This window comes from Silene latifolia, chromosome 3, assembly GCF_048544455.1.
Source record: "Silene latifolia isolate original U9 population chromosome 3, ASM4854445v1, whole genome shotgun sequence".
In the NCBI taxonomy this organism is placed as follows: Eukaryota; Viridiplantae; Streptophyta; class Magnoliopsida; order Caryophyllales; family Caryophyllaceae; genus Silene; species Silene latifolia.
In genome coordinates, this window is record NC_133528.1 from 17,306,586 (window position 1) to 17,377,251 (window position 70,666).

General features: G+C 38.1%; 7 protein-coding genes across 13 annotated transcripts in view; 4 read left to right on the forward strand and 3 right to left on the reverse strand.

The window, feature by feature from the left end:
• LOC141647317 (nuclear transcription factor Y subunit C-3-like) overlaps positions 1-1,826 on the forward strand; it is a 6,405-nt gene extending 4,579 nt beyond the window's left edge. For both annotated transcript variants that reach the window (XM_074455448.1, XM_074455447.1), the window contains 2 exons: positions 34-822; positions 1,555-1,826. In XM_074455448.1, the coding sequence (XP_074311549.1) occupies positions 35-802 (768 nt within the window). In that variant the 5' untranslated portion in view covers position 34 and the 3' untranslated portion in view covers positions 803-822; positions 1,555-1,826. The remainder of the gene's footprint in view (positions 1-33; positions 823-1,554) is intronic.
• A 636-nt stretch (positions 1,827-2,462) lies between these two features.
• On the reverse strand, positions 2,463-6,830 carry LOC141647316 (increased DNA methylation 2-like). Of its 2 annotated transcripts, none has more exons than XM_074455445.1 (3): positions 6,558-6,830; positions 4,159-5,068; positions 2,463-3,392 (listed from the first exon to the last, which is right to left on the reverse strand). In XM_074455445.1, the coding sequence occupies exons 2-3, from the start codon at positions 5,048-5,050 to the stop codon at positions 2,710-2,712; spliced, it is 1,575 nt and encodes a 524-aa protein (XP_074311546.1). In that variant the 5' UTR covers positions 5,051-5,068; positions 6,558-6,830; the 3' UTR covers positions 2,463-2,709. The 2 variants fall into 2 exon arrangements, with proteins under 2 accessions (XP_074311546.1, XP_074311547.1); XM_074455446.1 differs by having other exon boundaries at positions 4,159-5,137; positions 5,276-6,567.
• Positions 6,831-24,964: 18,134 nt separating this feature from the next.
• On the forward strand, positions 24,965-25,984 carry LOC141648756 (protein FAR1-RELATED SEQUENCE 5-like). The gene is made up of 2 exons (XM_074457473.1): positions 24,965-25,441; positions 25,514-25,984. Exons 1-2 carry the CDS (start codon positions 24,965-24,967, stop codon positions 25,982-25,984), a joined length of 948 nt encoding a protein of 315 aa, XP_074313574.1.
• A 9,999-nt stretch (positions 25,985-35,983) lies between these two features.
• On the forward strand, positions 35,984-40,050 carry LOC141647318 (amidase 1). The gene is made up of 9 exons (XM_074455449.1): positions 35,984-36,211; positions 37,026-37,178; positions 37,492-37,616; positions 37,827-37,952; positions 38,247-38,429; positions 38,577-38,724; positions 38,809-38,980; positions 39,494-39,628; positions 39,719-40,050. The coding sequence occupies exons 1-9, from the start codon at positions 36,084-36,086 to the stop codon at positions 39,863-39,865; spliced, it is 1,317 nt and encodes a 438-aa protein (XP_074311550.1). The 5' UTR covers positions 35,984-36,083; the 3' UTR covers positions 39,866-40,050.
• Positions 40,051-41,323: 1,273 nt separating this feature from the next.
• LOC141647319 (mevalonate kinase) lies at positions 41,324-49,393 on the forward strand. 4 transcript variants are annotated; one of them, XM_074455451.1, is made up of 6 exons: positions 41,370-41,623; positions 43,566-43,809; positions 44,010-44,263; positions 46,270-46,683; positions 47,201-47,348; positions 49,143-49,393. In XM_074455451.1, the coding sequence occupies exons 1-5, from the start codon at positions 41,497-41,499 to the stop codon at positions 47,317-47,319; spliced, it is 1,158 nt and encodes a 385-aa protein (XP_074311552.1). In that variant the 5' UTR covers positions 41,370-41,496; the 3' UTR covers positions 47,320-47,348; positions 49,143-49,393. The 4 variants fall into 4 exon arrangements, with proteins under 4 accessions (XP_074311551.1, XP_074311552.1, XP_074311554.1 ...); XM_074455450.1 differs by lacking the exon at positions 49,143-49,393 and having other exon boundaries at positions 41,324-41,623; positions 47,201-47,515; XM_074455453.1 differs by lacking the exons at positions 41,370-41,623; positions 49,143-49,393 and adding an exon at positions 43,004-43,079 and having other exon boundaries at positions 47,201-47,515.
• On the reverse strand, positions 47,677-49,350 carry LOC141647320 (NADPH-dependent aldehyde reductase 1, chloroplastic-like). Of its 2 annotated transcripts, XM_074455455.1 has the most exons (4): positions 49,177-49,350; positions 48,676-49,052; positions 47,946-48,304; positions 47,677-47,847 (listed from the first exon to the last, which is right to left on the reverse strand). In XM_074455455.1, exons 1-4 carry the CDS (start codon positions 49,297-49,299, stop codon positions 47,825-47,827), a joined length of 882 nt encoding a protein of 293 aa, XP_074311556.1. In that variant the 5' UTR covers positions 49,300-49,350; the 3' UTR covers positions 47,677-47,824. The 2 variants fall into 2 exon arrangements, with proteins under 2 accessions (XP_074311556.1, XP_074311555.1); XM_074455454.1 differs by having other exon boundaries at positions 47,843-48,304; positions 49,177-49,299.
• A 2,421-nt stretch (positions 49,394-51,814) lies between the features above and the next one.
• Positions 51,815-54,725, reverse strand: LOC141645969 (NADPH-dependent aldehyde reductase 1, chloroplastic-like). The gene is made up of 4 exons (XM_074454110.1): positions 54,441-54,725; positions 53,179-53,555; positions 52,147-52,505; positions 51,815-52,016 (listed from the first exon to the last, which is right to left on the reverse strand). Exons 1-4 carry the CDS (start codon positions 54,564-54,566, stop codon positions 51,994-51,996), a joined length of 885 nt encoding a protein of 294 aa, XP_074310211.1. The 5' UTR covers positions 54,567-54,725; the 3' UTR covers positions 51,815-51,993.
• Between the last annotated feature and the right edge of the window lie 15,941 nt (positions 54,726-70,666).

Genomic DNA, 70,666 nt, shown 5'->3' on the forward strand with positions numbered 1-70,666 from the left:
TACTTTTACTTATTGTGTTCTTGTGAGTTGCAGAATGGACCAGCAAGGTCATGGTCAAGGTCAAGCCCCACTAGTGGGATCAGTGAGTGGTGCGGGCCAAGTTCCTTATGGCGGGCCATACCAACCAAATCAAGTTACTGGGTCACCTGTGGTTGCACCCGTGGGTGGGGCGCAGCCTCAGATGGCTCAACACCAGCTAGCATACCAGCAGATTCACCACCAGCAACAACAGCAACTCCAGCAACAACTCCAGGCATTCTGGCAGAATCAATACCAGGAAATTGAGAAGGTGACCGACTTCAAGAACCATAGTCTTCCCTTGGCAAGAATCAAGAAGATCATGAAAGCCGACGAGGATGTCCGTATGATCTCAGCTGAGGCCCCGGTCGTGTTCGCCCGGGCCTGTGAAATGTTCATTCTCGAGCTGACTTTGCGTTCCTGGAACCACACTGAGGAGAACAAGCGGCGTACTCTACAGAAGAACGACATCGCTGCTGCTATCACTAGGACCGACATCTTTGACTTTCTGGTGGACATTGTCCCAAGGGAGGATTTGAAGGATGATGTTCTGGCCACTCTGCCTAGGGGGCCTGGTATGCCCGTAGGGGGACCGGCTGATGCCCTTCCTTACTATTATATGCCGCCAACTCAGAATCCTGCTCAGGCTGGAGCTCCTGGGATGATGATGATGGGCAATCCGAATCCGTATGGTCCTCCTCAGTCCCAGGCTTACATGGGTGGTCAGCCAATGTGGCCACAGGCTCCATCGCAGCAGCAGCAACAATCTTCTTCTGATGCTTAATGTAGTCTGAAAATCTAAAGGTTAGTGACTATATTAACTATTTGGCATATTGCACAATCTCCTTACAATCGTGTCATTGGATGAACTAATTACTTTTGTTCATATTCAAAGAGGAAGTTGCTTTCCATAGGAGATTTCGACGTCTAAGTCCATTTTGAATGAGAGCCCAAGATATTTTGTTAGCCTGAAATATCATGGACTAAATCAAAATGGCTAAAAATGCCTACAAACTAAGGGTTAGCTAGAAACTTTTACATTTTTGCCCAGGAATTATGCGTATGTGTGAATCCGTTTACATTGTTTGGAAGTAGAGCCTCTTCCGAGGCAATGGGTGTAATGATAATGCGCTTAACCTCCAAATGTGCATGATAGCAACCCGATATCTTCCCTCGGTTTCATTTCTTAGCTAAACACTGCCTCTTCTTTGGGTTTGGACTATAATTGAACAAAACAAAATGACCCACAAAAGTGACTACTCTTCTACTGTTAGTTGAGTAGCATTGATCCGATGGGAAACTTGATCTAATGTGTTTTGGGTCATCTGGAAGTAGTAGTTTTTTTTCCGTTGTTTTTAAGGCTGCATTAATTACCCCCCTAGCCTACCGTTTGTGGAATTCTTAAGACACTAGGATAGTTTTCATTGAAAGTATTGATCCTTTATCATGATGTGCTTTGCTTCGTTTTCTCTTGTTGATCATCAACTACTTCCGATTATGCATATCATTACTAAAGAAGCATTTTCTTTCTTATAGCTTTTGGCAGATGGGAGCAAGGATGCTGAGATGAAAAGCTGGGTATACAGCAGGAATTCTATGCAATCAAGGGACCTTCATAGTTCTTTTTGCTTTCTGTAGTTCTGTTTACTTTCAATTTTTTGCGAGGTACCTTGGTTTTGGATGACTGTCAATAGGGTTCCGATATTTAAGATTTGAAAACAGTAGATCTTTTAAAACATCTATGAAACATAAATTACTAAACTAAAAAAACCTATATTTCCCTTTGCTATTATGCTTTCTCTGAAAAAGTTTATGCGTTTGTCAGTAATGGTTTATGATATCTCCTTTCCCTGGACAAAAATGTCTGTGTTTGTATCACCTCTCTATCCCTTTTGCAAAATGTCAGGAATGACAGGAAGCTCCTGTTATTCTGGTGCAGTAATAGGACATATCGGAGATTCCGAGGGTGAATTACCATGGTGAACCTGGTTTAGTCTTTACTAGAAAAGCCTAGTTAGCCACTTGAAGAATAGTCAGATCAAGGTGAACCTGGTTTGGTGGTGGTGGTAGATGAGATGAAAGTACGACATATCCAGGATGATTTACAGTTCTTTGATTTGAGTGACGATTTGACGAATGATAGCATGAAACAAAAATGCTCACTGTCATTTTGTGGTTCTTTTATTAGCATTTAGCCATCCGTTTCTGCAAGTATCTATATCAATGTAGTTTTCATCATGCATTTTCCAGGAACAACTCGGTTGCGCTTCGTTATTTGGAAACGATTTCATATAATGATACATCTAAACCAACCCCTTGACTCTCCATAGACGAGAACCTTTGAGAAATGGTTTATAAGAAGTTCTCATATGAGATAGACCTTTTTCTCAATACATCTATGGAGAGAAAAAGTTCAGGTGTCATGACAACAAAGCCGAAAGAAACATACAATATGTAACACACCCCTTTAGTCTCCATTATACGCCTATGTTGCTTATGGCTCATACACATACCGAAAATATGGCCATTTGTTCTGGTTTTATGCCAACATACAGACAAGAGAGTCACAACATCGTATACAGTCTGGTTAATATTTACATGGTAGTCTATGCTAATATCTGTCAGAAAGATATCGACAATTTACATTGAAGATTTAAAGTCAAAAGTTACTAGCAAGCAATTTATTGGTGATCATGAGGAAGTTTCCTTTGGTGTTTCAGAGAATTGCTTCGGCGGAGTTTCCTTTGGTGCTTCGGAGGGTTGCTTTGATGTTTCGGCAGGTGGCTTTGCTAAAGTTTCCTTGGGTGTTTCAGAGGGTTGCTCTGATGGAGTTTCCTTTGGTGCTTCTGAGGGTTGCTTTGGTATTTCGGCAGGTGGCTTTGGTAAAGTTTCCTTGGGTGTTTCGGAGGGTTGCGTTGGTGGAGTTTCCTTTGGTGCTTCGGAGGGTTGCTTTGGTGTTTCGGCAGGTGGCTTTGGTAAAGTTTCCTTGGGTGTTTCGGAGGGTTGCTTTGGCGGAGTTTCCTTTGGTGCTTCGGAAGGTTGCTTTGGTGTTTCAGCAGGTGGCTTTGGTGGAGTTTCCTTGGGTGTTTCGGAGGGTTGCTTTGATGTAGGAATGTTGGGTGTGATTGGTCTTGAAGGTTTGCTTTTCATCACAATTCCCTCGAGGATTGCACTAGTACCGAATGTCCCAGAGAACTGCTGAGGGTCGACGGGTCCCGGTAAGTGAAAGGAGATTGAAAATGGTCCAGGCGGACACAGGTTTCGTGATTGCATCACGAAGTCTTGGGAAAAGCGATTGACAGTTGTCTCTCCGGTGACGGTTTCTCCCTTTATCAGTACACGACCATCGCTTTCGACCTCGCACTGAAAAGCCCCTGCACATCCCCATATTCAGTCAAAATCATGTGAGTGAAGAAAAACTGTAAGTAATAGTTGGGTTGTTACCACACCTAGCAAACGGGTCATATACGGGTTTGTTTTTGGTGCATTATTATGGGATCATCTTGGGTGGTTAATTATGGGGTCAGGGCGTTTCCCTGATGTTTATAAAGGTTTTCTACGCTTTATACGTATGTGGGGAGTTCCATGTTAAGTCATTTAGGGTGAATTGATTTTGTTATTTTGAGCCCGGTGTTTCCAGTCGTGTCAGCTCAGATTTGGGTCATTGGGTTATTTTGTTCAGGTCTCAGGTTAGGTATTTGGGTCATGGGTTAAGAAATATACGCAAGTCTCGCCAAATCTAGTTGACACACACAACTGAACTTGCAAAAAATAACATGGGGAGGAGTACTATAAACCGGTTGTTAGTTTAAAGGGGTTGATCAGAACCCGATTGGTACCCTCTCCATTTCCTCTCAACGATCAAGATTTCACCTAACGGCGATCTAACGGTCTTGATTTTATGCCCAAAAATAAAGGAAAAAGGCATAAAAAGAGAAGTATAGTATTATATTATCTTGTGAGAGGAAACAGACTCTCTTTTAAGAAATGGAGAGGATCCAAACTTGATCAGAACAAATTTGGGAAAGACCTTTTGCAGGGAACTTCAGGTCTCAGACTCGCACCATTACTTACCCATAAGTAGGACTTACTAAAAAAAATAGCTCATTGATGTGAAATAAGATGATATAAGCAACTCACTGTTCTCTCTTTTGACTCCTGGAAGAGCAACTCTGAACAAGTATGAATCTTGAGATTCACCAATATCCATCAGGCCAATAGCAGATCCGACGATCCCCTTTGCCGCACTGCCTGTTAATGCATATGCATTTTTCGCTATGTCGACGATGCTGTCCAACTCCTGCCTAGTTGGTTCTGAATTAAGAATGACTATACCAGGTCCATGTCTAATCTCAGGTTTCAAACGCTTCTCTTCAGAGGGCTTAAGAGCCAGTTCATTTGATTTTGCTGCACCATTACAGTCTACTGGTTTCTTCTTCTGCAAAATTTCAGTCAACCGCCGTTTCCTTTGACTCCCACGAAAGTATGTCACAATTGGCACGTCGTCCGAGTCCTTATCAGCAATTTTCTTGGTGGGAGATTTACCATTTGGTACTCCTTTTTCGACACTTGTTTCTACAAGGAGATTTTCCAGCCTGGACAGCCTCTTGAACTTCTCAATATCCTCTTGTTTGATGTAGAAAAAGGCTGGTTTTCTGATGTACGTCACATTAGCAATGCTTTCGTTGAAATACTCCATTTTAGGGTGCAAATGGGGAGGAAAGAGTGAGGGAAACTGAGGGCGGTCCCCTTCGCCTTCCTTAGACGGGAAGTCGCCTTGGATGAACTGGTGTAGCAAGGGAACTTTTACGACAACTGATTTATCGGCTTTCCTGAGAAGGTAATAGTAGATTTGCTCGATTTCAGATGTTTTGATGGAGGAACCTGCAAGTTGCTCGAGTGTATATGAAGGAAGGCCTTCCTCTATTCTTTGTAAAGCAGACCTTTTTATTCTCTCCCCCTTGAGATCCGGGCCAAAATATGTGCCCATGATGAAGTACAGGAGAAAGTAACAATCATCACACGGTATCATCTTGAACCTTGTTCGACACTGGATTCACATACCAATAACAAGATCATATTAATCACATATCTAACTGAAAATCACATCCTCACTTATCTTCGCACACAAATTCTTAAACGAAACAAAACGTTCTCACACAGTTTTTTGCGAGACAATTACCATCTAATTATACAGTCATACATCACCATGATTGACCTTATTAAACAACTCCAAAGAACATTTCCGCAAGCTTACGTTCTTTCAAGATCAAAGGAGAAGTTTCACATACGATAATTGGACCTAAAAAACGGTCCATTTTTCATCAAAGTTGTAGTTCAGAGTACATTACAATATTACATCCATCAATCTGACTGTTGTTAAATGTTATTCCATGGATCAGTTCTATTAAAGGTCGTCACTTGTCCGGAAACAGTCTAGCTAAATTCAACAAAGCTGTAGGGTTGTGATATTTGATCCACTTACTCGACAGTAGTCGAAACTGCAGAAGCCATTGAGGATTGGGGGTAATATTATTCTACATCCCAAACAGTTTGCAAATACCCTTATAGAACACTAAATAAAGCCTCTCATACTGAGTGAACAAAGAATAGTAAGATCAGTGGTGGAACTAAAGGGGGTGGGGATACTGGTTGAACGAAGAATAGTGAAATCAGTGGCGGAACTAAAGGGGGCTACTGGTTGAACAAAGAATAGTGAAAACAGTGGCGGAACTAAAGGGGGCTACTCGTTGAACGAAGAATAGTAAGATCAGTGGCGGAACTAATGGGGGCTACTGGTTGAACGAAGAATAGTGAAATCAGTGGCGGAACTAAAGGGGGCTACTCGTTGAACGAAGAATAGTAAGATCAGTGGCGGAACTAAAGGGGGCTACTGGTTGAACGAAGAATAGTGAAATCAGTGGCGGAACTAAAGGGGCTACTGAAATCAGTGACGGAACTAAAGGGGCTACTGGTTGAATTAAAATAGTGAAATCAGTGGCGGAACTAAAGGGGGCTACTACGCTAACACGATTTTATTTTATTTAATTTTATCTTACGATATTACTAGTTTGCCCCTACTCGGGTTTTACGCGCCCTTAACTTCAAATCCTGGTTCCGCTACTGAGTAAGAATGATAAATCAAAAAGTGTGATTTTTTTTTTTGACAAACCCTTTATCATATTCACATCAAATACTAACAGATAATCTACTTCTCCAAAATCAATTGACAATTTCCAGAATTAACACCCACAGCTTCAGAAAAAAAGGTAAGAACAACAATAATCAACACAAAAAAGAGAAATCATGCAAATGTAAACAACTGGGTCAGCTCAATTTCCACAAAAATCCAATCTTTTTTGTAATTAAACATAGGGAAATTAAAATGCAAATGAATTAAACCCGTCTTAACTTAAAGACAACTCTCACAACAGAGTAAAATAGAGATACAAATTAAAGGAGATTGTGAGACGTCTTAAGTTAAGACGGTCTTAAGCAAGATCTATTGAAAAAAGAGAGAGAAAAAGAAAAAGAGGCACCTGGGTTGTTGAGGAAGAATGAGGGTTGAAGTGAGACAGCAGAAATGTGGGTGAGTTACAGAATTACAGTGGATTTAAGTCATTTAACAGTGCATTATTTGTACATGAAATGTAATTATTTACAGTAGTAGATAGAAGAAAAGTTGCAGTAAAAAATTAGATCATGCAAGTGATGCAACAAGCCTCTTGTATTTGTTGACACATGTGATTAGTTGATAATAAGAGGCAACTAAGCATTGGACATCTTGTTTAGGTGGGTTGTTTTTTTTACTTGTTTTGGAATTGGGAATGTGGGTTGGTTCATGGAGAAAATAGATGATGGTAAAGGTTGTTTGATTGTTATGATAGGTGTTATTAATTTTAAAAGTTGTAATCTTGTTGAAAAACCGTTAATCCGCGACTATGCGCGAAACCGTTAATCAACGATTATGCGCAAAAACGAAGAGCGGAGATCGAGATTGGGCAAGTCATTAGACGAATTCTTTAATCCTTGTACGTCGTAAGTCATAACATGTCAATTGTCGTTGTGTCATGCTGATTAAAGGAGATATAAGGTTAGAGCGGAAATAGAGATTGAACAAGTCTCTATACGAGTTTTTTAGTTCTTACAATCAGCTGTTATTATGTCTTTAAAAAACGTACTTTGTACTTTGTACTCCCTTTTATCCAAACCAAAGATAACACTTGTTTTTTGACATTATTCATGGTCGTAGGGAATCTTTGATATTGTTCTTAATCTATAAGACAAAATATAGTCATGTGAGATCTTGTTTGATTTATCGTCATGAATGCTAAAAGAATATCAAATTTCTATAATTTCTAATAATTTGTAACTAAAGATATCCGTGTTGTAAAACGTGTCTCGACAAGTGTGATAAAACAATTATTACATTTGGTTTGGATGAGGGGATATTTGATAAGTCATCAATACTATATATTAAATCCAGAAACCAAGGGACTTCAATGTAATTAAAGAAAGTTATACAAATTAATTATACTATATAGTTTTGTTTCGGGTGTAATTCCAGAGCAGATATTTGTTACCACTCGTAGCTCGTAGAATGACGTCTTTGCTTGAATCTTCCTTCGGTCTCCTGAAACGATGAACAAACTGAGGGCTTGGCTTGGGGCCGAGCGAACTCACTCCGACGCTCAAGTCAGTAAACTTATGGGATAAGTTGTTGTTACTTGGCTAAATGTATATTGTAGAGAGATAAGGAAGATAATACCAGATGAATAGTGTTTCTTAGGTTAAAATGTGGATCCTTTCCTCAATGAAGGTTGAGGAGTATTTATAGACTTTCACCTTTTGTCACGTAGTGGCCAAGTGGCTAGCAGGTGGAAAGACCGTTCTACCCTCGGCCGATGGACCTATGACAGGCCGGCCGAGGGTTCTTGGATATGAGTACGCGGATATGTGCCCCGGCTGGCAGGTTGCCATGCCGAGACCAGCCGACAGTAGATGGATGGGTCGATCGGCTAAGTTTGTCCAAGTCGTTGACTTCTTTGTCGACATCTTTGACCTTGCTCAATATGTTGACTTGGTCGTGATGCGAGAATATGCCCCATCAATTTGCCCCAGCGTAGTCTATCCGTGGTATGGGCTCCGATGTATGTTTGAGCGTGTATTCTGCGTAAGTAATTTGTCCAAAATTTTAGATCGGCTTCTTCTCTGCGTCGGCTTCTTCTCTATGCACTGGTCTTTCTTAGGCCGTATCCGTATCCCCCTCCACATGGATGTGTAAAGGGCATCCGATGTGGAAAAGAAACCGATTTGGCCGAGACCGGGGTTGAGAGAGCGGTTGTTTTTGATTGCCCCCGCCCCGCCGCTACCTAGCTTGGTTGACCATGTGGCGGCGGAGAGCGGATGCTTGGGAATTTCTTGCCGAGGAAGGCAAATAGGCGGAGAGATGTGAATGGGCGTGTTGAAGACGCTTGGTCACTGTTGCATTGATTGACATTCAACTGTTGCAACGATTGACATCCCGTGGTTGCATGTCCGACACGTGTCCGCACGTTGATTGGTTGACGCTTCATGGGTCATTCGCTGATTGGTCCTTCCTTATGGGCTTTTCCCTATAAATAGGGCAGTTATTCCGCGAAATTGGCCACCAATTTCATTCTCCAAAATTTTCCTCTCTAAACTTTCAAGGGCTTCTTTGCCTTCTAATTTTCAGAGTTGTTACTCCGGCGAGTGTTTTTCTTCAAGGTAAACAAACAAACTTTCCAATTTTTTAGCTTTGTAAGTTTTTACTGTAAACATGTATTCTGCTGATGCCGGGACTAGCAAACCGGCGCCGGGGGGTTCCCCGTCGCGTCTTGATGAGGAGGAGAAGCTGGACGCCCTCCTGACAAGGCCTGGGGGCCCCAGGTCTCCTTCTCCTGAAGTTGATCCTCGGATTTTGGAGGAATGGGAGGATGACGATGATGTTGATGATGACGCAGACGATTTTGGTGATGATGCTGAAAAGGCTCGTCCTAAAGAGGGGAGGCAGTACGTTATGGATCACGGTGACGCCTGTAAGGTACGCGTTGACCGTGCTTGGACCCATAAGTTAGCCAGTTGTTCCGGCGAGACATTTTTCGAGGGCCATTTCTTCTTTGGCAGGGGATACAAAATTGTTATCCCTGAGGAGGGCCAGGCCATCTGTTGCCCTCCACCGGGCCACATCGGCGTATACATGCGACACTTGGAGTACGGGCTCCGGTTTCCGCTGAATGAGTACGTTATGGCCATCATTAGGGCCATGAACGTTGCCGTTGCCCAACTGCACCCGTTGGCTATGAGGACCATAGTTGGCTTTGTCTGGCTTTGTCTCTTCAAGGGGGAGGCCCCAACGGTGAATTTATTCCGCCGGCTTCATTATCTCCAGCCGTCGATCTCTGGCCGCGTCGGATGGTACAGTGTGCACATGGAGAAGGGTTATGTCTCTCGTTGACAAACTTACTTCTTGCAAGGACCGGAGAGATCGGTGGGTGTACGTTAAGGTGCCGGATGACTATCCGCCGCCCACTCCTTTCAAAGACCAAGTGAATTTGCGGTGTGAGACTAAGGCGGAGCATGACAGATGGGTCACCCGGAAAAAGCTCAAGATGGATGCCAGCAAGGTCCTTCTTAAAGAGGATGAGAAGCTGGCGATGAGGCTTTTTGAGGCGGACAAGAGTGGGGAGCCGAAAATATGGATTCCCCCAACGCAGATCATTCATCAGGATGAGCCGCTCTGCCATGTCGGCCTCATACCGGCCCTAGCACAGGGTGAGTGGGGTCGGTGTGAGGCCCATCACCGCTCTCAATGTTCCTGTTTTTCGAACTTCGATTTATTCCTTCTACTTAATTCTTGCTTTATTTCCTTCGTAGACTACTTTGGACCGGATTTGTCTGAGGATATCCTCCGGAGAATGGGGCTGCACAAAGACAAAACCGTTGCTAACTTGCATCCCAAGGCTCTGACCCATGACCGCAGGACGTCGCCGAATGATCTCATGGACCAGCAGCTGAAAAGCTTGAATGTGGTGGAGGCCCAGGCGAAGGTTGTTAGTAATATGCCGCGCCATACGCGAAAAACAAATCCTTCGGCGGCGATGGCGTCGACATCGGCTCCACCTCCCATCCCCCCTGTTCAGAAGAAGACGGTGGAGATCGTTGATATCACCAATGGGGATGACTCCGATGAGGAGGGGTCTCCCCTTGTCCGTAAAAGAAAGGAGACAGCCTTTACCGCTGCCGTTGCTTCTGCTGCCGGCGAAGAAATGCGTCCTCCGGCCAAGAAGGCCAAGCACGGTACTGATCTATCATGTGGCTCAGATTTAGCCGGTTCATTAGGCACTGCTGATGACAGGCTCTCCGGCATGTCCATGTATGTTGATACTGATGCTCTCTTTAAATTTTGCAGATCAGCCGCTGTCGGCCGCCGCTCTTATTGAGCAGCAAGTGGAGGAGAACCCCGCGCAGGCTGGTGATCATACCGTCACCATTGACTCTTCATCCCAGAAGGCTTCCCTTTCCCTACTGCAGGCTAGTGATCGAAACGTCATCGCTGACGCTTCATCCCAGAAGGCTTCCCCTTCCCAGCTTGTAGCGGAAAGCGCGAGGCTGATCAACAGGCTGGCGAGGTGGAACGAGCTGACCGGTGCTCGTATCATGGAGCAGGAGAAGGCCGTGGCTCAATCCGCTTTTGAGCTTAATGCCACTAAGAAGGTGGCCGCGAAGGCGAAGCTGGATCTCCTCAATGAGCAGAGACTTAGGGGGGATGCTGAGAAAGCGCTCTTGGCTGAGAGAAAGCTCAGGGAGGACGCTGAAAAGGAGGTCCTTGTTGAGAGAGCCAAGGCCGAGGCTGATGCGGCCGAAGTTGAAAAAAGCCTTTGGCGAAGTGTGACCTTGTTCAGAGGCACGCCGACCTTTATTTCCAGCAGAGGAATGAATTCAGGGAACGGTTTCAGATCCAGGGGAAGGTGATTCGGAGCAAGGAAGCCATCATCAGACAAAAGGAGGATGACATTGAGATGCTCCAAACCGTCATGCTCCCTGACATGTGCGCCGAATTCCGGGATCTGGCCGAAGAAGCTGCCAGGGAAGTGATTGAGGAGCTCTTCCCTCTTGATGGTTCCTTTCTGTGGGGCAAATTTAACGAGCTGTTTGACGACAAGCTCGAAGCTAAGGAGAGTGCCATGGAGGAGAGAGCCAAGGAGGCGGTGAGGATGAAGATAGAGAAAGAGGCGGCCGAGGAGGCAGCGACCCTTGCTGAGAAGGCAAAGACGACCAATGAGGAGGCCAAGAGAATGAGGGAAGCTGAGGCTGCCGAGGCTAAGGCTGAGGCTGCTGAAGCTGAGGCTGCTAGGAAAACCGCTGGGTTGCCCATCGAAGAAGATGCTGCTACCACTGCTGATGGCGAGCAGCAACAGACATAGGGAGATGATATCTGTACCCTTTTGCCTTTCTTGTCTTTGTATTTTGTACAACTTTGGTAGGTTATCTTTTGGCTGACCCTTATGGGGACGGCCGTCGTTTGCATTTCTTGTAATTTGTTGAACATTTTTAATAAGAGCTCGTTTCGTCTGCCTCCGGCTTGGTCGAGGTCTTTACCTCATTCCTTTTTCTTGTGCTAATAGTTGAGCGTCTCAATCTGTACTTAGCATTTTCACTTTGCCTCTGGCTTGGCCGAGGTCTTTTCTTGTCTTTGTCTGAGTTGTTCTCTTATGTTATTAATTGAGCGTCTCTTTTGTTTCCGCCTTGGCTTGGCCGAGGCAGTCTAGAGTGCGTTCCTCAACTGTGTTTAACGCTTCTAAGGCATTTTGATCGCTTTGCGAGCATCAACTGCGCTGGTCGTGACCGTCGAGGTGTCTTTTTCCAGAGGGTGACTGCCTGCCGTGGCGTCTACCACTTGAAGTGACTGCGACGGCGCCTACTTCTTGATGGAGACTGCCGTGGCGTCTACCACTTGGAGTGACTGCGACGGCGTCAAACCTCTTGGGGTGACTGCCGTGGCGTCTACTACTTGGGGTGACTGCGACGGCGCCTGCTCCTTGATGGAGACCGCCGCTCTTGTCGGTATGTGTGTGTGAGCCGACGTCACATCGATAAAGACCGCCGCTCTTGTCGGTATGACAGTGTGAGCCGGCGTCTGCTGCTTCCTAGTGACTATGGGGAAAATGAACATTTTGATGGAAGACTTGGACGATTTTTCATTAGATAAAAACATGCGTCGGGGTGCCCACAACTGTTTTGGACACCTCCGCCGCTACACGTAGTTTTCCGAGATTACCGGTGTCCTAATGGTTTATCAAAGGCACACCTTCCCGATCACCGCTAGTTACATCCATGAGGTCGCCCTCCCGTTGTAAGGATAGACTTTTCCCTTTTCTCGATTTCTTTGCCACTTTGAGGGATTGCATGTTGCATCCTCCGGCGGCCTATCCGGACGTTGACCACCTCGTCTTTCTCGTCTTTGGAGACGAGCTTATGCGCTTCCCCCCGGTCCGAGACATACATCAGTGTTAGGGCCCGGATGGACATCACTGCGTCGGCCTCGCTCAGGGTGACTCGGCCTATGAGAACGTTGTAGGCGGACGAGCCGTCGATGACCACGAACTCAGCTAGGACATTCTTAGCCGCATTCCCTTCGCCGAACGTCACCGGGAGTCTGATTGATCCCAGTGGTACCAGGCCGGCCCCAGAGAAGCTGTATAGTGGGTTGGTGCAGGGGCTCAAGTCCTTGACTTTCAGGCCGAGGCTGAGGAAGCACTCCCTGAACATGATGTTTGTGTACGCGCCTGTGTCAATCAGGCACCTCTTGACCAGGTGGTTGGATATGTCCAAATTGACTACAAGTGGGTCGCTGTGAGGAGCGATGACTCCTTCGTAGTCCTTCCTTCCAATGGTCATATCGGGGATGTTGGAAGCGGGGATCGCTGTGTTGGGCACAAAGTTGATGGCCTGATATAGCTCGTTCAGGTGTCGTTTGTGCCCATGAGCGGACCCTCCATTCTCGTTGCCCCCGATGACAACATGGATCACTCCTATCCGTTCGAAGACGGATTTCTTACCTGAACTGCCGGCGTCAGTCTTTTGGCCTTTGGCGACGTACTTGCCGAGGCTCCCCTTCCGGATCAGCTCTTCAATGGCATTCTTCAGATGTCGGCAGTCGTTGGTTAAATGGCCGGTGTGGCCGTGGTACTCACAGTACTGGCTCGTGTCACCGTCACTTTTTGGCTTGGGGGGTCTCTCCCACTTCTGGCCCTCGTTTTTGCTCAGGGTGAAGACCTCTGCGGCTGATACGACGAGAGGGGTTTTATCATTATACCGCCTCTGGTGGTACGTTCCTGAACTCCACCCGGCGCCCGTCGAGTCCTGTTTCCTGACAGATTTGTCCGACCGTGACCCCTTATTGTCACGGCGTCTTTCATCGGACCGTGATTCATTGTTGTCACGGCGTCTTTCATCCGGGTTGTCCTCCCGGCGGCTCTTCTTTTCTGAGTGCTCGGCCTCGCTGGGGCCTACCCAGGTCTTGTGATAGTCTTCTACCTTGATGGCTTGGTCAGCCATCTTCCTGGCGGCATCCAAGCCCAGGCCTCCGCACTTGATGAGCTCATTTTTTAAGTCTCCCCTTGGGAGGCCTTTCATCAGCGCGAAAGCCGCCAATTCGGGATTAATTTCTCGAATCTGCTAGACCTTTCCGTCGAACCTCTTTACATAGCTTCGTAGAGACTCGCCCCCCTCCTGTTTGATAGTTAGGAGGTCCGATGTCTCCACGGCCCTCCTCTTATTGCAAGAGTACTGGGCTAAAAAGGCGTCCCTTAGGTCGGCGTAATAGTATACCGAGCCGTCGGGAAGCCCCTTGTACCAACTTTGAGCCATCCCATGCAAAGTTGTTGGGAAAACTCGGCACCAGACCTCATCGGGCTGCTCCCATACCGACATGTAAGACTCAAAAGCCTCGGCGTGGTCGGCTGGATCACTATCTCCTTTGTATGATATGGGTGGCAACTTGAGCTTAGTTGGCACCTGGACTTCTAGGACGTAGGCGCTGAGGGGCTGTCTGACCACGTGTCGAACGACACGCGGCGATCGGCTCCTCACATTCCTAATCCGGCTCCTCCCCTCGTAGCGGGAAGGACTCCTTCTTCGACTCGGACTTCTTCTCCAACTCTGCTGAGTCGGACTCCTCTGGCTCCTTTGGGGTAAGCCTCGTTCGTGCTGCGGGGACGCTGTCCTCCCATGAGTGCGGGAAGGACTTAGGTCTACCACGCCCACTTTGGGCTCCCCCGGCGACTTGACTGGGTCAGCTTCTCCTAGTGCTCCGTTCAAATTTCTCGGAGTCACATTTCGAGCCCTGGTCTCCTGGATGGTTTCCGCCGCTCTTGTCGGCGTGACAGTGTGAGCAGGCGTATTACCAATTAGGTCCAGGAGCATTTTCAGTTTTGCTACGTCAACCACATGTCCCATGATGGTGACCTGGTTGGCGGGTAGCGGCGTGTCTGGTATTATTGGCATCCCGAACTCCGGTTGGATTACTCATAGGTGGAGGGCTGCACGACTCCAGAATTGTTGAAGGTATCATCTTGGTAGAGCGCGGTTTCGTCGGTCACGACTGCGTCTTGTTGTTTTGACATCTTCTTAGCTTTTTGGGTGGGTTTTTGTTGTTTTTTTTTTGTTTGGAAATGAATGTGACTAGCTTCTAGTAGCGATATCCCCACAGACGGCGCCAATTGTTCCGGGTGTAATTCCAGAGCAGATATTTGTTACCACTCGTAGCTCGTAGAATGACGTCTTTGCTTGAATCTTCCTTCGGTCTCCTGAAACGATGAACAAACTGAGGGTTCGGCTTGGGGCCGAGCGAACTCACTCCGACGCTCAAGTCAGTAAACTTATGGGATAAGTTGTTGTTACTTGGCTAAATGTATATTGTAGAGAGATAAGGAAGATAATACCAGATGAATAGTGTTTCTTAGGTTAAAATGTGGATCCTTTCCTCAATGAAGGTTGAGGAGTATTTATAGACTTTCACCTTTTGTCACGTAGTGGCCAAGTGGCTAGCAGGTGGAATGACCGTTCTACCCTCGGCCGATGGACCTATGGCAGGCCGGCCGAGGGTTCTTGGATATGAGTACGCGGATATGTGCCCCGGCTGGCAGGTTGCCATGCCGAGACCAGCCGACAGCCGATGGGCTGCATCGGCTAGGCTGTCCAAGTCGTTGACTTGCTGTGGACATCTTTGACCTTGCTCAATATGTTGACTTGGTCAGCGGTGCAGAATATGCCCCATCAAGTTTTAAATCACTAGCACCGTGTGATGGACCCGATTAAGGGATCTCAATGCAAATATTATATAGTTTGGGTTAAAATTAAATTATATAGAAATTTGATAATTTTCCTAAACATTTGTAAGAGATTAAAACATGGTCAATTTCTTTAAAATAAATTAATTAATTAAGATGATCAATTTCCTTAAAATAAAATAATAATTAAAAAGGTCAATTTCAAGGAGACTAAAAGAAAAAACATGCTTGGTAATTTTCCTAAATATTTATAGAAGATGGTCAATTTCCTTAAAATAAAATAATTAATTAGTATAAATATGCACACTTATGATATTAATTATTATCATCATAAAATTATATATTAAATTTAAAATCTATGCAATTTTATAATTTCGTCAGTAAAGAAAAGAATTGTAGTAACATTGGATATAGTTATATGATAATAATCACTCTTTTGAATAGTAAAAGTAACAATATTATCAGCGAGATTAGTGAAAGTGGTAGAAACAACAACGAGAGTAGTGAAATAATCAATATTAATGCGGCAATAGTGAAAGTAACAATAATTACGGCGGGAATAGTGAAATTATCAATATTAATGCGGCAGTAGTGACAATAACAATAATTACGACGGGAGTAGTGAGAGTAACAATGATTACGGGCAAGTAGTGAAATTTTATTACTATTATTTCATTAATACGAGTAAAATATTAATAGCGGGAGTAGTGAATTTGTCTCAAAATTTATTTTATCGTAATTTTAGGATATGTCATAGAAAAATATATTAATGATAAATTAATGGGTTATGCAACTTTAAATAATTTTATTTAATGAAAAAAAAATTAATGGTAAGTAGAGGTAGCCCGGGCGAAGCCGGGCACCAATACTAGTAAACTTATAAAGTTGAACATATAGAGTAAGCGTTTGGAGGTAATATTATTCCGATTCATATTAAAAGTTGAAGAAAAAGGAGTGGTAAAATGATGTAAAAAGGTAATCATGTAGTTGTTTTTATCTATTGGTGTAATTTTTTCATGGTGAAATATCATAGATGTAACTTTTGTAGATATGTAGTGCATCTACACTAATTAGGCTGGTTCATGGGTGTATGAGTGTATCTCAAAAATTGGTCACCACTCACCACCCATGGGCCATGACCATGATTCCATGGAGTATTTGAAGTTTTAAAATGACGGTCTCCGATAACTTAAGAAGTGAAATTTCAATATATGGTAGCGGGAGTTTGTGTATTAATTACTTTTCAATTTCAATAGGCATTTAAATGAGTGAGCGTAATAGGAATAAATATAATAATTAGACCCCAACTATCGCCTTAAAATTTTAGTTGAGATGATTCATCTGCCGTTTTCCATTTTTGAGTTACAAACTCAGAAGTCACAATGGTTCACGAATGTACAAGAATTGATGGCATTTTTTTTTCAAAAAACCAATGTTTCATACTAAGAAATTATAAAATGGAGCCTCGATTATAACTTATACGAGTACTCCGTAAGTGTTTATTCGAAAATGCGTTTAAGTCGATTAGTTTTTTTTTCTATTAACATTGGTTCAAAGTCGCTTCTAAATTGTTCTACGACTTCAAACTAAAGTTGTTGAATGATATAGTGACGTTAATAACCAATTCAGTAACTTTTCTTACAATGCAAATTTTCTTTTAAACTACGGGATGATTCATTGGCTTTTCTTAAAAGTCTCTGAGCGATTTATCAGTTGGTTTAACCGAACCTTGAGGGGAGCCGTGTAATCAGTCGTAGACCTGGCAAAATAAATTTGAAACCGAAAAACGATTGAAAATATTTGAATTGATAACCGATCGAACACCTGATATGAGTAGTCTGAATTGTACTCGAAACCAGACTCACTACGAATTGTACTGAAACTAAATCGAACTCAATAATAACTGAATAGTACTCGAATCTGAATATATCTGAACCGATAAGAACTGAATCGATTGACCTGAATTAAAATGTTTTTTCTCATAAATACGCTCATATTTAAGTATTTTTTTCCATTGATTTTTTATTTATTAATAACTACATTTAATCTAATTTTTTGACTCAAAACTCAAGAAAATTATGACCCAAAACTCAATTGAACTAAAATAAACTCGAACCGAACCCTACCCGTCTCGAAATAGCATAAACCGAATAAAGTTGCTCATCGAAATGAACCCGATTGAAATCAAGCTGGAATCGAAATTAAGGTCGACCCGATTTTAATTTCGAACCGATTTAACCCAATTCGAATAAGGCCCTGTTCTTTTGATTTGAAATTATCGAATCAATCGAATTTGAATCTGAATCGAATCGAACTTAATGGAGCTGAACTGAATGAATCGAATCGATCGAATGAATCAAGTGAAGTGAAATAATAATAAAAAGATTATATTAATAATAATAATAATAATAAATATTATAATAAAAATAATACCAATAATAATAATAAATATTATTATAATATTGTTCATTAATAATAATATATTAATATAATCTAATAATAATAATCTAATAAGATATATAAAAAATAAAATATTAATATAATAATAAATAAAGTAATAATAATAATAATATATTAGTAATATAAATGATAACATTATTAATAATAATAATATAATATATTAATAATAATAACTAAAAAATAAATATAATAATAATAATAGGTCTAATATAATAATTTATTAACATAATAATATTAAATATAATAATAATAATAATAAATATGTGATTAATAATATTAATAATGAGTATATTAATAAAATAATAAATATTAAATAATAACTTATTAATATAATAATATTAAATATAATAATAATAATAAATATGTTATGAATAATATTAATAATAATAAATATATTAATAAAATAATAAATATAATATAATAATAATAATAATAATAATAATAATAATGATAATAATAATAAATGTATTAAATATAAATATAATAATATAAACAATACGAATTAATTATTAATAAATATAATAGTAATATAATAAATATAAAAATAATATAATAATAATAATAATAACAATAGTAAATACATCCCTAACCTTTAAAAAGAGTAAACTTACTCTTACTGTAGCTATGAATAGTATGGCCTCAAGTGTGTCCTCCACCGTTGGATTCTCCTTCAAGATCTCGTCCCTCCATTGATCCTAAAATCACAGCCACAATCTCGCCTTTTCCCTCAGCCATTTCACTCCACCCCTTATTCTCATCCCTCTCTTGTTTCTCACACTGCGATTGAGTTCCTCGGCAAAACCTACGTATGAGCTGCTAATCTGAATTTCTATTCGCTTTTGATGATTTCAAAGCTATTTCGTTCCGTTATCGTTTCACTGCCTTTCGCTCTCCGACACCGATAATGCTCAAAGTTTACTCATAAAACTCACAATCTGTTTTTACATACATAGAAATTCAGGCACTTGATTGATGGAACTTCGACCCTAGCTTTGACGGGTTTGGATTTTGCGTTTCGAGGTGGTTTGATTTTCATCAGGTAATCTTCTCGACATCCAGTTTTGAACTAATTTTCGCAATTGATGGTTGGTAATCCGAGAATGTAAAAACTAGGGTTATGGAATTTGGAATTTGTTTATTTTGGTTTAATTTGATGGGGTAAAGTCAATTGGCGTGTTGAATGTCGCTCAGATGGTTTTTTTTTTTTACATTTTGTTGCAAAATTGTTGTTGTGGTTGTTATGGGGAAGTGAGTTTTGGTTGAGTTTGTGATTTATGAATTTGTTTATGTGTGCCATTTATCGCTAAGTGTTTAACATGAATATTCGTGTCTCAAAATGAAGTACTTGATGTCTAGGTTTTAGTTTTCCCACAAATTGTATGTAATATGACCTTAGTACTTACCTCGTATCACTACATCATTTTTGTGTCTATAAGATCAGTCAACAGCTGGTTTTCTAGATAATTAATCGAATTTACTTTAGGCATTTTGCGATTCTTTACAGTCGTTACAATTTCTTAATGCTGGTTTTGTTAATTGTTCTCATTTTTTTTCCATCCAGCTTGATTTGTCGGGGAGGATGAAGCCGGAATATCTGAGGTATGTTCATTTCTTTCATAAAGGTTTGATTATTGCTGTGTTAATTTAGACTTCAAATGATAGCTTTGCTTATACCGGATTGTTCTTATAAATAATCGCTAGGTCCGCCTTTTTTTGAGATATGACGATGGCCAAAGATGTGGGCCAGAGACGTTTACACCAATGTAAAAAGAGCTATCACGGCATTCTCGATGCTCAGCTGTTGGTTATTGAATCTTCTTTGTGGTCTTGGTACAACTATTTTTTAAAATTCCTTTTTTCCTTATTATAATTGTTGACTTTTTAGGGTGCTTGGTTGCTAATCGGGGCTGGCTTTAATAACCAGGTTGTTGTCGTCGTGGTTGGAGGTGTCTTGGTTCGAGTTGGAGATGTAATTAATAACAGCAGGTATTAGTTCTACTGTGTTCCAGCTTAAGACAGTTTGGAAATGCTTTCATAGTACGATTACTTCCCTTTTTAGTTGTTGGAGTTCCTGAGATTTCTTTATTACTGCTTCTGCATTAATTTAAAATAGACGTGGGTTACGTAATTTCTTCGACATGGGTTATATTTAACGGACAATGAACTTTAGTCCCTTTTCATTTTATTTTCCTCATAACATTCTAATGCCCAAAATAATTTTTTACTTCGTTTATGATATATCAATGTGTATATTGTTGTGTTAATAGTGCGTTTACTTATAACGGTAATCGCTGTATCATATTGTTTCTTAGCTTATATGGCCATACAAATATACTGATAATGCAATTTGATTACAATTAAGCTGAAAGGAGTAGTTTTATACGATTATAGATTTTAGGTAATGGATTTTAGGCAATGTTATTTGTGATTTTATACGATTTAATCGCAAATACGAATTTATTTAAGAGGAATTCTAGGGAAGTGCAAAACTATTTACCACATTACCAATCACAAATTTGTGGGTGTGAATCTCAGAAATATTTAGTTCAGCGCCTTTTGGTGTTTATTTGGGATCGTAATTTGAGCTAAGTATGGATGGTTTCAGCTACTGCAGTAGGTTTTGTGAATTAAAAAGCCTAAGGCAAGTGTTTACGTAGTCAGCCTTGTATGGCGTGCTTTTCATAATCGATGTCCAATACACTAAAACTTTCGAACATGCTCAGCCTTCTTTACTTTTACTTTTGGCGTCTTTTATTTTTGTTGTTTCCATTATCTTTCGGCTTTAGCACGTGCTTTTCCTGAAAGCAATTGTTTAAAGGCTAGCCGACAGTCTTTCTTACCTTTATTTGGGACACTTTCATGCTTACCTTTCAGGTACATAGGTTAACTACAAGTCAGTTTCAAGCATCTACATGCACTTTCTGGGTTTGCATTTACTTCCCCGGAACGCTGCAAGTGCCGCCTCGGGCCTACGATGCAGAACTGTTTCTGGCTGCTGTACCTGAACTGTCACTGCATGCTTGATTGCTTGTCGGGGTGAACTCTTACACTTTAACTTGTGGTGTCTTTATATTTAGTTTATTTCATTAACGATTGTCTTTTGCACATTTGCTTTTGGAAAGCGTCTGTCTCAAAACTATCTCGAAGCCTTTCTAAATTTAATTTATGACAAATTCTTGGTTACCTTTCAGCTACCTACGCTGCCTACTTACCAGTTCGCAGCATTTTCCCACAAATTCTTGCAGCCCCTGGGTTTGCATTGACTTCCTCGAAACGTTGAGAACGGCACAGCAAGCGCACAGGTTGCTGACTATTCTTATTGCTGTTGTGTATCTATTTACGTTTGTTTAATTGCTTGTCGTTTAGTATCACTTCAATCTCGCTTGTAGTGTCTTAAGTTGACTGCGAGAAACAAGTAATTAGGTGTGTGGACAAGGATGTAGGGGTGGGGGTTGCGGGGCCAAGCCTTTGGGATGGAATTTTTGCGGCGAGGTCAGCGTTAAGTTTATTCTCGTTGCTATTCTTAGTCTGTTAACGAGTGTTTAGTTACTTGTAGTATTTAATTAGGCCTTGAATGGCTTGTGGGTCCTCTATATTGGCGAATGGGAATACTCACTGGATATGTGTTCAGGGACTATTGGGGTGCAGAAGGTGAGGGTTCTAGGGTTAAAATGTATGAGCTTCGGTGAGGCCTTGCGATTTCTGATTTGTTTCTTGCTGTGATGTTGACGCATTCATGGGTGGCAGAAATGGGTTGTATAAGACCGAAACAGTCTTGATGTGTATCTGCAGTGAAACATTAACTGTTGATGATAGTGGGCAGGGTTTGTTGTGTGCACCGGTGATTGGTGATTAACTGTGCTTATTATGGGGGTCAAATGGTTGTTCCGATCATGTCAGGATCTTCTACTGTACTTTTCAAAATAAAATACAAACACTTTAAAGACTGAAAGTTTCGGGACCATGTTTATCCTTCCCTTGGGAAGTAGGTTATCTGTCAGCGGTATCAAATGACTCATTTTATACTGCATTGTCTGACAACATTTACTGACAGACCAACCAACAGCATGGCTATTTAAGTATTTATTAAATGTTCGTGTTATACTCACCTCATTTGCTGGCAACCCACGAGCTTGTTTACTAGCATCGCTTTTGCTTTGAAGGGCCTGAAGTGATTAATACATCATCTTTCACGCTTGTTGTGCCTTTAACCTTCTTTTGACCCCCATGTTATTTATGATTCTGCCTGATTATTGGCTTCTCTTGGCGGGATATGTTCTGTTCTGAAGTGTTACTTGCAATCTTAACATGACTTATCTCAGATCTTATTTCGCACTTGTTGATTGCCGTTTTGAGGTTATTTTCCTCTACTTGTGTTGATGGTAATTTGCAGACTCTAGATATGGTTCCTGGTTACCAGCTCAATGCAACGCCCCACTGTGTGCACTTCTTTGACTGATGTTTCAGAGCTAACCTACAGCTAACTGCGGGCCGCTTTAACGTACGTTCACCTGACTTTTTTTAAACTTTTGTTTTTAGAACAGAAACAGACCTTCATTTATCATCACCAGTAGTTGGTTCTATGTTTAAGCGTGGACACCGCACTTCAAACTGGCTGGTTTGCTATGTTCATTTGTGATTTTGGCCTTAGCCAGTAAATGTTTCAGAAATTTAATAAACTTACTTGTGTTCAAGTCTGGTGCAGGGTTATCTATGCCAACCCTATCTGTTGGTTGCTCTTTCGGGCAGGGCGTGGTCTTGCAGGGCATGTTTCTGGGGTAGCAGGTCGACAATATTACCGTAGGTATCTTGCTTAAGGTCTGCTGTCTATATTCATTAATTATTACGCAGCTACCTAGCTGCACCGGACAACCCATGGTTTTATTACACTAACACGAGGTAATGCCATGTTCAGGCGTAGTAGGGCAAGTAAGCTGGCGATACACTCTGAACAGTCGCTGCAAGGATTACCATTAAATACTACCGTCTCTTTTGGCTCATACATGGTCAGTTAAGTTTCAACAATCACTTCTTTAATGTTCCCTAAGGCTGATTTACACTGTATCTAATGTTCAGTGTAACTGCTTTACTAGATAGGATGGTGTGCAATAATGATTACATAGTAAGAGGCTGCAGTATGCAGGATAATGGTTTTGGAAGTTTAAAAGCAACATCTACTGCCCTTTATGCTGCCTAACGGTACGTAAATATCGGCTAAATCTGCCCAAAAATGCATGTACCTCCTGCTGTGTTCTTCTGCCTAGGTATTATATCCATAAATGATCGGCTGGCAACATTCTTTTTACGGATGCATATTTATCGTATGCATATATAAAACAAAAACAAATAAACGGAAAATGCACGCGGTGCCCTTGAACTTTGATGTTTTGCCCGAAATACCCATTTTTTCGATCCGGAAATCTTTAAGAAGCTATAACTCGTGTTTACAATCTCATAAAGTAACGTTTTTTTTTCACATTGATTATATTTTCGAAACCTACAACTTGAAAAAAAAAATGACGTGTTTGGAATTCGTGACCAAGAGATGTGGTCACTCAAAGTTTGTACAGTAAAAAACTTTGACGTACAAAAACTCCTAGCCACGGGATCCAAATACGACAATTTTTTTTTTCCAAATCGTAGTTCTCGGAAAGATGATCGATTTGAAAAAAAATAAAAATCACTTTCTGAATTCGTACACACGAGCTATAGCCGCTTAAAGTTTTTCGGAACCAAAAAATGGGTATTTCGGGGAAAATTCGAAACTCCAAGGGCATCGCGTACATATTCCCAAAAATAAAAGAACTCAGGGCAACAGGCCCAAACAAATAGGTTGTGCTTCTGCCCTTCCTGTTGGTATTATGAGTTCTCGGGATCGTGTTATATATATATATATATATATATATATATATATATATATATATATATATATATATATATATATATATATATATATACCCCCTTCTCATGAGAACCATGAGAACCACTGCTGACCATCAGATGAAGACTACCTACGGCTAAGATCAACGCGCGCATAATTAATTACCTTGCCTTTCTTATTACAAAAACCACTGTTTAATGTCAAAAACGCCTCAATTTCATAACCCTGTCACTGCAATTACAAATCCACCCAAAAAACAACACAAATTTTCTTCGTAATCGAAAAACAATGATGATCAAACCAATTGCATAGAAGATTATCAAAGTAATTGCCAGCAAGTAATCGATTATATCCAGGTAAACAACTAATTAAACTTGTTCGATTTTTTATTTGTGGATTGAACTGTTATTTGATTGAAGTATTGTACGGATTGATTATTTGTTAGCTTAGATTCATGAATTTGTGTTTGATTGATGAAATTGTACGGATTCAGTAATTGTTATCTTAAATTCATAAGATCAGAGTTGATATTGTGTGGAGTTTTTCATAAATTCATAAAGAGATATTTGATTGATTGTGTGGATATTTTCTGAACAAATTTTATAAGATCAGAGTTGGAAGATTAGTTATTAGAGATGATGTGTATTATAGAAGTTTTTCAGTAAATATATACCATAGGTTCAGAAAATATATACCATAGGGTCAAAGAAATTTGTATTGTAGGTTGAGAAACTTTGTACTGGGTTGGGTGTGAGATACTCCATGTAATTTGTACTTCTTTGTAGTGTTCAGCAAATAAATACCATAGGTTCAGGAAATTTGTACTGTAGGTTCAGAAAATTTGTACTGGGTTGGGTGTGAGATACTCGACGTAATTTGTACTTGTAACTACTTTATTGTGGACCTCATGTAGTGAAACAATGTACCCAGCTGAGTTCAATGTTGTATGGTATTTTTTCTAATTTGGTTTTGGCAAATTCATGGTAATTTTAGAAAATAACAGAACATTTATAGTAAATGTGCAGAACTTATATATCATAGATTCAAAAAACGTTTGATTGATTGTAACAATGGGTGTGTACTAATATTTTCAATTTCCAGTTGTGCAGATTAAATGGAAGCAAATGATGAAGTTAGTACAGCGATTTCGACATTATTGTCTACACCAATTTGCACTATTCTACCGAGAACAACTTTGAGGAGTACTTTCCACCATGCGTAGATGAGAAGAAGCCTAAACTAGGAGATTTATACAATACCATAGAAGAAGGAGTTCAGTTTTACAAAGACTATGCAAAACATTGTGGCTTTTCGGACTAGATTGGGTACAACAAAAAGGAAAAAAGAAATCTTTCAAGTATTTACGTTGAGGAGAGTGTTATGCAACAAGGCTGGAACAAGGGAGGAGTGTAAAGATAAAAAATCAGATCGTGTGCGGTTGATTACTCGTATTGAATGTGAAGCTATGGTACAATTTTCGCTGCAAGTAGATGGAAAGTATAAGGTTACTGGATTCCATGAAGGACACAACCATATTTTAGCATCACCATCATCAATGTTGTTTATGAAGGAAAACAGGAAAATGACATCGATTCAGAAGACCTTTGTTGTAAAAGCAGCACGGTTAAAGATGGGGCCAGTAAAAGCATTTAGAGGTTGGAAAGAGTTGACGGGAGGTTATAGTAATGTTGGTGCTACCGAGACTGATTTCAAGAACTTTGTGAGAAATATGAAACAGTACATTGGTTTGTCTGATGCACAAATGGTGGTAGATAATTTTTCTCAAAAAAAAAGAGACGTGTAGCACGTTTTATTTTGACTTCGAAGTTGATGAAAACAGTGTCTATCAGGGCTGTTTTGGGCAGACACCATATCTAGGAAAAACTATGCTTTATTTGGCGACATGCTTTCCATCGACTCCACCTTTCGTACAAATAAGTACGACATGGTTTTTGTACCATTTACTGCTGTTGATCAACATAAAAGGTGTGTAACAGTAGGAGCGGGGCTACTATCACACGAGAGCATTGAAGCATATACATGGCTTTTCAAAGCATTTCTTGACGCAATGGGGGGTTGTGCACCAAAAGCAATTATAACTGATCAATGTCCTTCTATGAAGCCAGCAATTGAAGAAGTATTTCCAGATACATCTCACAGGTTATGCATGTGGCATATTATGAAGAAACTTCGTGAAAAAGTTGATGCGTATTTATGGCAAGACGAGGATTTCAAGAAGCGTTTAAATGTATGCGTTTGGAACAATCATTGTGAACCGATGAATTTGAAGAAGCTTGGGCTAATATCATGATTGATTATGATTTGGTAGACCATCCTTGGTTCTCGTCTCTCTACGAAATTAAAGAAGATTGGGTTCCTGCATATTTTAGAGAAATATTTATGGCGGGTATTATGAGGGTGACATCAAGATCAGAGAGTGAAAATAGTTTCTTCGATCGTTTTCTTACACCTCATGCGACTCTTGTTGAATTCTGGATGTCTTTTGAGAGTGCAATGGATGCACAACGCCACAAACAATCAAAACTGAACTCGGAAAATAAACACTCAACATCTCCCTTGAAAACTCCAGTTCAGTTAGAAAAACACGCTTCAGAAATTTACACGCATGCAACTTTTAAGGACTTCCAGAATGAGTTATGTGCAGCAGTGTACAATTGTGGCATGGTGGACGTACATGCTACGGACGACACAGAGGTATATATTATCAACGACATAGAGCGAGAAAGAAAGACATGGGAAGTTGCATTTACAGCAAGTAGAGAAGAAATCACTTGTAGTTGTTGTTTGTATCAACGAATAGGTATGCTATGTAAGCATGTCATATGGGTCTTAAAGCATAAGAACATAAGAAGGATTCCAGAAAAATATATTCTTAATAGATGGACGAAGAATGCGTTGATGAAGCCCGTCTTTGATAAGCATGGCAATAAAATGGAGGATGTTGGGAAATCAGACAACAAAAAAGGAATGACAAATGAGTTTTGGGAAGAAATGTACTCTTGTGTCAGCCTTGTAGAAGAAAATGAGAAAGATATACAAATGTTAATAGATAAACTTAGAGAAGTCAAAATGGAGATAAAGCAACATCGAAGCAACGAGCCACCAATCCTCAACACGATGTCGGAAATGGAAAGGTATGTTGGGTGCAGCATTCCTAAAGAGATAAACATCCAAGTTCCACAAAAATCACGTAATAAGGGGAGTGGTTTAATTGATCAAGTGTTCTAAAAGCGCTCGAGAAAAGCGGGAAAAAACAAAGAGTATGCCAGACTTGTGGGAAAAAAGGTCACAACTCAAGAACATGTTCTAAAAAGGTTGAAGAATCAGATTCACAGTATGAAGATTCAGAGGATGAAGATTGATTGTCAATGGCCGAACAAGAGTTCTAAAAGTTTTGGATAATTTTATTTGATGTTCTACGGATGATTTATGACTCTAAATTGCTTTTAATTTTATATATTACATGTATAGTGTCATTCTCCAAAGCCACATTACACGTATTATGATATATACATGAAAGGTTCAGAACTTATGTATGAAAGATTCAGAAAATTTGTGCTACAAGTTCAGAATATACATGAAAGGTTCAGAACTTATGTATGAAAGATTCAGAAAATTTGTGCTACAGGTTCAGAATATACATGAAAGGTTCAGAACTTACGTATGAAAGATTCAGAAAATTTGTGCTACAGGTTCAGAATATACATGAAAGGTTTAGAACTTTTGTATGAAAGATTCAGAAAATTTGTGCTACAGGTTCAGAATACCCCACATTTATTCTAACAAATGATCGCAATACAATTCAGTATACCATATAGGTATACTGTGTAATGTGTGATAGTCTTTATTGTGCTTTCCTGTATTCGGTTGCTTTGTTTTCAGAAATCCCGTATTTGATTGACTCGCTTCCGCATAATGTCTCTTATTTGGCTGCCTTGTTAAATCCAACACCAAATGCTTGAGAAAACAAAGAAATTGGTCCAGCAAAAGAAATTTTCAGATACCAAACGAAAACAAAAAAATTAGTCCAACACCAAATGCTTGATAAATTTTCTGAAAAATCGCATTACATGATTACATGGTTGTGGCCACCTTTCACATAGTGTATACAGCAGTACAATACCATAGGGTATGCGATAACAAAGTGCTAACAAAAGATACTAAATTCATATGATGCCTAAACTAGGGATTATGCTTCATTAGAATCATCAACACATTTTGCACCTTCTTTCTCGACTCCTTGAACGTGGAGTCCTTGAACCTGGTTCTGATGGTGTTTTGCTCGAAGAAGAACTTCTGTAGACAATTCGTTCCCATAAAAAAGAAGCAAAGTCGAAACGTATTTGTCTCTTAGCTTGGAAAGTGTTGCAACCTATATGTATAGAATAGTTTGAATAAAACTATTTTCAATAATTGAAATAATCAGTCAACAAAATATAAGCAAAACTAAATAAATGAACCCTTACGTCATTCTTTTTAAGACCGCATTTCCATTTTGGATCACCCATAAACGTTTCCATATGTCTCATGGTAAACACTCCGCAATCATCAACATTGTCAGTTGTCCTCCAAGGCATATTAATCCTGACGGGAGTAAGCGTACACACCACAACTCCTTTAGAATAAGTGTCTCTGGTCTCTTTCAAAAACTTCCCAAATGCGGCAGCCTATTTCAAAAGCAACATGCATAAGAATATACAGAAATGGTTATGCAACTTCTATTTTGAGTTCCTTAATCCTTACCCCTGTTAATGACAGGGGGTTGTGCATACTTCTATGATGCTCAAGGGGTAGTAGAATACTCGCCTACTCAGTATACTGTAACCTCTATAAATTTCTCTCGGAGATCATGCCTCATGTTAAAAATATCAGGAACTCTGGCCAACTGCATATTTCAGAAAGGAATAACTCTAGCCAAACACTTATACATGACACATCTACTGCAAAGGGAGAGGAGATGGTTCCGAAAGCCTACAAATTCCTGAAATGTTGTAGAATTTGGTGCTCGAGGAATCAGTTTGTTTGCAGTACATTTCTTATGCAGGAATCTCATTTGATGACAGCTATAGGATGTTTCAGACCAGCTCTTGATGAGCCAGATGTTTCAGACCAGCTACTCTTGATTTTGTTAAGCGAGTAAGACCGACATCATTGCTTATCAACTAAGCAGAAGTTTTGTTTCTCTTTTCAAAGTTCAAACTATCTATCTATCTCCAGAGTTTATGAACTAGGTACTCAACTAAATCCCAATTAAACATCGCAAAGTGCACGCAAAGAATTGATCATATGAACATTTGTAGTAACTAGCTAGCCTTACAAATTCACGATCTAAAAGCCGTGACAGAAATCACGACCCTTAATAAGCAATGCGTAATTAAGATCGTGACACGTACTCATGCTACACAAAAGCCTGTGCAAACAGATCGTTACGCAAACACTTACCACGAGCATGGGAATATCACCATAACAGTTTTCAACTTTGGCGCGAGTAAGCCAATTGTCAATAAGGTAAAATGCAGGGGTCTTCAAGTCAAACACCATGAGATAATAATGTGCGTTCAATGCGACCGGAAAGAAAAACTAACATGTAGGAAAAAAAAATTGATTAGACTTGATAAATAAAAGTACTAATTATTGAATTAAGGTTAAAGAAATCACCATGTCAATAGATTTCAATGAAATCTTGGGAAATTGCTTCAATTCATCATTCACTGCATTTTTGAAAAATTTGTACCTACTCTCATCGCTTTTATTCTTCCTATAATCGGTAAACACAATCTAGAAGCACAAAAAAGATTAAAATATAACAAACAAATATCAACACATACATAAATAGTATGAGAAATTTTAGAAAGAATCAAATAGTGAACTTACAAGCACGAATGTACTAATGTAAAATCTCAATGGACTTGAATCGCTCTTTGATATCTCTCGATGATTCAAGTAAGCAGACCAACAATCAAGGATGTCACTTGACACAAGCTCTCGAGGTTTAAGGCTCTGAAACTGAAGACGAATAGTAGTAATGCCCTTATACATGAACACCTTCTCACTGTTGAAAAATATCCCATTTAAATCACCAAGAAATAATAAACAAGTGGATGGCAAATAAAAACAGTAGCTACAAAAAAGAAAGTAAGGAATGAAGGAAAAATTACTTATGAAGAGGGCTCTCTTGTCCGAAGTCTGCGTATATGTAGGCACACACAAGTCTTTGCACTTTGGTGAGGCTACTTACTGTATCAACATCCCTAACTATAAAAGGAGAACGAAGTTCTGGTACAAGTGCTGCTGAACTACCTCTCTTCCTTGTAACAACATGGTAGCGGGTAGGAGAAAGCCTTGAATCAGAATCAGGTTCACAATCACCATCTGAAATCGTCTTTTCAGAATCTGATTGTGTATTAGCGTCCTCATGCACCTCCGCACACGACTTGTCATCATCTTTCTGAACGAGACCATCACCTTCCTGATCAGTTTTTTATCACCGTGTTCATCCTTTTGGTCAGTAGATATTTCTAACAAAATGTCCCGCACTACTGTATCATGATCAACATTTGTAGTTGGTGACAACAAAGCAACTTTTGGATTATTAAAAAGTTCATCCTGAGACAAACCAAGACTGAAAGATGGAGGAATAACACCACCATGGGAATTGTCATCATCTTGCCATTGATGTTGATTGATTGGCCTTGTAGAAGTTACTGCCCGTTTTTTATTGTATGCATCCTCTACTGCCTGGGCAAAAGCTATTAAATCCGCTTCTTCTTTTGAATCAGTGACCCAAGAAGAGGGAGAGGCGTCCTCATTGCATCCTCCATAGGTACGATATAATAAAGATGTAGAGCTATGTAGCTGCTTGATAGTCTCATTTTCTGGGAAATTTGTAGCTCCAGTTTCATACTTGTTCTCAAGTATAACCATATTTTCAGCCATTCGTGCAGAATTAATAGCAAGGTCATGTATATACTCCTACACATTAAGCAAAAAATAATCACATAAAAAAATGTTGAAAAGATAAAGAAAGAATTAAATTGATCAAATAATATAAGATGAAAAAGTAATGTACTTTTGGGTTAGAGCATTGAGTTGAAGGTGTTGAAATAGACAATAATGGAATCACTTGAGAAGTTTCTGGCCTAGAAGAAACCCGTTTCTTCGAACAATACTTTTCAGCTGCTTGAATAGCTAGTAAAACTTCATCGCTGCCATAAAAATCGTCATCTAGAGTGACATTCGAGGTTACTTTCGTAGGAATAGAAGAACCAAGTTCATGTTCTACATTTTCTGGAGCAACATTAGGCACAGAAACATCAATCACTTCAACATGCTGAGAACATGTGCCTTCATCATATGGCTCATTCATTAGCTTCATTGCCACATTACACAACTTTTTCATGTCCGGATTTTCATATAGCTTAGGCGGACGATCTTTTATTAAGGTCTCTAAGGACACCAAATGCTCTGCAGTAGCCTTGGTTTTCAATGCAAGTTCATGAATATAATCCTACACAAGCAGATGAAAATAAGGACTCAAGTAAAATCTCAAATATCAGTTCATAAAAGGTGTAACATAAGTTCCAGCAGAAATACCATTGGTTATGAACAGCAAAACCATAAGTACATAATATTTTTCTTACATATAAATATAGTGATTACCTTAATAGTTGCTTGACAGTCAGATTGTGTATTAGGCGATACTGAAGCTGATTGTGTATTAACATGCTCTACCATTATATCTTCTATTGTCCCCTCTCCAAAATCAAACGATTTCATCTCTTCTTTTTGTCTAGCTAGCATAGAGAGCAGTAGTGGTCCAACCAGTGAGAGTGAAAAAATCTCGATCAACAGTTCACTTTTTGTGAACAACCCGATCAACGTAAAACAGCTACACATTTAAACAAGAACATTAAAATCAGTACAAAATTTAAAAGGAGAATAATAATTAGCGAAGAATAAAAAATACACGCTGAAAAATAGATAGAATATTATACCATTAAAAACAACAGAGGACCCTCGAAATAGTTCTTCTTAACTGCCCAATTCAGCTTGGCATTCCTCAAACTATCCAAAATATACTCACACCAATTATAGTTAGCAATATCATTCACATCCATTAAAGACTTCAAAACATGATGATTCACATAAGATCTTTGGTTGTTTTTCATCATAAGAGAGACAACAAGAACAACAAAGTTCACTTTAAATTGATCACCGCCTAATTCCTGATGAGTTGCAATATAAGTTTGAAGTGTTGTGATTAAGACAAGTCCAGATGTCACAGGAAATTGACTTCTCCATTGGTGGTAGAATTCTGAGAATTCTTCACTTTCATCAATATAAGAAGCTTATTGCACTTGCTTAGGACCCATAGGAAGACCCAAAGTCGCATGTACGTCAGAAGCTCGAATAGGCAGCTCCTTACCACCATAGAGCATAAGAGAAGTTGTTATTGGATTAAAATTATCAATAAGCCAATAGCCGAGACGCATAGGTAACCTATCAACATCCAACGAAAATAAACCACCAAACCCAATTGCATTAATATCTTGCCATTGCTCATACGTCATACAATGAATGACGTAAAATAAGCCCTTTGGAGACATGCGTGTAACAACAGATGGAAACACAGGACGACGAGACTTCTGCCGTTTAGAAGGACGAGAACTACTCGGGCGATTATCATCACTAACCAACCTATTATCAACATAGAAAGACAATAATTTCTGTAAACATAGGAAATGTACATATAGTGATGAAAAATTGAACATGCAGTACAAATAAGATGCACTTCACCTAGAATATTTTGTAAATAACTTGGCCTCTGATTGGAGTAACTCAAATCTTCAACAGAAACTTAGCAAATACTTCATAGCAGCTCAAAAGATACATACCAATAGGAACATGCAATCAAATACCCAAAATCGTAAAACGATTAAAAGGAACAATACAAAACACTACAAAAATAAACCTAAACGATTGGAAAGAAGAAAATAAAACAATCGAAAATACAATGAATGTAACTGTAATTAGCAAAAAATCAAAGATGAACATGCAAGCAACAATACAAATCAATAGAAAAATTAAATTAGAAGGAAAAACAAAGGGGGAAATGCAATCAAATACACATAATCGTGAAACAATTATGAAGTGGAGAAAGAAATTGAACGATCTTACCTTAATTTCATTGGAAGAGCAGCTAGATTAAACGAAGTATCCAGATGAAATTGGGAAAGTAAGAGTAGCTGAATGAAGAAGACGAGTAAGGAAGAAGAGAAAGAATGTTATAAAAGAATAAGTGAATTGACAAAAATAACCTCCAATTAGAAAAGTAAGGTGGACGCGCGTCATGATCAGGTCCGCTGGATTAATAGATCTGACGGTGGACAATGGTTCTCATGGTTCTCATACGAGGAGGGTTCTCATACGATCCTAAATCTATATAGAGTAAATTATCAATAACTCCCTATTAAAATACACTTTTTTAAAATTTACTCCCTTTTAAAAAAAAGTTTAAAAATTACACTCATAATATTGCAAAAATTTAGAAATTGCTCCCAAACCCCTACTTTTACATTTTTATGACAAAAATGCCCCTTATTTTATTTCTTATATGACGAGTACGGTGGTGAAGTTTGGCGGAGGATTGTGGTGTTTAGCTGTGGAGTCCTTGGGTGGTTGAAGGGTGGGCATAGTTGTAATGGAGTTGGGTAGTAATATGAAAATTTTAAAAATATAAGGGGTATTTTTGTCATAAAAATGCAAATATAGGGGTTTGGTAGCAATTTTTAAATTTTTGCAATATTTTGGGTGTAATTTTTAATTTTTTTTTTAAAAGGGAGTAAATTTTAAAAAGTGTATTTTAAAAGGGAGTTATTAATAATTTACTCATCTATATATATATATATATGTGTGTGTGTGTGTGTGTGTGTGTGTGTGTGTACGTATGTCGTCGTGTTATGTGTATCAGTATGTAGTATGTAGTTGTGTGTGTCGGTGTGTGTGTGTATGTGTACATATATATATATATATATATATATATATATATATATATATATATATATATATATATATATATATATATATATATATATATATATATATATATATAGGCAAGATCCGGTGAGTCCACCTATATATTTGAGTCCATGAGTCCATAACACAATATCACGCACTATACAAAACAATATCACGAATTTTTTTTTTTCCGGAAATTTTTTTTTTCAAAATTTTTTTTTTCGAAAAAGTTTTTTTTTTTTTTTTTTTTTTTTTTTTTTTTTTTTTTTTTATGTAAGCTGTGATATTGTTTAGTATAACGTCTGATATTGTATTACAAAACAATATCACGATTTTTTTTTCAATTTTTTTTTTCAAAATTTTTTTTTCAAATTTTTTTTTTCAAATTTTTTTTTTCAAATTTTTTTTTCAAAAAGTTTTTTTTTTTTTTTTTTTTTTTTTTTTTTTATGTAAGCTGTGATATTGTTTAGTATAACGTGTGATATTGTATTACGAAACAATATCACGATTTTTTTTTCGAATTTTTTTTTTCAAAAACTTTTTTTTTCAGTTGTGATATTGTTTAGTATAACGTGTGAAACTGTAAGCTGTGATATTGTGTAGCATAACGGGTGATATTATATTACAAAACAATATCACGAATTTTTTTTTTTTGGAGTATAGGTTTGTGATATTGTTTAATATAACGTGTGATATTGTATCATGGACTCACGGACTCAAAAAGATAGGGTGGACTCATGTGATCCTAATTCTATATATATATATATATATATATATATATATATATATATATATATATATAAATAAATATTGGTTTATTTTTAGAGAGAGATATATATAGATATCTAGATATGTGGGTCCTTCCCTATTACGTTGATGCACGTGAAAATTTAAAACACGCTACCAATTTCAGCAGAACGATTAGGTCATATCAGTATGCGAGTGCGGCTACCACGATTCAGTGTATGCAGAACGATTAGGTCCAAGGTATTAAACTCACAACACAAAAAACAATCCTGTGAACTTAACTCCTTAATTGCATAATGTTTTGCATATACAGAATGGCAGCAACATTCCAAGTTGCAGACGGAACTGGAAAGTATACTCTATCTGCATACACTGAAAATTTAGAAATGCTTTTGGAAATAAAAGCTGCAGCCTTCCACTCTCTCACTGAACATGTATAATTTAAACGCAATTTTGTAGAACACATGTATCTTCAGCACACCTATACGCCTTTGGAAATAGAAATCCCTACCCCTGTGTATTCCCTACATATCAAAACAGTCACACAACCCAAATATTCTGATTTAATTACGTAAATAATCATGCAGTTCACATGCAGTAAGCGGTAACCCTTATAACAGTCTAAGAAGGCATCCTAACAGTTCATATGCATTCATTCAATGCAGGGTAAACAAGCCTATCTCAAAGACATTGCAAACAAATTTAAGGCAACTAAGCTGTACGTTCAAGTCGTACCTACTAAGGCTCTCTCTAGAACTCAAGAATTGAAGTGGGTGCTCCACAAAATCTCTCTAACCTAAACAACAAATATGCCAAGACTATTTTGACACATTTTGAAGAAGGACTGTTCCAAGGCACATTTTCAAATATAAGCACAAAACATCTCGGGTTAGTTACCCTTGAGACAGTAAGTTCGGATTGTAGTGGAAGTTTGGTAACATATGATAACTAGACAACCTTAAGTTTTGCGGTAAAAGCATCTACCGTGTAAGATAGCCTAGGTTGTACTAATTGTAAATATTCTTACTTTTATCTTAACTAAATTCTGGCAAGACGGTTTAATCCTATGCTAAACACGGCTTTCCAATACGTATGCGTCTAGCTGCAGCGATGTTCTATAACATTTAACCTGTTCAATGTAGTTGTATAATACTGCGACACAATTTGGTAAATGGTAGAAGGCAACTACATGAAAAAGAAACACCTCACAATTTAAAACAAATCACACATTAACTAAACCCAAAACATAGCAAATGTTAGTCAAATCGAGGCTCCGCGCCCGGTAGGGCGCGGCGCAGCGACTAGTTAATATAAAAATAATAATAAGAATATCAATAAGAATAATAATAGTAATGTTGAACTGAACTGAACTGATCTGAACTGAACTGAACTGAACTGAATTGAACTGAACTGAACTGAACTGAACTGAATGGAGCTGAACTGAACTGAACTGATTAGAACTGAAATTAAGTCCAAAAGAACAGAGCCCAAGTCCAAAGGACTTGTGGAGCCGGCTCACCAAATTACAACCCCATGCACAATAAATCCCGTATTCTATCCGAGTTCCTTGAACTGTAACACTTAAATTCACTCACTGGCTTATCAGAGTTATCAGTTCTCCTGAGATGGAGTCGGAGCATGGAGCTTTCATGGACAAATTCACACTCCATCCTCTTTCTGACCATGATCATGATGATGATGAAGATGATCATAAGCTTCCCTTAAAAGGCCTCACCTTTGCTATTAAAGACATGTCAGTTATTCTTCCATTTCTTCCAATCATTGCGTACTCTATCAATTGTTTGTCAGAATTATCACTTAATTCTTGTTTACCTTTGATTAAAATACGTCTCAACAACAACAACATTACCCTCGTGCCTTAATGGCTACTGCAATTTGCGGGTTATAGGGTTTCAGAAGTACGCAGCCTTACCCTTATGTTAGCAACATAATTAGGCTTTTTCCGAATAATCATAGATGAAAATTGCATCGACAACTATATCGAAAGACCGGTACTTTACATAGAAAAAAACGCTTTAGTGAGTCATTTTGCTTTATTTCATCATAATCTAAAACCAAAAAGTAACGAGTCTTTGGCTCCAGCGGAAATCCCTCTCAAAAAGAATAATCAAGGTAAAACAATGATTGGGACGAAAGAAGTATCAATTTAATTTCAGTCGGCCTTTTGGATTGGGGTGACTTGTTATAGCTAAGGTTGCGTACATTTGATCTATTGAGACGATATTTATGATGAGCTATGGTGGTAGTTACTTCTTTTTTTGTTGCAAAACTGTTCGGTTCACTCGATATTCAAGTCTGATCATATGAGTGGTAATGCTTTACTTTCGAGTTCTGAGCATTCCAATCCGGATACTTTAAGTTAATAAGCTCAATCAACTTCCTACTTGTGGGTGGTAGTTTATTTTTTTCCCTTATTCGTCCGAGTTTAAGTTTTTTTTACTGATTGACTTGGCTAGTTAGTGGCGAGACTGGTTACATTTATTCATTGCGGAATTGTGTAATTCAGTTTCTATAAACACAATTTGAAGAGTAAAATTGAAGTGCAGATTTGATGTAGAAGGATATGTGACTGGGTTTGGGAATCCTGATTGGGCAGCAACTCATTCGCCGGCTAAAACCACTGCTCCTGTTGTATTAGCTCTTCTGAGGGCTGGTGCTACTTCCATTGGTAAAACTGTCATGGATGAAATGGCTTACAGGTTAGTCTTTCAAATTTGAGTTCTTCTGAAATAACTTTACCATGTTTATAATCGTAATTGGGTTCATCAGATATGGTTTACCTGAAGAACGCTATGTGGTAATTTTGTCATTCCGATGAAAGAATGACACTTTTCGTCTTTGATCATCGCCCTTTTGCATGCTTCAAGTATAATCCTTTTACTGAGCAAATCTCAACTCACATGCCATCAGACAAATTACCTTTGAATGGCAAAGGCCTGTTGAGAAGCTTTGCAGCGGGCCAACTTTTCTGGAAGAAATTGCTAATTTTTTCGAAATATTTCAATTTGACAGTATAAATGGAGAGAATGTTCATTATGGAACTCCTACAAACCCGTGTGCTCCCGACCGTGTTCCTGGAGGATCTTCTTGTGGGTCTGCTGTTGCAGTTGGTGCAAATCTTGTAGATTTTTCTTTAGGTGTGTTGTTTCTCATCAAAAGTACATGTATCTTTTAATTAATCTGTGTCTTGTATCAGACTGCTTACACGTGTGACACTACGTATCACGTAAATGTATGTTCAACTAGTTGGTTCCATATGTGAGATCTCATTTAAGATTGTGTAATGAAGATCGTCAGCCATTGAGCATGGACTCATGGTATTATCTTTCCTCTATTTGAATTATCAGGTACTGATACTGGAGGAAGTGTACGAGTCCCAGCAGCATTCTGCAAAATTTATGGAATTCGGCCATCTCATGGAGTTGTTTCGGTTGATGGTGTTATTCCTATGGCTCAGAGTTTTGATACAGTAGGTAAAGATCAACTGTATGGTAGACTTGGTAGTGAAGCAGTATATGATTTTATCATTTCAGAAAATTTAACAACGAAAGATAACTAAATTGCTTGAAAAGCCTCATGTACTGAATTTTAATCTGGCCTGTCTCACACACGAGACCAATCCAATTCCTTATGTATTCCGCATGTAATTATAAGATTAATGAGTTCGTCTCACATGTAAGATCGTCTCATCTAAGTATCTCTGTAACAGCATTTGTCATATGCGGAGTGAATTCAGGGCATCTGTTGAACATAACATTCTGTTGCAGGATGGTTTGCAAGGGATCCAACCATTTTGAAAAGAGTAGGACATGTTCTACTTCCACCAGGTGATATTCCTCCATCCGTTCCTAATCCAGTATTTATTCCCGAAGATTGGTTCAAACTTCTATGCATCCCAGTTGATAGAGTTCAGAAAGTTCTTGTCAAGTCCATAGAGAAACTGTTTGGAGGTATGTTTTTCTTGGCTGTTTCAGTATATGAATTCCTTTTTGGGTGCGAGAAGTTCATATTCATGGACTGTTTAGCATTTACAAGAAAATTCTGTCAGTTTGTTATAAGTGAATATTCCGTAACTAACTTTGATAACATTACTGCAGGCCAGGTATTAAAATTTATGACGCTCGGGGACTATGTAGAGGAAAATGTGCCAAGTCTAGAACATTTCATGAGCCAAGGAAGCAATAGCGAAGAGTACAAGATACAATCTTTGGCAGCGCTTTCAAGTGCTATGCGAATTCTACAAAGGTGCAGCCAGCTTATCAGCGTAGCTCATTTGTAATCAAACATTCTATACATTTGGTCTATGAATCATGCTTTGGCTGACTGTAGGTATGAGTTCAAGAAGAACCATGGTGAATGGATTTCTTCTGTTAAACCTGATTTAGGGCCGGGAATAAAACAAAGAGTGTGGGAAGCAGTTAGCTCTACTGATGATGACGACATAGACATATGCCTTGCTGTCAAGACGGAATTGCGGTCTGCACTAACTTCTCTTCTAGGGGTAAATTCTATAACCTATTTCTATGTACTCACTTATTATAGGAGGACATCTTAGTTTACCCAAATAATCAGAACCGAAAACTTAGCTAGTTTTTGTTTTAAAATGAAGTGTCCGAGTGTCAACCCATGTCGGGTGTCAAACGTAGACCTGACAATCTGGTTATTTGAGACTGGCTTGGTGGGGTTGGGGTAAGGTATGGGTCAGTTCGGTTCAAGCAAGTTTGAGTGATTAGAGGTTGTTATGGGGCCCGTTATTTCAGCTCGTGATTTTTAAGGTTTCTGTTTCAAACTAGTCATTTCTGTCATTATAGGTCATGTACTTTCAGCTCGGATCAATTCGGGTCCTGGTCTACATCAGATTGTATTTATTGCCATTGACTAGATTAATTTGGTCGGATCAGTTTTCTAGGTTTACGGATACATGAGCAAATATGAAGAGTCCGAATAACATAACTTGAGCTACCAATCCTTGACAATTTAACATTGTGTGACAAATTGATGAACTTGTTTGCAGGATTGGGGTATCCTTGTGATTCCGACAGTTCCTGGGCCACCACCAAAACTGCTGACTGAGCCAACTTCCTTGGAAACATTCAGAGCTAGAGCTTTTAGCTTACTGTCTATTGCTGGAGTATCTGGATTTTGCCAGGTTCATCCTTAATTCTGTCATAACATCGATGATATTTCACGAGTATATCATACCACCGTTAATCTTCTTCAACTCATCTTCATCTCGCAGGTCACAATACCATTGGGAACGTACGAAGATCTTCCTGTAGCAGTCTCCTTATTGGCTAAACATGGATCAGATATGTTTCTACTCCATCTTGCTGAGGTTCTTGGTGCAACTCTCGAGGAATATATTGAGGTCCGTGAAGTATCGTGAATTCGTGACACACTGAATTCCTCATTTAATTGAAAATGTATAGTAAAATTTTCCAGATGTCTTACATAGTAAATCCGAATTCTGTTGTTGTCGCTGACAATCATTCGGAGATCCGATCAATTACCTCAACTCAAATATTTGACGTTATTACTTGACAATATATTATATATCATCATTCTATACTCCGAAGATAGCGTTGCAGCGATTAAATTATTCATTCCTCGTAATTTCTCTGGTAATTTGAAGCATTCAAACGAATCCATAAAACATCATATGGAGTATATAGTCATATGTAAGATATTACGTATGCAAGATATTACGTCGTGCTCCATCTATTTAACAAATAGACATACTCCCTTCGTTTTAATCATTTATTTACTTTTGATTAAAATCACTCTTACAAAAAATAAAATGGACAAACAAATGATTGTGTTTAATCTTAGCATAGTCATATTTACCTACCAAAAAGAAAGGTCAAATCACACATTTGGGTTTTTGAGAAGTGAATGCTCGAGAAATAATATCAAAGTCACTAATTAACTTCAGGAACGTTTCCAATGGAAATTGCATCATGTCTTTTCCTCCATCCACTTAGTAATAAAACAAATGTCAATTGACATGGAACTAGATTAAAGTTTAAATTCAAAAATGGAACTCTAAGCTAAGACCTAATATTCACTATACCTTTATCTTAAAAACAATTAGTCTTGTTATAGACGGGTATATCCGTCTATAGCTATAAACGGGTCAAATACAATGAAAGTGGTGACATTTTTTACCCCACCACCCCACTTGTCTTTTGTTTTATTAGGAAAATGGTATTGTATTTGACCCGTCTTCCATTATAGACGGATAATGACCGTCTATAATGAAATTTTGTGTCTTAAAAATTACTTTGAGACATCGGCAAAAAAATGAAAATATTATCCTAAATAACACGTAGTAGGAAATAAGGTCAATATGACCAAAATCACAAATAACGTAGACGAGTTTCTTAAGATGAAATTTTCGTTTTAAATCTTAAAATAAGTCAAATACTATCATATGGTGAAAATAAAGACAAAACTTCAAATACTATCATATGGTGGAAGTATATCATATAATTTGCAACTAGTTTTGCATGATTTTGTGCCTAATCTCGTCATTAAAGCTCAGAACCTCTCACAAAAAGGAGAGGACAAAGTGGGACACCCTCCATGCTTTTTCATTTCGACCTCTTAATGAACATTTTGTGAGAGGAAACAATATCCGTCACAAGTTTGTGACGAATATTACCGTCACAAATAAGAATTTGTGTATAATTTGGTATGTATTTGACTCGTCTAAATATTTAAGACGGAGAATTTGCGTACAACTTTACAAGTAACCCACGAGAAGCGCACGACCAAATAGCCTGGACAGAAAAGCAACCCTCGTGGGTCTTGCCCAATATAAAGCCATAAGCAAAAAGCAAGTCCCATAACAGAATATAAAGGTGGCAAACCATATTTCAAACATAAAAATCGTGACACACATTCTAGTATTCTACCTTACCTAACTTCTGGGCGTATATCACCCGTTTTTCGAATCAGTGGAACGAACTATTTACGTCTTTCCGACTATCGATCGATAACGGTATAGTGAAAATAGTGATGGAAGTAATAGCCAGAGCTCCCGGTAAAATCATATTATCAGGCGAACACGCCGTCGTTCATGGCACCACCGCCGTCGCCTCCTCTATCAACCTTACCACTTCCGTCTCTCTCCGTTTCTCCGACGGTTTAACCCTTTCTCTTGTTTTGCTTTTCATTTTAAAGTTGTTTTCTTTTGAGATTAATTTGATCTGAATTTTTTTTTGTTTTTATTATTATTATTATTATTATTATTATTATTATTATTATTATTATTATTATTATTATTATTATTATTATTATTATTATTATTGTGATCGCATTCCGGTTTTCTTTGCTTGTTTTTGGTGGAGAATTGATTGAGTTTTGTTTTTAATATTGCTAATTGGTGGAGAGACTATGTTGAACAAGACTTTGCTGTGTTTTATTATAGTAATTTCTACGTTCTTCTATTAACAAGTTTGTTGGAATTGAAGAATTGATTAATTTAGATTGAAGTTGAAATTTGATGGATATTGTGGAGAAATTTTTTGAATGTATGCTCAATTGCCTAACCGTTTGTTTGGATGGGGAAATTAGGACGGAAAGGGAGGGGAGGGATTTAGACGGAGACAATTTCCATTTTTCGGGTAACAAAATGGAGGTGGGGGGTTCTGGAAGAGACAATTTCATTTGTTTGAAAAAGGCAAATTTTTTCCCTCTAACAAACGAACGATTTGGAGGGAAAATTCCTTCCCTTCATCCCTCCTTCCCCTCCGTCACCTCCATTTCCCTTCCCTCATTCGCAATCCCCTCCCTTTCCTCCCGTTTTTTTTTTGTATCCAAACAAAGGGTAAAAGTGTCAAGACTTGAGGTCATTTTGTTTTGGCATTGAATTTCTCGACATTATTGTCAGATGATGTAAAAATACATACTCCCTCCTGTATTTTTATTTTCTTCCCACTTTTCAAATTATGCAAGGGGAAATTTGAGAAGTGGGAAAAAAAATAGAAATACGGAGGTAGTATGTAAGAGTAGGGGAGTTTTAGGTTTTATTTGGATAGATGAATTTGGAGGCAAAGGGAAGGAGGGAAAGGGAGTGAGACAAAATCTCTTGTTTGGTTAGCAAATGAGGTAGGATGGCAATGGAAGAGGAAGGAAATGGAGGGATCCATTTTTTCTGCTCCTAGCCTAATCAAAATTTCTCCGAACATATGAACAATTTCTAGGGAAAACTCTTTGGATCTGTTCCTCCTTCCCTCCCTTTCCCTTCCCTTCACCCCCATCTCCTCCTTTGTTTTCTTGTTTTGTATCTAAACAAGGCCTTAGCCTTTGTTTGGAGAGGGATTCTTATGGCAAGGGAAAGATGGGGAGTGGATTTCCCCCTTGTTTGCTTCGTGAAATGATTGGAAAGGTTTTGAGGGAGGGTATTGGTGGGTTCCATTTTCCTCATACAATGTAAATTAATATCCTTCCAACATAGGAAAGATTGGGAGGAAAATGACATTGGTCCATTCACCCTCCCTCCCTCTTACCTTCATATCTACCCCATTCCGTATTTTGTTGTGTATCCCAACATCAAGATAAGATTTTGCTAGAAGCTTATCCTTGAACTTTACAAAGCTGTTAGTAGTCAAACCTTTTGCTTAAAGCCTTTAATCCAGGCTTTGATGTTAAAACGTGATGTTCATAAATTGTTAACATGCCAATTAATATTGAATTTTCTTAGCGGAGTTTTTCATCTTATCCTGGTAATGATAATTTAAATTACTTGGTATTTTCGCATAAAGGAGTTTGAATAACTTAATATACTTTTGAGAGTAAAATCAAGTTTTTGGAGTTTGAAAAAACAGCTTCACTTTTCGGGTATCGTTTTTCTTTTTTGTCACTGTGAGACGAGTGGGTGTAAGATTTCCTTATTTAAGTTGGTATTGAAACATCTATCTTTGGATATAAACTTGAAATGAAAAAAAAAAATAACAATGTTAGTTTTCACATCTTTGCAGATAGATGTTAAACTTTTCAGTTTGATGCTAAAATCTGACGTTCAGTTACTACTTACTAGTGAACATGCTGTTGTGAAGCCTGAGGTGATTCTTTTCTCCATGCAGATGGTGATGAAATACTGAAGCTTGAGCTTAAAGATATGGGCTTAGAATTCTCATGGCCTATAGGGCGTATCAGGGAAGCATTACCAGGTTTTGACAGTCCTGACCCTTCAACACCCAAATCTTGTTCACTCGAGTCTCATCGGTCCATAGCATGTCTCATTGAAGACCAAGCTATTCCTGAGGCAAAGGTGGCTCTGAGTTCTGGAGTATCTGCCTTTCTCTGGCTATATACCTGCATTCATGGGTATGTGATGGTTATACATCCTCTTAATGCGATATAGCTAAAGACAAAATTAGTCTATAATCTATATGCAATGGTTCTGATGATTACTTGCCTGGTTTGAGTGAGTGGTATGTTGTTATTCGGAGCAGTTAGCTGAACTAAGTACAAATTATTCATCTGTCATCACATGTTGTCCTTGGCTGGTGTATTTGGTTAATCAGGTACAAATCCGCCACCGTCACTATAACATCAGAGCTTCCATTAGGTTCAGGCTTGGGTTCGTCTGCTGCCTTCTGCGTAGCACTTTCAGGAGCCTTACATGCATTATCATCACGTTCTGGCCTTGACTACAGTCAGCAAGGCTGGTTGATGTTCGGTGAAAATGAGCTTGAACTGGTAAACAAATGGGCGTTTGAAGGAGAGAAGCTAATTCATGGCAAGCCATCTGGTATTGACAACACAGTAAGCACCTACGGTATGTCGTCGTTCTCATTTTCAAACTTCTTGTTCTACAGTGCTAGGAATAGGGATACTATGTAGGACTTTATTCTTGGAGTTGAGACTCACCAAAAGCATTTTCTAGATGGAACTTGGAAGTAGCTTCAATGATATTCTCTTTCTTGAACTTCTTTATGAAAGGAGGAATTTTTCACTGAACTGAAGAAATCTTTTGAATAACTGTTGAGTGTCATTCAGTGGTAAGACCTGGCAAAACCCGATCCGACTCGACAAAACCGATCCGACTCACTCGATATCGAACCCGTCTGACACCCGAAAATACAAAACAATCATAACACCCGATCTGACATAACCCGATTCTTATTAACATCCGATAATCGATATAACCTGAACCTCACGACACCGAAGCCGATTAAACCCGACAAGGAAAAAACCCGACCTGGGTAAGACTCGACTATCTGATACAAACCTGAATAAGACTATGTCTATAAGATTATAACATTAAATTTATAAATTAAAAGTTTTTTTTTTAATTTGTTCTATGAATGTCGATGTCTAATATACGAGTCCACTAGAATCGTACAAGTGTTAACATTTAGTTTATTGAACTCCTAGATCTATAAGCTTGACTAAATTTATGTTTCTATTTTAATTGTGTGCATATATACACTTTTTTTTCGTTGTATATGATAGATTAATGTAGTTTTTTTTGACGATTTATCGAAACTTAATTGAAATTAGTTAGTTGAACCATTTATTTTCCTTTTCAAAAATTGCAAACTTTGCATAAATTTTCAAAGGAACATAAATGAAAAAGATATGACATACAAGTACAACCTATTATAAAACCCAAATTGATAACTTCCTAATTACTAGTCTTCTAGACAACGTGTCTTTGTGGGCAAGCCACAATTCATAAGTCACAAACCCACGTTGTACATAAACAGAAAATGGAGAATGGGGCCATGTGGGTGACTTCTTTTTTTGGGGTTGGTTAATTATAGTTAGGTTAATTCGAATTTGGGTGAATTTAAGTTCGGGTGATTTCACAATCGAGTGAAAAAGTATTTGTTTTTTTTAATTACCAATCTATCTTTGATTTTCATATTTTTGAGTTCAAATTTTATCGTAAGTCCTATGTCCAATGGTAACATAAAATTATTTAAATATGTTATTTATTGGTATTTCACATTCCATATTAAATAAATGAGTTACTTACTTCATAAATTCATAATCAATCAAGCAATGGTAATTAGTCTTAAATTAAAAATTTGAATACAATATCTTACATATTTTTTTTTAGTAAACTCTCCATATTCTATTGTATAATATTAAAGAATGACCTAGAAATGGACAAGTTGTGACCCGTTATAACCCGATAAGAATTAGTATTTAATTTTTTTTAACCCGATATGAACTGCTACATGAATTTTAGTCGAACTAACCCGATCCGTAACAACCGTCACCCGACCAAGTGTTCCATATTCTGACCCGATACCCGAGGTAAGTCATAACCCGAAATAATCCGACCGAACCCGATCCGACCCACAAATGTACACGACTCGAATCTATCCGACATCACGATAACCCGAACCTGAAATAACCCGACTCGAATCCTACTCGACCCACCCGATTGCCACCTCTAAGTGGTTATGTCACTTGCCATTTTTATCGATTTCTTATGTGTCTTACTAAATCAAGTCGCTGTGTTTTATGCTATGTTATAACTCTTCATATTACCCCGTGTACATGTTCCCACGCCTGACATCTAGACTCGAGTCTACCACATAGACACTTCATTTCAAACCCAAACTCGGACATTTTCATAAAATGGCTGAGTCTGACACTTGGACATGCATGATGCATCCGAGATACTTCTAGTCTTCTAATGAGACTGAGTAGCATATTTTATGTGGGCTTGTTGATGCCAACTCTGGAAGTGCTTGCAATGCAGGGCAACTACTTCTAGCCTCACCTTTTGTGATGTGTAGTACCACCACCTAATAATATACTATGCCACAGGAAATATGATAAAGTTCAGGTCAGGTGAGCTCACGCGGCTCAAGTCAAACCTGCATTTGAAGATGCTAATTACAAATACTAAGGTTGGGAGGAACACAAAGGCACTAGTTGCTGGTGTGTCGGAGAGAACTCTGCGGCACCCTGATGCAATGGCTTCTGTATTCAGCGCTGTTGACTCTATTAGCAAAGAGTTGTCTGCAATCATCCAAATGCCAGTAACTGATGATGTTTCTATCACTGAAAAGGAAGAAAAGGTGGAAGAGCTGATGGAAATGAACCAAGGGTTGCTTCAGTGCATGGGTGTGAGCCATTCTTCAATAGAAACTGTCCTTCGAACAACTCTGAAATATAAGTTATCTTCTAAGCTCACAGGAGCTGGTGGTGGTGGCTGTGTTCTGACATTGTTGCCAACACGTATCCTTTTAGATGTTTGAAGTTTTCTATTCGCAGATGTGTATATGTCATTCGCTCTTTTGCTTTACTTAATACCATCCTACTAATATGAAGCATTGTGTGTATTAATTGCTAGTTAGGTACCCTGAGTCCCTGACAGTAAAAGAAGACTTGCGGAAGAAAATATGGGTCTGTATGCCTATTATGCATTAACCCCCATCCTCGTATTGTTCATGATCATGGTTGCATCATTCCAGCCATCTAGGATTTTGTTTGCCTATACTCGAATCAAATTGTCTCTACTTGAATGGAGTCGATGTGAACTAGATTGCCATAGTTCTTTATATCTAAAGTTCTGTACCCAATCGATGAACCTGAACATGTTCCCCTAATCCCGAACATGCAACACGGCTTGTGATTGTGCTGAGATTCAGAACAGGATTTGTATGATTAGTCGAATTATTATGCTAGCATCGTATGTTTTACCCATTTTTGTTACCGTGTCACTTTTGTCTATTTCCTTGACCATGTAATTCAGTTCTGTCAAACGTTCTGGTCGATAAAGTAGTTGCTGAACTAGAATCTTGCGGCTTCCAGTGCTTCATCGCGGAAATTGGTGGAAATGGTTTGGAAGTATGCTTTGGTGGATCCTCTTGATCTTCATTAGTCAATCCGCTGGTGCCACTGTGAGTGCTAATTTTGTTTTATCATTGAACATTCTTCATTGTAATAGTGTAGTTGTTTATGCCTCTGTATCAATTACACTTCAACGCGTCAAAGTTTTTGTAAATTAATTCTTTGTAGCAGCAGCCGTTGATCATTTTAACAGACGCAACAAAGTTCTGAGTTTTAACTTGTCTAATAGTGTGTTAATAGCCCCGAGTACTTTAGTTCTATGACGATCATGTCTTAGAATTCATCCATGCTAGAACTGTTATTAGGCTTGGAAAAACATAGAGTACTACTTACCAGGAGCCCTTTACACGAGCCGAGTAAAACACAAGCTTTTATTACATAAACACACATACATTGTTAACAAACTAGTTCTCTTCGATTAACATTTACAGTCGTACATTTCGTCTTAGGCTATTCATGTTGCTTCTGACACCCAGATGAAGTACCAACTAAAAAGATACTAAGCTTGAACCATTGAAAGTTTTATTTATCCATTCACAATCGCTCCACCTGAAAGAGCAGAACACCATCAGCTTAGTCGAGATTTAAAATAAAAACAGCTGAAAAGTGAAAACCCCCATTTTAGAAGGAAAAATGGTGAGGCTTACCATTGGGATGGATGACCTGCCCTGTAATGTAAGACGAGTCCGCATTGCACGCAAGGAACACATAGGAAGGTGCAACCTCAGGGGGTTGCCCTGCCCTCTTCATAGGCACCTCTGACCCAAAGGACTCGACTTCGCTTTCCTTGAATGAGGCAGGTATCAGAGGCGTCCAAATAGGACCTGGGGCCACCCCATTGACCCGGATACCCTTGTCTACGAGCTGGAGGGCTAGACCTCTTGTGAAAGCCACAATTGCGCCTTTGGTAGCTGTGTAGTCTAATAACTTAGGATTACCTGTGTAGGCAACTATTGATGTAGTGTTGATTATGCTGCTTCCTTCCCTCATATGCTTAAGTGCATGCCTGTACGCATGATTATAGATAGATGCACATGAGAATTTCCATTCTAGGCTCGAAACGGTAGATATATGATACATGCTAGTAAAGTACAAAAAGGCTCACTATTCTTCAGTGCAGGATTAGCTTAACTGGTTGAGTTTAAGGAGTCTTATTGTGAAATAGCAGTCATTCAATAGACTTTACATTTTCATTATGGGTCATTCGGAAGCGCTAAGAGGACTCAGGTAATACTCCCTCTGTCCTAGTCATTTGTTTAGCTTTGATTAAAATACTCCTTGTAAAGAATAAAAAAAGGTAAACAAATGAAGAAGGAGACGGAGGGAATTTTATTGTTGCTGTTTGCATAGTAAAAGTAGAGATGACAGAGTGCGAACCTGGTGACAAAGAAATGTGAGAAAATGTTAGTCCTGAACACCCTCTCAAGCCTTTTCTCATCAATATCTTCCAGAGTGTTACATTCATACTGTTCTGCAGCATTATTAACCAGGATATCTATGCGCCCAAATGCATTCACCACCTCATCAACCACCTGCCTACAGTTGTCATCATATCCCAAGTCAGTTGGGATTGCAATGGGATCCATAGCCCCAGATACCGAGGCACTCTTGATGATTTGACGGGTGTCGCGGGCATCTTTATCCTCATGACCCTTGACATAAGTAAAAGCTATGGTCGCACCCTCCTGAGCGAAGCAATGACACACTGCTCTTCCTATCCCAGAGTCTCCCCCTGTCACAAGTGCTACTTTCCCCTGTCACATACATATAATAGTCAATAGTTAGTAGCTCTCCTAGAAGCCAAGTTATAGAGTGTAATACTCCGTATTTTCTGATGGTGCTAGATGAAGAGCCTAGGAGACAGATAATCATGTATACCTGCAGCTTGTTGGCGGGTTTGTATTCAAAGCTGGCATGCCGCGGCTGTGGATCCATTTGACGCTGCCTCCCTGGCTGAGTCTCCTGTCTTTGTGCCGGAAATTTCCGTCCATTTTTTTCCATTGCTAATTGACTAGTATATGTAAAATCACAAGCTACCCAAAACTTAAAAGCTTTGTATTAGCATAAATTGAAGCTCTCTACTTATATATATATATATATATATATATATATATATATATATATATATATATACAGTATACATGATGCAACATTCTAGGCTACGGTGATACTTGTCGAATGGTGGAAGTATAGGGTGTCCTGCAGATGAATGCAACAGGACACGTCTGTTTAAGAATTAAGGACACATGATTATGAGTAGTGACACTTGTGTAGCCTTTCTTGGGGCTTCTTCCTTAACTGACGACTTCTTTCTCATCCCTTCACCGCTTGGTGTACTGTCAGTCTGATCTCTTTCGTGCTCTGCTGTTTACCATGCTGGCTAATAGACAGACGTACTTTGTATTTTTCCTGGTGTTCTAAGTCTTTGGTTTGAGATTATGATGGAATAAAATAAAGCGGCTCACTAAAAAATGCGCTTCTTTCCTGTGTGAAGTAGCAGTCTTGTAATGCAGTTCTGAACTCAATTTCATCTTGGATTATTTGCAAATAATTTTTTTGTGTTAACAAAAGGGTTAGATTACTTATATTTGATCCCCCTATTCCACAATTTTTTGGGACCGTTAAGAAACTGGGGTAACGTTTATCCTGCAATTTGCGGGGACATTAAGTCATTGTGGTAATGATGTTGTATCTTTGATGTGATTTGGCTGGATAGAGAGTGCAATTGCAGCAACTTGGTTCAGATTCCGATAGTTCACAAGTAGACCTGCAAATGGGTCATTTAAGTGGTGGGTTTGTGTATGCGGAAATCCGATCATTATGGATACAAGTCGGTTTAGATCAACGTTTGGGCCAGTCGGTTGTGGTTATTATGGCTTTTGCTGCAAATTATGGTAGTTGTAGTTATCAGGTTGGGCATTTTGTGCTGGTTATTTGTTCCAGGTCTTATTGGGACGCTTATCAGCTTATGCTTGTCGAGTCTCCTTACGCCACACCGCTCGTGTTGAGGATGGTGTCTACACATTGTTTTACTCCAAGGTAGTTGAATTTTATTTCGGGGATTCAGTAATGGCATTTGAATTTTATGCCGGGATGGAATAAACCTCGGTTGCATCTTTAGTAGTAGTAGTTGAGTTTTATTTAGGGATAAACACCTCAGTTGCATATGTAAATATGAACTATCCATCTTTCCGCTTTAGTACATTCATATTAAACTCAGGGTCCCAGCTCAGATTCGAGTATATTATGTTTTCGTCCACTATTTATTTGCATTTTGCAAATTATCCTTCGGTTCAGGATTTCAACTCGGACCCAGCTCAGATTCGAGTCTATCCCTTGATCCCCGACTGATAAACTAGAATTTTAACTAGAGCATGTTTGGCCTTGATTCTCAAAAATGAGTTTCTGTTTTTGAAGCTTAATTTTTCAAAAGTGTTTTTCAAAAGCATAAACAACAAATAGTTGCTTCTATTTCTATGGGCAAAAATATGGATTTTTAGCTTTTGAGAAATTTTGTTTAACTTTTAGAAAACTAAGTGTTTGACCAAAAAGTGTTTTTGAGTCTAAAAACACTTTTACAAACTAGGCCAAACACACACTAAACCAGATAATTGCCCATAGTTTAACATAAGATGGAGGTAAATTATATCATGCACCCAGGTGTATGGTGCATGATACTCTCACTTAACTTTACTTTTTAATACTTTTAAATCTTAAATTTTATAAATTAGAAAATTATGAAAATTATACCATTATTTATAATTTTCTTTTCTCTATAGATAGAGATCACATTTGATATATTTTTGTGTTTATATTAATTTTACTCACTTATTCACATCAAATAAATAACATATTCATAAGACTCAGATATTCACATCACATAATTAACATATTCACGTAAATTAAAAATCATATTCTCAAAATAAGCTCACATATTCACGCAATTAATATAGAATATTCACACAGTTTAACAAACATATTCACAACTTATCAATTCATAAGAATAACAAATGTATTCACTAAGCTAATCATAGATATTCATTTAATTATAAAACTATACATATTCACACAATAATACATATTCAAAAATATAGTTACATATTCTATGTATACATTTTACTTTCACAATATATAATTACATATTCACAACGTATAAATTTTACATTCACAAAGTATTATTGCATATTCACTAGAAACAATATGTGAATATGTCACCTTAATTTTGTGAATATATAATACTCCGTAGATCATAAATGAGCATAAAGTATATCAAATGTGATCTCTATTTATAAAGTAAAAAATATATAAACACTAGTAATTACTTTTAATTTTTTTTAGGTAGTATTTTTTAGCCATTTAAATGAATGTGCTATTTTAAAAAACTACCCACTAACCACTACAATAGAAAAGATCATGGGGGGTGGGAGTACCATACACCATACACATGGGTGTATGGTATAAGAATTGCCGAGTATTTCAAAACGCTAGTAGTGATGCTCATAGTGAGGAGACTAAGTTTTGATACAACTGAAAACATATATGTTTATTACAGTAGCATTTGTATACTTTGTTACAGGATGCACTCTAGTACAGTTGTACCCTTTTCTGGTTACTCCTTATAACCCCACTTGTTCGCTGTTACTGCCCCGCGATCAAAATCCAAAGTTTACATGTTACCTTGATCATTACCAAGTTTTAGGCATTCACAACCACACCACCTGCACAAACACGCAACATTCATCAGTTACCCCTAAAACCGCCACACATCATAATAGTTACCGTCATTATGAACTATAAAACCGTTGTGCAGAAGACTTGTGGAGTTAAAAATGTTGTCCCAAAGCTTACCATTAGGATGGATGACTTGACCAGTTATATAAGAAGAGTCGGCATTGCTAGCAAGGAAAACATAAGACGGTGCAACCTCGCTAGGTTGCCCTGCCCTCTTCATAGGCACCTGCTCACCAAAGCTTTTCACCTTTTCCTCCCCAAAGGAGGCCGGAATCAAAGGCGTCCAAATTGGTCCAGGGGCGACACCATTCACTCGAATGCCTTTCTCTACGAGTTGTAGAGCTAAGCCTCGAGTGAACCCCACTATGGCGCCTTTGGTAGAGGTGTAGTCTAGTAACTTGGCGTTACCCTTGTATGCGTTCACTGATGTTGTGTTGATTATGCTTGCCCCTTCTTTCATATGCTTCAATGCATGTCTATACAACAAACAGAAAGAACGATAATGGTATCGCATCACTATTCAGAGTGTAAGTTAAAAAATTACTCCTTTTTAAAATCCAGTTTTTAAAAATATATAATTTTTTTCCCTAAAATTACTCCCTTAAAATGCACTTTTAAGGACAATCAGACGTATTAAGTCACGTAACTTGGAGTTTTAAAGCAATTTTTGATAAAAGTGTATTTACAAGAGTAATTTTAGGAAAAAGTTATACTCCCTCCTATTCTCCATATTGTTCCCCTTTGTTGGGGGCACAAGAATTAAGGAGGGAAATAAAATATTAATTGTGAGTTGGGTGGGGTTTGGTTATAGGAGAGAGGAATGAATAAAATAAGGAATTGTGAGTTGGGTGGGGTTTGGTGATAGGAGAGAGAAATGAATAATTAGGAATTAAATAAGAAATTGTGAGTTGGGTGGGGTTTGGTGATAGGAGAGAGGAATGAATAAAATAAGATTAAAAGTTTCCAAAAAAGGAAAGGGGAACAAAACCTGAATAATCCGTTTTAGGAATAGGGGAACAAAATGGAGAACAGGAGGGAGTATAAGAAAGTAATTTTAGAAAACAGGATTTTAATAGGAAGTAATTTTAATTTACTCTTATTCAGAAGCCGGCATAAAACTCAACTGATAGGAGTTTATGCATGGCTCACCTTGTAACGAAGAAATAAGAGAAGATATTAGTCCTGAACACCCTTTCAAGCCTCGGCTCGTCAATATCCTCAACAGTAGTGCATTCATACTGCTCTGCACAATTGTTAACAAGGATATCGATACGACCAAAAGCATTAACAACCTGATCAACAACATTCTTGCAGTTGTCATCGTAACCCAAATCAGCTGGGATTGCAATCGGGTCCTTAGAATCCGAGCCTTTGTTGTTTTTGATCATCTGTAGAGTATCCTGAGCATCCTTGTCTTCCTGTCCCTTGACATAAGTAAAGGCTACGGTAGCACCCTCCTGTGCAAAGCACTGGCACACTGCTCGTCCTATTCCTGAGTCCCCACCTGTCACCAACGCCACCTTCCCCTGCCGTTTCGCAATTTTAGGACAATTAATCAACACATTTTTTTGGTAAACAACTTGCATGCATGGAAATTGTTACTGTACTTTCTTGGTCCACATATCTGTTTACGTGTTGCGTTTTTACCTTTTCTGTTTTCGGGTGTCATATTATATTTGCATAAAATCTCATTGAAGACGGCACTATCCATCACAAGCTGAAGACGGATAGTGCCCCTCTCACAACACTATTCATGGAGTGCTCAATTTCCCCCCACTTGCCATATTGTGGGAGGGGCACTATCCATCTTCAGCTCGGATAGTGCCGGTCACAAGCAAGACCGACTGTTATATTTATGGGATATTCTCGTGTACTTCTGAATTTTTTCGTTTTCTAAAGTAAATCCCTCGTTTTTTTTAAAAAAAAAAGTTTGACCGACAAAAATTATCTGTTACGAGTTTAAAAAACGATAATTTTTTTTCCAAACCAATTATCTCGTCAAGGCTTTGAATTTTAATTTTTTTTTTTAAAGTCGTAGCGAATAGTTATGGTGTTCAAAGCTTTTTTAAAGAATAAAGCTTGAGCGACCATAATTACCGACTACGAGTTGAGATATCGGTGAATTCTTTTTCAAACTGAAGATCTCTTACGGAGAATCAATTTATAAAAAGAAAATTATCATATTCTGAACTTGTAGCCAAAAATTATTAACTGTCAAACAAGAAAAAATGGGCGCATCTTAGAAAATAAAAGTTGGAGGGTACACGAGAAAATAGCATTTAAGGATTACGATCATTAACATTTCTATATAACATCTACTCAGTATTTGGAAAAATATAACACGAACGAAATCAAAACGACGAAACCTATGCAATGCACGTATGCATGCATGATGCATGCATGTATAGTACCTGTAACTTATTGGCAGGCTTATATTGATGGCTAGAAACCTGAGGAGTGGGGTCCATAACATGCTCTTTACCAGGCTGAGCATGCTGCTTTTGAGCCGGAAACTTATCGCCGCCACCGGACGCCATTCTGACCTGCTTATTAATTCTATACAAACTTGATCTACAATTACTCAACCCTTGATCTAACAATACTGGTGTTGTCAACACTGCTCTACTTACAACTGATCTAGATGTAACACAGACGTAATAACATAAGTTTTGAAAGTTTGTTTTGTTTTGTTTATATATAGCAGATGAAAGCGGAGAAGTTCAAGTGATTATAAGTAGTGGCATAGCGTTGTGTACGGCGGAAAATACGGAGGACGTGTCGGTGAATAGCAGAGTTACGTGTCATGGAGTTCGTTTCCTACGGACACGTCCTTCGTCTCTTTTAACGTCACCATTTTTTCTGTCTCGCCACCGCTTGCTTACCATTTTTTTTTTACTTGGTAAGACACTTTTACGATAAGTTTATTAAATTTAGAGTAATTTGATAAATTATAGTTTGAATAAGTCACTTTTTTAAATCTTATTCCTAAAAATAACATTTTCTGCTAAATTTGATATCAAATCTTAAAAAAAAAATTCCTAAATTAACGATTTTGGCTTTACTAATTTGATGGTTTTTAGTGGTGGTAATCGTGGATGTGTGTTAATAGGTGGGACAAAGGATGACAATATTTAATTAGTAAGGATAAAGTTGTCAATTCAAGGCTTTTTTTCTGAGTTGGTATCAAATTTGGAAGAAAATGTTACTTATAGGTATAAGATTTTAAAGAAAGTTATATCTTAGGTATAAGATTTGAAAAAGTGACTTATTTAAGGTATAATTCATCAAATAACCCTTAAATTTATAATATTATACTCCGGAACTCCCTCTGTCCTGATCATTTGTTGTCCTTTCATTTTGGCACAAAGACCAATGAAAGGGGAGGGGGTTAATTACTAAATGACAAGTAGAATAAATTGGGTGTGAATGATCAAATTACTTAAAATAGAAAGAATAATAAAAGACTGAAACACCCAAAAATAAAAAAAAGGACATAAATAACCCGAACAGAGGGAGTAATTATATGTTTCTAAACTAGTGCCAATAGTCACATGCGCTTAATTAAGGCCTGTTTAGCTATGAGTGAGGGGACCTATCTATGTTTTTGGTTATTAAATTTAAGCCGATTACATATTACTATCTATTAGAAAATTTCAAATACTACCTAATATTCCTATAACTATTTCTGCAAAATACTGGAGTATCTAAAAGCCTACAACTAGTACAATCTGCTATACTAGTTTGACGGAAATAGGGTGTTTATAAATTTGCTACTAATAAGTAATAAGTTACCTGAGCAAGTGTTGTAGGCGGTATCACTGCCCTAAAGTTGAATTTGTCCCGCTCGATACACATAGCCTCTTAGCAACCAACTTCTCAGGGTTACACGATTTCCGAGTCTAAGGTGTACGACAAATACTCAGATTGAGAATTACTAACATAACGTTGTCAAAATCAGTTATAAATGATACGTATTAGGGAACGAGTAGATTGAGAGGAGTAGATGTGAGAATGTGTTGTGTGTAGAAATGCTATAAGTATTGTGGTATTTATAGGAGAAACAAGAAGGATACAGAAGCACCATTAAAGCAACTCGGAAATAGTTTTTTAGAAGACTGAAAAAAACTTTAATCATCTTTAGAAGACCACACAATCAGTACAGTAAAATACGAAATCAGTAATATAATACTGAGCAACCAGTCTCGAAAATTGCGCAAAAGAGTACGGATAATAAGTGATCCAAAAAGAGCTCCTTTACTACTACACATCTAGTAGTGAAACACAAGTGATCACTTATAAACTATAATACTCCAACTTATTCTACTAATGTGAGATAAAAATAGCTTCTTTTGAAGCACCACTTCCAACAATCCCCCACATGACTCAAAAGAAGAGAAAAGGAATAGCTGATATAAGGCAACGGAACACAAGTCTTAAGATGACAATGTTCCTGAGGAATTGAATTGTCACCCAGTGCATACAATTACCTACTACAGCTGATATGTGATTATTTTATAACACTTTACCGCTCATTTAATGCCTTATCACATGTCATTCCCGCCCTTTGGAGCGATTTTTGGTACTAATAGCTTCCTTTTAGTTCATTTGGCTTTAGATAATGCTTTGTAGGTGAAACAAGGCAAAGTGAGACGAAATTTGTGCATTTTGAAGCCATTTGGATGGAGCAAGGACTTGGGCGCGGAATCCTAGCTTAGGAGCGGTCTCGGCTTACTTGAAGACCCTTTGGATGAGCTCTCAAGACTCCTTGTCCCTTAGGGAGGAGTTATGAAGCAACTAGTGTCGTCCTTTAGCCATACCTTAGGGACAATGACCGGTATGGAAGAAGAGAAACAAGAAGCAAGTGTTGGAGCCCGTCCCTAAATCCATCCCACCGGGACAGCCACATGGACAGACACCCGTACCGGCCGGGACAGATTTCGTCCCTAAGGGACGGTTCATTTCGCTACTTTTCTCTTCTAGTTCACCTCAATTTGTTTTGCAAACACTATATATACCCCCACTTTGTAATTTTTGAGACACACAACCCTAAATCTAGTTCTCCATTTTACCAAGTTTCAAACTTTGTTAATCTTTCCCTAATTACTCTCTAATCTTTCAATAATTAGCATAATCTTAGTCTTAGAAATTGGGTTGTAATTGAATTGAAGATTTCTCCATTCTAGTTCAATCCAAGTTTCCTTCTTTTGCAATCAATTTGGTATAATCCTTTCCTTTATGCTCTTTTGTTTACATTTACTTTCTCTTAAGTTAATTTTATTTCAATTGTTTGCACTTAAATCTATCTTATTAGTTGTTAGATTGTAGTTTTCTCTCTCTTGTTCATCTTATTCATATCCACCATTGTTGTTTCTCATCCAAAGATTGAATCTTTGGGTACTTGTGTCAAAGTTTGTGTCTTTTTGCTTTAATCCTTTTCCATCTTAGTTTAATTAGTCTTTCCTCTTAGATTTGTTGGTTTATTGCATGTTTAATTGTAAAATCCAATTTCATATCATGTTTAAGGTTAAAGAATCCATCTTTATTAATTATTTTGTCTTAAGAGCCATGATTAGTGACTAGTCCTTTAACTAGGACTCGGTTAACCCCAACATGAGTAATTTGATTGATTGATTCCCATAAAAGGTAGTTGTTGGGGAGATTGGTAAGGGTAGACTAGAGACTTGATTTGATTTATGGGTCAATTTTGGGTAATGTTGATTTGTGACCCTTGTCCACCAACGAGAGTTGGTTAGGTCGGGAATCGGGTACCCGGGATTTGGTCTTATTGCTAACCTAGGTTGAGACCGAAAGGGAGAACCAAGGGAGGGTACCTCTAGGCTAGTGTTTGAAATCGACCTCCGAGAGGAGGAGTGGGATGACCCGGAATTCGATGGGGGCTTAATGACCTTGGCCAATATTAGGCTACCTTGGAAAAATGCATGTTTTTGGGGGTAATCGGGTGTTAAGCTAGGGATTCCGACCTTCGAACCCAAGAGGGGGGTTGGTGGGTAGTGCTAGTGTCCTATTGCGAACCCGAGAGGGGGGCTTTAGGCGAATTAGAGCCATCTCCTTCTTATTTGTCTACCCAAATAATTAGCCTAGGAAATCGTGATATGGAATTATGAATTGTTGTGGGAGAACCGAGTTCTAGGCCTTTTAATCATCTGATTTACAACTTAATCTTCTCTTGCTCATTTTTCCTTCTATTGTTAAATTGCATTTCATTTTTTTAGGTTAGTTGTTAGTTTAATAACCTCATCTAAATATTGCCGACTTAGCTAAGCCTAAGAATTAAAACAATTAGTAATCTTCCTAGCTCCTTGTGGGATCGACCCTCAATTTTGCGCGACGACAACCGTGCACTTGCGAGGTTGAATTTGAAACAATCAAGTTTTTGGCGCCGTTGCCGGGGAGCATTGGCTTGATATTAATTGTTTTGTTCTAGTTTAGACTAAGTCTTTGTTACTTTTGCACACCTTGGTGAGCCGTTTGTCTTTTTAACTCTCTCCTTCAAGTGTATAAGCTTTTTGCATGAGAAGATTGAGTTTGAAATCAACAAGTCCATGAAGTTTCCCTCTATGAGCGACTCTTGTTATAGAGTGGATGTGTTGGAGGTTGATATGAAAGAAGATTTTAATGAAGATGGTTTGAGAGAAAATGAGTTTGAACCTCAAATTATGAAAGAAATTGAATTGTATTTGCACTCCCCAAAAACATTACTTGATGTTGGCTCTTGGTTAGATGACTCTTCAAATGATGATTGTAATATTACGATTTTATGCGTCTTAGGGTACTCTATCGAGTGGGGCTTACTCTGTCGAGTAAGTATGTTTTTACGCAAAACAGTAGTCTGTCTGATGGGTACTCGATCGAGTAAGCTTGGCACTCGATCGAGTAAGAGTCACTCGATCGAGTAAGTGACTTAATCGATCGAGTAAGACGGTTGACGGGTGATTTTCGACGGGTTTGTTAATAATGCGGATTGATATATAAGACTTCCGTCACCTTTTCTTAAAACACTTTTTGTAACCTAAAATCACACAAGAGAAGATTCAAGTTACGTTCTTTCATCCTCGCCGCATTATTATCAAATCCCGGAGCTATGAGTGTCGGTTTTCATCGTTCTTTACATCTTTGTGATCCTTGTGTCGAGGGTAAGCTTTACATATAATTTTTATACTATTTTGTTAATGTTGGTTAAACCCTAATTGGGTGATTTGGGGGTTTTGGTGCTTTATGTGAATATGGTTGTGATTGTATGTATGTATGTATGTATGTATGTATAGGAGGAGGATTCGTTGAGGAGAGATTCTGAGTTAGCCGCTTGATCGTCTATTATCGGTGTTTGCATTCTAGGTAGGGTTTCCCTACTCAATATTAGTTACATGATTGTGTGGTGATTGTTGTAGTGACTATTGGTTACGTATAATGTTGGTTGATTTGGTTGGTTGTGGATTTTCTATTGTTGATTGGTTTGTATCTGTCTCTGATCTTCGGGGTGCGTCCCTGGCTGAATGGAGTCACTTGCGGGAGTGGCTTCACGCCCTTGATTCGCTTTCTTTGGAACCCGCCACAAGAGGGATGTGCACATTAATGAACATGGGTTTATCGCTCGATGGAGATGAGCGGGGATTAGGTGGGAACGACTTCGGTCCCCCACTGGCGGCGAGGAGTACCTGTTACGATGAGTACTCTGGCAGGACTACACACTTTAGTGTGTAGTCAGTTATGTGGAGATTGGAGATGGAGGCTGGGATTGTGTGAGCTGTTTGTATAATTGTTTCATTGTGGCTTTGTTTGTGTAATTAGTACTGACCCCGTTAATTGTTTTAAAAACTGCGGTGATCCATTCGGGGATGGTGAGCATTTGTTGAACAGGTATGAGAAGATACGCTTGGGTTAGCTGGGATGAGTTACCACGATGCAGTCTTAGAGTTTTCCGCTGTTTTGATTTAGTCGTTTGATACTTTTGGGATTTGAGAACTTTGTATTGTACACTACTACAGATACAGGCTATAACAACGGTCAAAAACCGTTGTTATATAAAAAAGCGGACGTTGTTAAAGCGTCCGTTGTAGAAGGTTTTAACAACGGTTGGTTTACTTAAGGAAACCGTTGTTAAAACTATTAACCACGGTTTTATGTATAAAAACCCGTTGTGGAAAGTGTGACACAATTTTGGGGGGAACGTTATAACAACGGGTTTTAATATACAAAACCGTTGTTATAACTAAAGACAACGGGTTGTTATAAAATAGCCGTTGTTGTTTGTTCTTAAAAAATAAAAAAAAATTAAATTAAATATTACTAGATGCATGCATAATTACTACTGTTAGAATTCGATGCATGCATTATTACCGACATTGTACATATGAACGGATAATATGGAATGAGAAGGGTTAGTAATAGGATTTGAAGCAGCATTATTGAGAGATATGATGATGATTATGGCACAACTTCCTAACATATATATTAATTAAAAAGCAATTAACTCAACCCACACATTGCTTAGTATAAATACATTGCATATCTCAACTAACATTTCCATTATCTCATATATTCATCTCCAAACTCTAACTGTTAAAACAAACTCTACTTAATCTTTCAAATCAAACTCAAAAAACTCTAACAAAATGAATGATTTCATCCTAAAGACTCTTACCATGATCGAGAACAACAACAACTTCATCCGCCGGTTCCTCCATATTGAGGAAAGTTTCAGGAGCTACCTTGCGGAAGCTCGATCCGCACTGAAGCACGCCAAAGAAGATGGCTTGACGGGGAGCAGCAGCGATTGCGGCTATATGACGATATAGCAATCGCTGAACGGAACCTCCAAATAGCCAAGGAGGAGAGGATGGATACGATAGAGCACAATAAGATCCTCCATGAAAATATAAGAATTGCATTTTTACATATGTAATTTTTTTTTTTAATTTATGTATTTATAAATATATATATATATTAATTACGTTTATCTTACTTCTTCATCTTGCTTCTTCATTGTTTTAGTAACTAATTATGCGAACAATACTTAAACAAATAACATAATGGTCGATAAAAACACATATATGCAAAAGAAATAAATAGAAAAAGAAAATAATGACGATGAAACTAACAAGGATTTGGCGAGATTTACCTGATAAATACAGAACGTAATAGACGATGAAATCACAATGACGGCGAGAAGATAAAGCGACGATGAGAAAGAGAGAAATAGAGAAAGAGAGAAAGAGAGTGTGTATGTGTTTTGTGTTTGTTTGTCTGCTGTGTTTGTGTTTGTGTATTAAGGGTTGTGTTTTGTGGCTGCAGCAGACTTCTGTTTGTGTGGTTTATAGTATGGAAGGTATTGACAACGGTTATTAAACAACAACCGTTGTGAAATATGTTTTAACAACGGTTGTAAAAAACACCCGTTGTCAAATATGTTTTAACAACGGGTTTCAAAAGTAACCGTTGTGATTACTTTTCACTAACTTTGCGCCAATTTTGCGCCAAATTATTAACAACGGTTCCGCATGTGTGACCCGTTGTTAAAAATAATAACAACGGTTTTTATAACCATACCCGTTGTAATTGATTTTAGTAAAATTCGCGCCATACATTTTACAACGTCTATTGTGATTTTCGTGAATAATCGTTGTTAAAGGGGCGTTGTAGTTGCCTAAATTTGTAGTAGTGGTACTTTTATCAGTTTTGGCCTTTGTACATGTATTCACTTTAAACTATATTGCTATTTAATTATGTTTCTTCATTGTCATTTGATTATCATTGCCTCGGGGAACCGACATGGTGATGTTCTCATACCTTAAGTGGTCCTGGTAAGGCACTTGGAGTATGGGGGTGTCACAATGATTGGGAAGCTCAAATTGATGCTTTGGAGGCGGCTCTTAATGGAAATGGTTCGGTTAAGGAGGGTCAAGAAAATTGGGATATGAATGATAGCATTATGAACCTCAATGTTGAGAAGTTGACTCCTCCACCTACTATTCTCTACCGATTTCCTTGCCTTGATGACCATGAAGAGATTTGCCCAACAAGAGAAACTTATGAGATCCCGTTCCTCCTACCGCCTAGCTACCATTCCAAGATGAAAGGTTCTAAGTTCTAACCATCAAGAGGACCCAAGAAATGGTGCCAAGAAGGGTAAGAGGAACCATGACAAGAATTGTTGGAAAAGAAGTTGGGTGTGCCTTGCTATGAAATGGTGTTACTTGTGCTTGTTTGAGGATTTTGTTAAAGCCTTCGACCGGTTGCTTCGTGCCTTGTGTGACATGGATCATGTCACTAAAGAAATCAAGAGATGAAGTCTTTGAGAGAAGAGGTTTGGTGGAGTCCTTTAAGAATCACCACATTGTACAAATTCTCTTCCTTTGCTTTATTTATGTTTTGCTTGGATTTGCGTTTAGTTTACTTGAACGAATAAGAGTTAATTCAAATTAGCTCTCCCAAATCATGCATGTAACACCCGCGAATTTCCCATTTTGACATTTAAAATTTATTAAACCGTTTAATTACTTTATTATATATATTTGAATTATTCAATTTAATTAATTTTATGTCAAACACGATTTTTATAAAAGTAATATATATAAAAGCTCATTTATATAAAAATACGTATTATTCAATTATATTTTTGAGGCATAATTTATATAAGAATTTATATATACATATTTTTTGTCGGACAGTAATAATAGTGACAGTAATAATAATAATTCTCGTCTTAATTTCCGTCTAGCTATAGACCGTCACATTTCCACTTGTGAGACTAATCTTTCTCGACATATCCTATATCGACAACACGCTCACCTACCTCTTACACACTCTACCTTTAAATAATACTTTTATATATATATATATATATATATATATATATATATATATTATTATTATTATTATTATTATTATTATTATTAGTATTACTATATATTATGGTTGATGTGCTTCCCGTCCCCATCCCTCATTTCGTCTCCTTCTTCTTCCTTTTTCGAAACCACAAAGCAGCAGCAACAACACAAACACAGAGACGGACTACCCATTTTTAATCGACCCTTCAAACCCAGATTTCTTTCCCAATTCTCAACCAAACTCCATGATTTATGTACCATTAGCTTCCTCATTCCTTCCTCATTCTTTTAAGGTAATAAAGTCTTGATCTTGTAGAAGTTCGAAAATACCGTCTTAAATGACAACTCAGTTTCTTGTCTTAATCGACTCGTTTTTCCTCCTTTTAGCGGAAGACTGAATATAGGCTCGTGACTTGGACCTTTTTACTTGGGAATTCGAGAGTTAAAGGTAATGGTGATAGGTTACTCGACAAATGTCGAAATTCCGTCTTGTTGTAAACTTGTAATCGTTTTACATGCTCTTTCGATAAAGCTTGGTTCTTTGTGTCTTTTCCACTCTTATAAGTTAATTTCCGTCTTAATTGGTTGTTGGTAATGGCTGTTTTGAGACGGGTAATCCGGGTTTGTCTGAGCGAGGTTTTGATGGCTTTGTTCATGGAGTGTCGTCTTAGTTTCCGTCTTGTTCGTGACTGAAATGGCTCGTTCTTTTTAGGTTGTCTGGAGTGTCGTGGAGGGAGCTGGGTTAGACGGACTTCGGGTTGTTTTGGTGGTCAATATAGCGGTCATGTGTGACATAATAGGACCTGTTTTGGGCTCTGTTTAGAGGTCGTGTTGCAGGTCGTTCGGGGGTGATATGGGTCTGTTTTAGTCGAGTGTTGGTGGTTGGACCGAGGCTACTCATGGGTTGTTGTGGGTGGCTAAAGTAATGCATATAAGTGCGTGCCTTCACCTTGTCAATGTCGAGTTAATGTCCCATATTGGCTAGGTTGTTGTAGCGTTTAGTAAGCCCGTCTTTTGGGCTTTGGTGTTGGCCTCGACGTGGGAGTATTGTGGACGGGTTCTTGGTGGCTGTTTTGAGGAAAAAGGCGTGGCTGGGATGGGTGGTTTAGGTGTCGGATGGTTGGGTTGTGTTTAGGGCGGCCCAATTGGTTCCTTGAGTCGTGATTACAGATGCTTTTGGGCGCTTGTTTTGTTTAGTTGAAATTATTTAATTTCCGTTTCGTATTTTATATAACGTAATTCGTTAATATCGCTCTTTTACTCATTTATTCAATTGGACTTGACTTGTTAAGTTAATTGGGCTTGTCATATGTTTGTAATTGGGCTTGTCATATGTTTGTAATTGGGCTTATCTTATTAATGTAGTTGAATTTGCCTTGCTAATTTAGTTGGACCCGTCTATCTTATTTGTTGGGCTTATTGTGATTTAATTGTTGGACTCCTTATAGTCTGTTTATTGGGCTCATAAATTAGTCACCTGGACTTGGTCACATTTTATCCCGTGTATTTCATATAACGTACATTATTCACTATCACTTGTTATATTTTATTTAACCGGCATGTCAAATTATGAAATGGAATATTTATTAATATAAGCATGAAATATTTATTATAAATAGTTACTTATGAAGGGTCGTATTCTTGATAATGCCTTGTATTGTTCTGTTGTGAGAGTCTTGGTCCTATCAGATACTAGGGGTGAGCTATAAGCCCCCTAGTTGCGATATGATCGTTGGGATTGATGTTCCCATCTGTACTTATGGTGAGATGCAAGCCGTAAGTATGAATGTGACATTAGTGATCCCGTGTCATATGACATTCTATCGTGTTTGTATTCGCATGATCATCCTTACTCTTATTGTGACTCAAGTGTGACGTTTTACATTGTGTGACGACTTGACATTCCTTATTTACCCTTTCGGACCTTTGGTTACGGATATGTGTGCCATGTTTCCGGATTGGGTTATCCTTCCGCCTCTTTGGACCTTTGGTTACGGACTGTGTGCCATGTTTCCGATTTGGGGTTACTCGACCTTTGGTTACGGTCTGTGTGCCATGTTTCGAGTCTTGGATGCGGATAGGTCACCGCATGTCGAATCGGGTGACGTCCATCCCGAGAGTCTGGATCCAGGTTTAGACTAGGACCGTATTATGATCGTCGTCCTACCAGGAAGTTGGAGTCTAGGATGTAGTCTTGTGTGTAGTATCGCGAACATGTTTTAAAGGTAGCCTCTGAGCCGGATACTCCGTCTACACTTTGTGTCGGTCTTACACTTGTTGAGTCGTGTCAATATGAGTTGGTTGACTTGATTATTCTATTCCCTTGAGTGCATATTTATTCTAATGTATCATGCCTATTCCCTTAAGGAAGTATTATGCCTATTTCATCATGATTTTCCATTACATTCCCTTGTTCTTTATTGTTCGAATATGTTGCATGATCAATATGTTTAATTGGTGTTTGTTTACTTGCATTTCGACATATTGTGGCTGGGAGAACCTTGAGTTACTCCCCACTGACTGTGGCGTTCATGTTTACATGAATGACAGGTTGTGAAGATGCTTACGTGGGGAAGACGTGTGGGCTAGCGAGAACTAAACCCTTGGACCTTAGTTGCTAGTTTAGAAACCCATTATATGTTTATTCGTGGGATATCTTTTCCCCGCTTTCTAGACTTGGGTTGTAATAACCTAAGTTTGTCTATTGTTGTATTTGTTTCATTTCATTAGTGGCTCCCGCGTGTTAATCTTTAACTAGTAATTTAAAAGTTTTTAAAATCTCACTAAATTCCGCATTAATTTATTAGTTATATTTTCCGCGTTATCGCGGGGGTTCACAGTTGGTATCAGAGCATATGTTGCTCCCGACGCACACACGTGCACCCCGAATTTAAATTTTAACTTGACCTTGAATAATGAATGAGAGATGGGTAGACTTAAGGACCTAAGGTGGTAGTCTGTAGTGTGTTTGCTCTTTGTTAGGTTCTAACATGTTTGTTGATTGTCATTTAATAATTGTTGTACCCTTGGATCGATGACCGTGAGCTTACCTACGTGAAGATCAAGATTTGGTACCTATTGCAAGGAAATAAAGATTTGTTCAACCTTTGAAGAATGCTTCTTCTTCCTTGAAGATATTCCTCGTTCTTTGTGTACCTTGCCTCATTCTTTAACTTCTTGATGCTTATTTCCTCTTCTAATCTTTCTTTTCTTTTTCCTTGGAAGCTACTCTTGTACCCTCCTAACTTGTGCTTTGTTCCTTGCTTATCCTCCCTTAACGCCTTTTTATAATACTCTCTCTTTTGAGGAATGTTGACCTTGGTTGGAAAGTTTAACTTTTGAGGAGATTGTTTGTGTCTGACCTTAACCCTAGTTTTGAGAGGTTGTGATGTTAGAAAGACTTAGGTAGTGTGATGAGACATACTTGATGGTTCTTATACCTAGATTCTTGATAAAGTGAGTATATTTGATTGGTGGATTATGTGTGTCAAGTGTGAGTTGCATTTGTTACTAAGGTTATAGAACTTCGCTTTGTTGTTTATGATTGGGATTTGAAAGCCTCGGAAAGTGTAGTGAGACGTGTCTTGGGATACTAGTGCTTAGTGCTTGACTTAAAATGGATGAAATTGAATGGTGGATTTGAGGATGTAGGATTGAGTAAGTAAGTCGAGTTTGGGATTGGCTTTCGTAATCACTTTGGGCATGTGAGTTTGATAATGTATATGTTACCCTGAGAGAAATGCTAATTGTGGGATTATTAGTTGGTCTAAGTGAGTGATCTTGATTACTACTGGAGGCATGGTATGAAAGTGAGACTAAGCTACATTATTGGAAAGTCTTAGCGCTTGTTTTAGTAGCTAGAAAGGATAATGGCATGGTTGACGCCAATTGTTAAGTTAAAGGACATAGTTTCAATTTTGGTGATAGGATGAGGAAATATGAGGTGATAAAGCGTTGTTACAACTAAGACCTTGTTTCTTGAGAACTTGATGGTAAGTAAAGTTCTAGGATGTCGGATTTGAAAGAATATACCTTGGGATGTTGATAACATAAAGGATTGGTGATGTGATTTGATATTAGTTTGGCTCATGAGAGTTCTTGAGTTGAGAGAGACTTAGTATTGAGAAGTCCTTGTTAACCCTATGGTTTTAGAAACTTTGAGGTTGTATTGAATACTTGAGATGATGGCATGATGTTGTAGATGAGTGTAGTTCTGTTTTTGGGAATCCGTGATAAGTGAAAGGATACAAGGACTTGAGATCCTATTGATTTTTCAGACCTTGGGTTGGCATGTTACTACCTTGTTTTGAAATGAGAACCTTGTGGAACATTTTAGGAACCCTTTTTGGGAATTTAGAGATTGGAATTAGGACCCATGATTGAGGATTTTACCATTTTGAGAAACCCATGGTTGACACTAGTTGGATATGAGTATAGCTTTGTTGGAAACTTTGACCTTGATCTTGTTGAAGTCGTTTGTAGATGTTTGAGGTTTTGCAGTAGTGAGATCACACTTATAGTGGAGTACCTTGTTTCATGGAATTGCTTAGGATGAAGTAACATGAGTGTTTGAGGAAATCCTTGGAAGTGTTGTGATTATAAGTTTTGTGGTTAGGAAGTTTTAAGGACCATTTGGATAATGTTGTTGTTTGAGATATGAGTACCTGGCGTTTCCTCCTTGTCTAATTCCCTTTCTTCTTTGACCATAAGCTTTACCGTTCATACCTCTTTTCCTTGCTTCATCATACTCCTCTTTTAAGTTTGATGCTGGTAACCTATAAAGCTCTATCTTTTACATCCTTGTAAATTCGACTACAATTCTTACCCTATGAAATTCATCATAGCTCTTTTGATTAGTTAAGTTTGAACTCTCTTAACGTACTTTGTTTTTATGCTATCTAAGTTACCTTCCTTTTCATACAATTTCTAAATATTTCAAGCTACCATTTTATTCGTTGTTAAAAGTTGATGTTACTTTTGCAAAACCTTACCTATTTTAGAGATTTGAAAATTTGATTTGATTTAATTTTATATTTGTTCTTGGAATATAAATTTAATTATCATGATTTTAATTGCTAAACCCGAAATTTCTTTAAATTTTATCCAATTTCGGTTAACTTTGATCTGTTTATGATTTCTTGGTGAAAGTTTAATGTTATATTTTCAGGAATTTGACTCCCTTTTTAGTTTAAAAGTGAAACCCGTACCTCCATTTTGGCTTTTGCAAAAGAAAATTTGAGTAGATTATCTTTTCTTTTAATTTTTAACGTTGACCGGATGTTAGAACTCGTTATTGGAGACGTTTGATAACTTGTTCTACGCTTGTCGGCGAGTGATTTTTGTTTTAAATTTTTCTTTGACTTGGAAAGTTAGCGTTCTTGTGTGCACGACAAGAGCAATTTCGTTCCATGAATGAGACTTATACTTTTGAAAACTTTCCGTTAATGTTTTTGAAAGTGTTTTGATTTTGATTTATACAAATGATTTGCCTTTTGACCTTATCTTTGATTTCGAATGTGATGTTCTTGAATACGTAATAAGAACACTTCCGCTCCTTTGATGAGAATCTGGTTCTGTCGGAAAATTTTATTTGAAGCTTTTGAAAGAATTTTAATTCTTACGATAAGTAACCTTTTAAATGTTTTGGTTACCGATTCCAAATCCCAGTTTTATTTTATTTAGCCATTCATTTCTACTTTCAAGTTTCGAGGACGAAACTTTTTAAAAGATGGGGTGATTGTAACACCCGCGAATTTCCCATTTTGACATTTAAAATTTATTAAACCGTTTAATTACTTTATTATATATATTTGAATTATTCAATTTAATTAATTTTATGTCAAACACGATTTTTATAAAAGTAATATATATAAAAGCTCATTTATATAAAAATACATATTATTCAATTATATTTTTGAGGCATAATTTATATAAGAATTTATATATACATATTTTTGGTCGGACAGTAATAATAGTGACAATAATAATAATAATTCTCGTCTTAATTTCCGTCTAGCTATAGACTGTCACATTTCCACTTGTGAGACTAATCTTTCTCGACATATCCTATATCCACAACACGCTCACCTACCTCTTACACACTCTACCTTTAAATAATACTTTTATATATATATATATATATATATATATATATTATTATTATTATTATTATAATTATTATTTATATTAGTATTACTATATATTATGGTTGATGTGTGGGTTAATATCCGTATACTACCCTTTAATTGTAGGATTATAACGCAAAATATATATGTAGTTTATAGTCATAAAACGAAAATAACAATGAAACGATAAAGATTAGAAATAACCTTCGGTCCTAGTGCAATAAGGCAATGAGAGATCAAATTAGACCTCCTCCTAAACGATGCACCCAAGATAGTCCGAGATATGCCCTTGTGCTAGATCAAATCCTCTAATTGCCTTTGCAATATTGAGAGGACAGTTTTTGTGAGTTGTGTTGGATGTGAGATCCGGAATTCGGGAGGCACAATTCCCAAAAACCTAATTTTTGATTAGCAAATGAATTAGGTTACAAAAGAGAGGAGAACCTCTCTTTTGTTCTCTCCAAACCGTTCGGCCATGGGCTCCCTGGGGAAGTGGGCTTCCACTTCCTTTTAGTTTATGCTCATGGTCTGGTTCGCAAAATCGCTAAAATGTATATGACGCGGTCTGATTATAAACTGTTATCGGTTATCGGAAATTAAGGCATCAACTAATAATACGGGTTAGCTGAATGATTAATACGTGTCCGACAAAACAGTATTGTATAATTATATTCAACATACATTTAATTAAATATAAAACGTTTATATTCAATTTTTACGAATTAATCGCTTAATTCGCCTTAGCCCATGATATTTAATCCGTATTAAATATAACATCTCAACATCACATTTTGACTAATTATTAGTCAAATAACTCGAACTAACTGGTTAGTCAAATTTGGCATCTACATGACTGTATTTTCATACCGTCACATCTCTCAAACGTATCCTATAGGTGTGACTTTTAGGGACCAGTTGATCACCGCCATCTGTATGACAATAACGTCAAACTTATCTAGCAAGCCAACCGTTATTGATAAACGTGGATCAACTCGATTATGATACAAAGTATACCCTTTGATCCTTTTAGAGGTTTGTAAGTCCTTGCACTAATCGTTAAGGACACCAACCCCAACAAGCTCCCACTTGTCCGTACAAGTGTATGTGCAATGACGTTATCCGCACTAACTGGAGGACACAAGCTCCAACAAACTCCCACTTGTCCGTACAAGTGTATGTGCGATAACCGATTCTCATATTCATTTAAAATTTCTCCCACTCAATGTAAAACAATTTGCAGATCTGGATCCACAAAGGTCGTATTTTACAATCGATCTGTATCTAGAGTGGTTTCCCGACTAGAGAGTAACTTAACTGATAAAACGAATCCGTATTCGAGCATGGCCATGCATTTCGATTCTGACTCCTCGAGTGGCCCCGAGAAATATCTAGTACCCGATAAAGGCTGAATATTTCCTTCAACTCGAACTCCTTCCGATCTAAGCACAAACATGAAATGACCAGAAAAAATCTACTTGGCCCCTACGTTACGGATGACCGTGAGAAAGAAACCAAAGTCACCCAAAATCGGCCTTAGTCTCAAGAGACAGTCGATAGTCAAAGAATCGACTCTTAGGATCACCATGGAAGTCCTATCCACGACCGGGCAACGAATGTTATAAAACATTTAGGACTCCACGTCGATGTCACAATTGTGTCCTACGA

Bases quoted from the DNA above. Each gene is read 5' to 3' on its own strand.
- LOC141647316 (XM_074455445.1), bottom strand. From the start codon at position 5,050: ATGATACCGTGTGATGATTGTTACTTTCTCCTGTACTTCATCATGGGC. The intron at 3,393-4,158 runs GTGAGTTGCTTA...GGGGATGTGCAG, and splicing joins AGGAGTCAAAAGAGAGAACA to GGGCTTTTCAGTGCGAGGTC.
- LOC141648756 (XM_074457473.1), top strand. From the start codon at position 24,965: ATGCAAAACATTGTGGCTTTTCGGACTAGATTGGGTACAACAAAAAGG. The intron at 25,442-25,513 runs GTAGATAATTTT...TGATGAAAACAG, and splicing joins TGTCTGATGCACAAATGGTG to TGTCTATCAGGGCTGTTTTG.
- LOC141647318 (XM_074455449.1), top strand. From the start codon at position 36,084: ATGGAGTCGGAGCATGGAGCTTTCATGGACAAATTCACACTCCATCCT. The intron at 38,430-38,576 runs GTATGTTTTTCT...ACATTACTGCAG, and splicing joins CATAGAGAAACTGTTTGGAG to GCCAGGTATTAAAATTTATG. The intron at 38,725-38,808 runs GTGCAGCCAGCT...GGCTGACTGTAG, and splicing joins GCTATGCGAATTCTACAAAG to GTATGAGTTCAAGAAGAACC.
- LOC141647319 (XM_074455450.1), top strand. From the start codon at position 41,497: ATGGAAGTAATAGCCAGAGCTCCCGGTAAAATCATATTATCAGGCGAA. The intron at 41,624-43,565 runs GTTTAACCCTTT...TTCTCCATGCAG, and splicing joins CTCTCTCCGTTTCTCCGACG to ATGGTGATGAAATACTGAAG. The intron at 44,264-46,269 runs GTATGTCGTCGT...ACTATGCCACAG, and splicing joins CAACACAGTAAGCACCTACG to GAAATATGATAAAGTTCAGG.
- LOC141647320 (XM_074455454.1), bottom strand. From the start codon at position 49,299: ATGGAAAAAAATGGACGGAAATTTCCGGCACAAAGACAGGAGACTCAG. The intron at 49,053-49,176 runs GTATACATGATT...TGTATGTGACAG, and splicing joins AACCCGCCAACAAGCTGCAG to GGGAAAGTAGCACTTGTGAC. The intron at 48,305-48,675 runs GTTCGCACTCTG...TCATGCGTACAG, and splicing joins TCACATTTCTTTGTCACCAG to GCATGCACTTAAGCATATGA.
- LOC141645969 (XM_074454110.1), bottom strand. From the start codon at position 54,566: ATGGCGTCCGGTGGCGGCGATAAGTTTCCGGCTCAAAAGCAGCATGCT. The intron at 53,556-54,440 runs GTACTATACATG...GCGAAACGGCAG, and splicing joins AGCCTGCCAATAAGTTACAG to GGGAAGGTGGCGTTGGTGAC. The intron at 52,017-52,146 runs GTAAGCTTTGGG...GTGTTTGTGCAG, and splicing joins TCAAGTCATCCATCCTAATG to GTGGTGTGGTTGTGAATGCC.